The 57,612-nt window shown below is 34.7% G+C and overlaps 3 protein-coding genes across 4 annotated transcripts; 1 reads left to right on the top strand and 2 right to left on the bottom strand.

Annotated features, from left to right (window-relative positions):
• Positions 1-9,561: 9,561 nt before the first annotated feature.
• On the bottom strand, positions 9,562-11,206 carry LOC126732770 (uncharacterized). Its single transcript, XM_050435775.1, has one exon. The coding sequence runs from the start codon at positions 10,999-11,001 to the stop codon at positions 9,802-9,804; it is 1,200 nt and encodes a 399-aa protein (XP_050291732.1). The 5' UTR covers positions 11,002-11,206; the 3' UTR covers positions 9,562-9,801.
• A 14,493-nt stretch (positions 11,207-25,699) lies between these two features.
• On the bottom strand, positions 25,700-31,211 carry LOC126732769 (uncharacterized). Of its 2 annotated transcripts, none has more exons than XM_050435773.1 (13): positions 30,842-31,211; positions 30,170-30,208; positions 29,917-30,065; positions 29,649-29,724; positions 28,447-28,741; positions 28,191-28,300; positions 28,049-28,096; positions 27,719-27,928; positions 27,353-27,454; positions 26,895-27,028; positions 26,551-26,686; positions 26,032-26,172; positions 25,700-25,953 (listed from the first exon to the last, which is right to left on the bottom strand). In XM_050435773.1, exons 1-13 carry the CDS (start codon positions 31,036-31,038, stop codon positions 25,926-25,928), a joined length of 1,665 nt encoding a protein of 554 aa, XP_050291730.1. In that variant the 5' UTR covers positions 31,039-31,211; the 3' UTR covers positions 25,700-25,925. The 2 variants fall into 2 exon arrangements, with proteins under 2 accessions (XP_050291730.1, XP_050291731.1); XM_050435774.1 differs by having other exon boundaries at positions 26,032-26,169.
• Positions 31,212-42,871: 11,660 nt separating this feature from the next.
• On the top strand, positions 42,872-44,036 carry LOC126732768 (uncharacterized). The gene is made up of 2 exons (XM_050435772.1): positions 42,872-43,515; positions 43,637-44,036. Exons 1-2 carry the CDS (start codon positions 43,035-43,037, stop codon positions 43,717-43,719), a joined length of 564 nt encoding a protein of 187 aa, XP_050291729.1. The 5' UTR covers positions 42,872-43,034; the 3' UTR covers positions 43,720-44,036.
• Positions 44,037-57,612: the final 13,576 nt, after the last annotated feature.

The raw sequence follows: 57,612 nt of genomic DNA, 5'->3' as shown, positions 1-57,612 counted from the left end.
TGTTTGGCTTTCTCAAATATTCCTCAAAGAAAACATCAATTACCGCAGTAACAAATTTTTTCAAACTTTCTAATGCAGTAGTTTCTCCAATCCGCACATATTCATCTATCAAATCACCTGATACTCCATACACAAGCATTCTAAGTGCAGCAGTTATCTTTTGTAATGAAGATAAACCAAGTTTGTTGGCACTATTTCTTTTTTGGACAAAGTAAGAGTCATGAGCTTCTACCTTAGATTGAATACGGAGAAAAAGAAAACTCTTCATCCGAAATCTCCTACGAAATAAAGCAAGTGAATATATTGGTGTGGGAGCAAAATAATTAAGAAAAAGCCTCTCATGGCCTACCAAATGATTACATCGGATAGAGTGACGACGTTTAGGTTGTGATGTTTCCATAACAAGTTCTTCGATTATCTCATCCTCATCTGAGTCATCAAAAAGCAACTTGTGAAACAAAGAGCGATTCATGGATGCAACCTTCAAGACAATTGTAAAGCAATTATTACTATAAATGCAAGATTAAAGTCAAGTGACATAAGCCACAACAAAATGAATATAACCAATTCACGCACAAGTCACAACATAAACACATACATCTAGTTTAAGATTAAAGTCAAGTGACATAAGCCACAACAAAATGAATATAACCAATTCATGCCCAAGTCACAACACAAATACATACATCTAGTTTAAGATTAAAGTTAAGTGACTAAGCCACTACAAAATACATAAATTACTACCAAAATATATAAAAGCCTACATAAGGTACTACAAAATACATAAAAGCCTAAGCTACATCCAAAATGCAATCAAACCCATTAATTACGTGAACTTCGTCTTGCCATGATTTCCTCTTGGAGTTGTTCATAAAAGGCTTTTTGTGCTCCATTCAAGCCACTTGTATCTTTCATCATGATTCTCTCCTCCTCTAACATATATTCCATCTCAAATTTTTTCTTCTCAATCTTAAGTTTTTCTTCACTTCTTTCCTTCTCAATCGCAAGTTTTTCCCTCTCAATAAACAAGTTTTCCTCTTCCAATCGAGTTACATCCTCAATAAATTTCAATTTCTTGGTCAAATATTCTCCTACATCTTTTCCGGTGGCTTTGTTCTTTTGGATGGCCTTTTCGATCTTCCTACCAATTGGCCTCTCAAAATTGGAAGTGTCACCAAGTTCGGACCCATATTCTCCTTCGCCAATAGATGTTGACTCCGGAGTTGGAGGCACGGATGCTCTTGATCTTCCATTAGGATCGGCAAACTTTGGTTAGTCCTTTAACATGAGCCAACAATTATTAAGAAGAAAGGGTTTCTTGTGCATCTCTTTATACAAAGCCTTCACATTGGTAATCTAAAAAAATTAAAAGAAATATAACATGATTAATATCTTCAAACTATTGGTAAATGGGTATGTTAAAACTATTGCAATATAATTAATACCTTATCTTATTCAGTTATATCACTTTGATGATGTGCGTTAACTTTAACCATTCACCTAGCAAACTTATTTGTCTTTTCACTAATCATTCCCCAACGACTTAGCAAGGAGATAATAGTATGAGTGGTATCGAATGTATTGTACTGCGTAAAGTATTCCTAAACTTTTTGACGAAATGTATTCAGTGTTTGTTCATTACTGTTTATGGCATCAACACTAGTATTGAGCCATGCTTACATTAGGAGTTGATCTTCCTCTACACTAAAGTTAGAGCCCCGTTTTCCTTTTGTAAAAGAAGCATTTTCAACTTGAGGTGGAGGTGGAGAATCAAAAACTGACATAGGAGTATTTTGAGACGTTCCCAAAAGTTGTGAGTCAGTTTCTATATCTCCATTCATGATACCCATGAAATATGTTAGGTCTCTACGTAACTTCGTGTCTCTATGTGACTCCATAAAATTAGAAAAAAAAAATGTAAACTTCCTTACACACAAAAAATTCTCAAACTAACATTTATATCAAAACTTAAAATACTTAGAATTATAACAATAGAATATGATTATGCATAAATACTTAATTTGACATGTAGCTCCACTGATAAAGAAAACAACAAATTCATTTTTGAGCATCTTAAAACCAAACTAACAATTTCTCATTAAAATGACCACAAGAAATCCTTTTTGTGTGCTTCTGTTTTTGGTTTTGTGCAACAGAATATAAAACTGGGACAAGAACTTCTATTACAAGAAAACCACACAACAAATTTCTGCAAATAAAAAATTCCCAATACATTCCAATACAAATGCATTCTATCCATTCATGGATGCTCTGAGATCAAATGACAGAACTTTTCATTGAACAAGAACAGCAAAAAAATTATTGCATCTAAAATAATAAACTAAAAGAACAAGAAAAAGAAATCATTGACCACATTCTTTGATGTTATACCCAAATCAAAAATCCCACATTCTTTCATGTTATACCCATTCTTTGATGTTATACCTAAATCAAAAATCCTAAGCGTCCACATGAAGAAGATAGAGACAACTGACCTAAAGTGGATCGGCGGAAGAGAAGTGGGTCTGAGGCGATCAGCGATGTTGGTTTGAGGTGGATGGCGGCGTGGGTCTGAGGCTGATTAGTGGCTTAGGACGGCTAGTGGGTCGGTGACGTCGAGCTTTGGTGGCAGCGACATTGAGGATGAGCCGGGCTGGCGGCGGTGAAAGTGAAACAGAGATGTGAGAGTTTGAGAGAGTGAGCTTGAGAGAAATTAGAGAGATGAGAGTGACTGAGAGAGGCACAGTGTGAGAAGAAAAAAAAAAAAAAAAAAACCCAATGTTTATTATTTTAATCAGGCAGGGAATAAATTTTTTTTAGCTCTAAGTTATAATGCACATCCATAGATAGATATGCACTATAACAATGAAACTAAAAAAAAATATCTTTAACTCTATTATTGTATGGTTATTTTTATATTTTGATGGAGCTAAAATAGCTATATAATTAGCTCCTATGCTACAAGTACTCTTATAAGATATAAAAGCATACTAATCATGTCTCAGGTCATATCTTCGTATCAGTCAAGTGCAGCCCATTTGTCAAACGAATTGAAATTAATCACATATATGTCCACTCAATACAAAATATTTATAATAAGAGTTTGAGCTTTCGAGAATGTGTCATTGAATGCATGTACTTGGAGAACTTGCAGAACAAACATCTGAAGCACTTATTCCTCAAAAAGAAGAAAGAAGAAAAAAAAAAAAACATCTGAAGCACTTTACAGAGAAGCCAATTAGCCCTACCATTTTATCTCGCGAAACTGGGAAGCTACTGTCTACTGATGCTGCTGACTATACTCATTTTTCATCATGGACCACCCACCAACTTATATGAGTTGATCCCTTTGCTTTCTTTTACCCCGTCTAATCACTAATCAGTATCGTACTAGCAACAATTTCTTCTGAATGTGATGCGCACACACATTCACAGAAATTTCCCAAAGAAGCCTATAGATACAGTCAATTATTGGACAAAAAGAAAAATTCTGGTGACACTAATTGTGTACAATTCACCCATATGGTGAGTTGTAGTTGGTGAAAGAGTGATGGTGTTGTGCACAACTCGCTCATGTGGCGAGTTGTGGTTGATGGAAGTGTGACCCACCATCACCGCTTCACCAATTACAACTCGTCACGTGGGTGAATTATGCACAGAATTGTGGCACCAGAATCACTCACAATGAAGCCTCTAGATAAATATCACACGACTCCATGGACAATGCAACACATAACTGATAGCACCTATTGGAATGTACAAAACAGGTAGGCTATTCACAGAAGCAGTAGCACAATACACGAGTTAAGACTTGAAAAAACTGGCACAAGAGTCCAAAGACACTCCTCCTCTAATGTCAACGTGTGGTCACCATCTCAAGTCTTCTAAAATCGTCCTCAAACTTTTGAATAATCACCACCAGTTCTCAATCACATTAAATTCCAAACCAATTACTGTCTCCTTTGCATGACAAAAATAGCACCCATAGACAGTCCCTCGCCTATTAAGAGTGAGTGAAATGGCCCTTTCTCAGGACAACTTGGACCACCCTCACCACCCCTTACCCAGACAAATCAAAGACATACTTTTGATTAATCCTCGTCTCTTTTTGGTGAGTAGACTAATCTTTACCATGCACCCCACTCTTACCTAGTGCTTCATCGCCATACATGTTAATGATGTTATCATACCTTTTCTATCTTAGCTTGATTTGAGGCTATAATTAGCCAGAAAGGAAGAAAGTATCTTTTGTAACAGTTACGTACACTGATCAACCTTTAAAAAGGAAACTTATTATGTAGTTTGGATCGGGACTATATTCCGTTCTTATCAAAGAGTATAAAATAAAATTACATTGCATTCACTTGTTAGTTAGTTATATAGATGATTTAATATACCTATTACAAGAGATAATTTTTCATGATTAGAAAAATATGTGTAGACCCTAAGGGCAATGCAATGTTGGTGTTGTGTCTTAACTCTTAAGAGTCAAGACCAAACAGACACAAATAAAGGAGTATAGAGCTAATCCCATGTCCATATTAAATTCACCACACCAGAGGGCCCATCTTACATCATGCATGCATTATGGTTTTGTATAAATTCTTTGTACATATATATATTTTATCCACAATCCTCATAAGATACCTTTTGTAACTGCAAGAAGTGACGTTGTCACACACTCACACACCACGTTATGGATCGCAGAGGGTGGCATGTGATGTGAATGGGAGCGGTGGATTTCGCACGTGACCTGAGCAACGGTCGGTGATGGTGGCAGTGACCGTTGGAGCATTTATTGTATGCTTATCTTTATTTGTGTTAGTGGTTTTGGGAGTTGGGACTGTTTATTGATTGTCTTTTTTTTTTTTTGCTAGGTTATTGATTGTCTTTTTTTTTATAAATGTGCTCTGTCATGTCTAATACTCTAATTATTGATGTTAATAAAGGATTTGAATGGCAAATTGTCAATATGGGACGGGGGGGCATCTAATTAATTAATGTTGCCTTAAGGCCTTCAATTGCATGTTTTCACTCTGAATATAGTATATGAAATTGTACTAAAGAATCAACCAAAATTGGCCTTTCTGATCGGGTAGTTGTATGAATATTAATCATACCGTACACCATTTCCATTGAGTTACATGCTTTTGAGTAATTTATGTTTGGCACCATTTGCTGGATAAAAATCAAAAAGTTAACGAATACTTTAAGAGTATTGAACTATGAAATATTTTTAAAAATTAGAAAAAAAAAATTAATTTTTTTACAACATTTTATATTTCTCATTAAAGTAGTATTAAAATTTTTCTAAAATGGTTCATTAACAAATGTTTTAGGGTACTCATTAACAGGACCCGATAAAAATAAAGATATGAAATGTATTCCCTAGATCTAATTTGTTATGGTCATATTATACCACCTCCTTATGTTATTTTGTTGACTTTATTTTGTGCCCAACTTAAAATTTATCAAGTTTGGATTTAGATACAATTGCACCATGTAATTGCCACATGTATGTGAGACTTTTTACTTTTTTACCATATTAACTTTTACATCTCACTTGCATGTGATAATTGTAAGGCGCAATAGTCTTAATTCATTAGGTTTCACAACTAGAAGGACTTCAAAATAAAATTTCTATGACTAAAAGAAAAATATTAACTTGTATTACAAATTAATGGTTAAAGATATCAAAGTCTAATCCTAGTCAAGGACTACATTCAATCCTACTTGAAGTGCAAGCAAATAAAATCCTAACCCTACTTTTTTTTGTTTGTTTGCTAACTAATCATAATCTTACTTGAATGGCAGGTGTTGTAACCCTGGTTAGTTGATGAATTAGCCTACCCTATTATTTTCTTGTACGAAATAAGAAAGGCCCAATTGGAAATGTGGACAGCTTTTGTTGTCATGTGTTTGGGCTTTTTGCATATTTATTTAATTTTTTTATATATATACAAAATAGAAATTCTACTATAATATAATCTAAGTATATATGTTTGAAACTCCCTCTTGGAAACTTGAACCCCGACTCTTGCCCCCCACACCCCACAAGCACTTATACTTGTGGAGTGACCCCCCCACCAAAGATGCGTAATGGTAATTTTTATTTACTCTTAACTCTGCAAGGTCTTGGATCATTTGTTCCCTTATAATCGTTATAGATTGTGTGTTATCAGTGCTAGGTTTATGTGACCTCTATTAACTTATGTCTTTTATACCTCTATCAAGATTCTCTCCTTTATCATCGATGCCAACCACTTTGTTGGTTTATCTTGAATCATTCCATGTCATGGACAAGATCCAACTACATTCAATAGGTATATGCATCTAGTTTTCTAGTTTCCTTATGATCAAGTGTCATTTACTATCTTGGCCGAGTATCATGTACCACACCAACCACAATAACCTCCTCTATTAGCTTTTTTACTAGTTATGCATCTTTAACATCTTTTATGGTCCGTTTGGATTGAGGGGAAGAAAGGAAGAGTAGAGTAGAATAGAAATGACCTAGAATTAGTTAATTTTTAACCAATTCTACTCTACTTCCCTCCACTCCCCCCTCAATTCAAACGAGCCCTTAGGTTATGTTAATTAGACCACAAACTGTGCTCAGTGACCTTTATTGGATTTTTTTCTTTTCAGTCACGTGTCCCTGTCTTCTTCAAGTATAGTGTTTTAGGCCATGCATCTAATTAGTAACTTCCATAGGTATGCCATCCACAGTGCCCAGCATTCAAGCCTTAATCACCGTGTGCAACTCGCCATCATTCTAATCTGTCGCCTACACTTCATTTGGTGACGTTGGTCCAGTGTGCGTTTGGGTTTCGATTAAAGCTGGCTTTTTGCTTAAAATTTTCTATTGTTTGTGAGTCTCATATGGGCCTGCAACAAAAAAAGCTTATTTCCACTTTCGGTAACTTAATTTTTCACACAGCTAGGTATTGTTTTTGGTCAAAAATCTACGGCTAGGTACCGTTTGCAGGTCCCGCTATATTTTTTGCTCACATTTTTGCTTATTACCGTTCCCGCTCTACTTATTATTTTGCTACAATACTTTTAGAAAAACAATTAGCTTATTTTATTTAGTTATTTATTTATAATACTTTCAGTAAAAAGTTTTTAGTAAAAAACTAGATAAGTTGTTTCCAAATAGACACCAAATTTAAAAATCAGACTACCATAAATATCTTACCATGCGCTCATTATGAAATATACTCACTTAAAAAGTAAAATCGTAGCTGTTAGGAACTTTTTTACTGCAGATTTAAATGGTCATGCTGAACCATCTTAATTCCTTCTCTCTCTTTCTTCCACATTGTCATGTTACATTATTTTATTGTTATTTTAACAACAATCATTTAACTATCATAAAGTTCCCTGTTTTGTTTATTTGAGAAGGTTGGATTCCATTGCAAATCATTATCATCTTACTGTGCGAAATGGAAACGACTACTGTGAAGAAAAACGGTCTTCGAAGTGGTCCATTATCATTCAATTCATTAATAGGTGTATTGTTCACAAACAGTATGATGTAAATTACCTTCATTATGAATTTCGTATATATTCAACGATCCAAGAAATGTTAGCTCATTCATAATTTTAATTTATTGAGTGATAAAAGGATGTGGAGAGGTGATGCATTCAAGTGTATTAGTCGTGAGATCAAATAGAGATGAGAGAGAAGGGGAGGAATGATGGTTAAACTGAGACCACGTAGCTAGTATTTTGAATAGATAATAAATTACATATTAAAAAATTAAACCATACATATATGCATAAACTTAGACTAAATATGTTATTGGTTTTCGGTGTAAATGGATGATATTCTTCTGCACCTTGATGTCATAATTTTAGCCAATTTATTTTACTTTGTTTAATAAAAATAACAACTTTTTTTTTTTCCAAAAATACTTAGAAGAGACAAAATGTTTTGCTTTTTTTTTAAATTATTTTTTTTATTCAAGATAGAAAATCTACTCTAATCTAATCTAAATGTATATGTGTGTGAAACTCCCTCTTAAAAACTTAAATTCTAATAATTTTCCTTCATACCTTACAAGTGTTTATACTTACGAAGTGATCAACGCACCAAAAATATGCTGTTATATTTCTCTCTTTCTTAAAAAAGAAAAAGAAAAGAAAGTTTCCATTCTTTCAAACTTAGAGCTTGGAAAAATCTGCTCCAAATAAGGAGGAGATTGGACAACAGCATTTTTACCATCTCTGATCGTTGTATTGAAGTTCCTGTCAGTGTTCAGAAGAGCCAATCTGAATTTGCAAGATGCAAATCTGTGAACTTTGAGGACTGTGTAAGCCTAGTCACATTCTGACCACGAATTCACTGATTTTTACTCTCAACGGAATTAAACTCTCCAATTATTTTTACCCAACAATAAATAATTTCAAAATTTGAAGATCCAAATCCAATGCTCTCTCTCTCTCTCTCTCTCTCTCTCCCCGTACCAACCCACACTCCATCACATGTCGGCCGGCTCTAGATGCTCCCCAAATATCTACAAAATGTGAATGACAAACCAAAATAAAAACAACAAAGTACTACCCTCTCAAGTCTCAAGTCTCAACTCAGTTCCAAAAAAAAAAAGAAAAAAAACTATACACAAATCAGGAGGAAAAAAAAGGTGTGAAAGCCTCCACTTTTGTAACCTTCCAACTATCCCATCTCAAGTACGGACCCATCTGAAACTCGACTCACGCGGTCCCCAAATTTCCGAACTTGCCCATCCCACCCCCATTTCTCAAAATTACAAAAACTCCGCCATAGCTTTTTTCAGTTTTCAGTTCACACCCCCAAAATTAGATACGTATCCAACAGACTAACACCACGTACCACACTCCCTCTTTGTTTTGTCTCTTAAAAGCTAAACTGTGAGAAGGGCTCCGTGTCAGATTCTGCAAGACCCCATATCTTTTCACCAATTCCAAGGAAAAAGAAATTCCAGAGTAAAATATATATCCCTCTCCCCTATCCCTATCCCCTGTTTTTTACCTATAGTTTCTTAAAAGAATAGATATTTCCCTCACTTCCCATTGCCGTGTAACTGTGCCCCCACTGTCTACATAAATTCCTGTCACAACTCTTACCTAAAAACATTAACAAAAAAAAAACCCATTTTCCAAGGCCCAGATCTGTGATTTTGAACTCAGTACCATCTACCTAAAACATTCAAAAATTTCATGTTGATTATATTGAAATTTAAATGAATGGAAAATTAGCTCAACAATCGAAATTGAAAGCATAGCCAGCACAAAAGCAAAGCATGACGCCGTTTGATTAGTTGTTTGCAAATATCATTGAGAGAGATGCACTGTCCCGCCGTAGCACACCATGGGCAAGGTTTTGATTGGAGCCCAACTACCAAGAGTGAACAATAATAAATTCTCCATTGTAGTAGTATTAAAAAATATACACACGTGCACTGGCTGAGGATTTAGAAACTAGAGCTAATTTAATTTCCCCAGCTTAAAAATTAAACAATATTCCGTACCATTATATGAGCTGTAAACATAAATTAACAAGAAATACCCAAACAAAAGTATACAATAATAATTTTATTAACATTATAATATATGAAAATATTAACTGTAACTTTGAACTCTCTATATATATTTGATTTTTGATCTTTTATACGCTTTGTTTCATAGTACAACGCGTTTCCCCGTAATTACTAATTTTTTTCTTTTACCCAAATGAGGAAAAATCAAACCCCGAGGTTTTTTAAAATACAAAAATAAAAATATTAGGAAAAGAAGAAAGAGAAAAAGAATCTCCACGTATCATGACCGGGAAACCGATTCAGCCAGTTTACCAATTCTTTGCACGAGCTCCGGGGATAGCTTTTTAGCCGGTTTCCTCTCCTTCTCCGGTCTATAATCGAATCCCAACGCGTCCGATACCTCTTCGGAGCTCCACCCGGCCTTTCGGAGCGAGTCCGAGAACCGATCCGCTTTCAAAAGCAGAGCATCGAGAACCGCTTGATTATCTAACAAAACCATCTCTCCTTCGAAGAATCCGGAGGCCGAAACGTGAACGATTTCGGAAATATCCGATTCGTTCCACCCGCCCGATCTCAAAACGGATCCTATTTGCTCGATGTATTCCTCAACCCATTTTGGCATTTCGGACCTAGGCATCTCGAAGAATCTCTCCGGAGATGAAGACGAAGACGACGACGAGTTTCTCCGGCGCCGGTCTACGGCTGCGTCGCTCCAGAACTCCACCCATCTCGGTGTCCTAGCTCCGGCCGATCCAACTTGGTCCAGACTTCTCCGTGAGAAATTGGACGACGAACCGGCCGATTTCTCGCTCACGGATCTTTGCCTTTTGAGAATTTGAGGATCGGACGACTCGGAGCTCCGGAAGAGAGACTCGCGCTCGAAGAAATCGGATAGATCCAAACCGCAACAGAAGATCCGATTCTCGTCCACGAAGAAAATCGGGTTCCCGGCTAAAGACGGGTTACAAGGAATGTAGCAATGGTTGAAGATAGGAATCAAAAGCGGAGCTCTCTTTAGAGCGTTCCGGGCGACCCGTAGAGCCTTTTCCGGGTGGGACGGTCTAGGTCCCCAAGACTTCGACCAGAGCGTATTCCGAGCGATCTGAAACGAAATCGCGGCGATAGGAAGGTCGAGCGAGGCGCGGAGGTGGAGGCGAGAGCCGGTGGCGCGCCAGTCAGGGAAGCCAGGACCGACTGGTAGCCCGGCGGAGAGGACGGCACGGAGGTCAGGCGGGAATGCGAAGCCAAACTCGGCTTCGGAGCGAGCGAACTCGGCGTCCGAGAGACCCGGTTGGACTTGGATACCCGAATTCCGAAGGTGGGTTAAGACTTTATCTGCTAGAGAAGAGAAAGAGAGGAGACCGTTGCGTGCAGGGAGTGAGGCGGTGGCTGATGGAGCGGCGGCTCGAGCCGAGAGTCGGCGGAGACCGGCTACGTGGGCCGGGTTTAGACCGGTCATTCTCCGGTCCACGTCGACCATTGTGTTTCCAAAAAAAGTCTGGTTACTGTTACAAGAATTACTAACTTTTTTTTTTTTCTCTCTCTTTTCTGTTATTGCCAGGAGAAAGAAAATCAAAGAGAGAAGTAAATTATTAGTATTTTTTAGAGAAAGAGAGAAGTAACTGTTTGTGTTTAGAAAGTGAAGGAGAGAGAGAGAGAGGAGCGGAGTGAGAGTGCTTTTTGGAGGGGAGAGAGGAGTTTAGGAAGAAGAGGGAGGATAGGTATTTATAGCTGTGGCAGAGTGGGGTCCAGTCTGAGATTTTGGTAATGGAAGCATTCGCTCCTCTGGGTTCCTTAATTGCCCTTGGAGTTTGTGATTATGACTGGTGATAAAAGGTTTGTTATACTTATTCATATTTTTTATTATTTTCTTTCATACAGCACCCCACAAAATTACAAATTACAGCTTACTTGTTGTTGAGCAACGGCTCTTTTTCATTTATGGCTAAAATGAAAAAATAGGTCTAGCTAAGTAGACTAGAGTCTTGCACTAGACTTTTTAGTTGTTGTTGTTGGGTGATTTATGTGATTGATTGGGAGGTGATTTTGTTTTGTTACAGTATTTACATTCGGTTATGGATAAAAAGGTCCATTTCATTATTTAAAATTTTACTTTTTTTATTATATTGTTTTACTTTAAAATATATTTAATATTTTATTTTTTATTTTTTCACCATACCATTTAAATATATTTTTTTATTCTTTATTTACTATTTACTTGAGAGGAGTGTGATGAGAGAGAAAAAGGTAACAAAATAAAGGTTAATAATTGTTTATTGGAAGAGGGACAATAAAATATAATATGTTAGTTTTACCATCTAACTCCAATAATGTGTATACATACAAACTTACTATTCATGATTGCTAAAAAATATTAATAAATGCACACTTAATTAAAATTCAATAGTTTCTCCAAAAAAAATAAAAATAAAAATAAAACTCAATTTAAGCAGGTGTGTTGTTAAAATAGTAATTTGAAGGGTTTTACACCCCAATACTAATATTTTTAATATCTAAAACTTTATGACCCGGATGGGAAGTTTAATAGTCAAGCACCTTGTCAACTTGAGTGGTGCAGAGCGTATTAGTATCAAGGTTGGTGAGGTTATTTAGAGTGGAGTTTAGTGATCAAGCACCTCGTTCGCCTTATCTTTGTGATTTGAGTTTAAGTCCTACGGAACACATTAGTACCAAAGTTGGCAATGCTATCTAACTCGAGAGTATGAGAGTTTAATTCGTCACAATAAAAAGTGATTTGCTATTAGCTTTTCACATACTCATAATATATATATATCAACTTTATTAACGACAATTGGGGCAAACGGGATATTTGGGCTGAGAGAGATAAGATTTGTTTGAGGATTTGACAGTAAGGGAAGGAAAAGGAAAAAGCAAAGACGCTCTGATTAACATTAAATTTGTCTTGAATTCCTTAATCTAAACCATCAAACTTTTGGTTTATTTTTACTGTTAATTGTTAAACAACTTGAGCTTTAAAGCTTATTACGCCTTTTGTGTCTGGTATGACCGATCTATGGCCCATAAGTAATCATGCATTTGTTAGACAGCGGAGATAAAGCAAAGCACACAATCATCATGGCACCTTGTTGTACTCTAACGTTAACTAATACTACTTCCACCTTCTTCTTTTTTCTTTTTTCTTTTTTCTTTATCCCTTTCTAAATAATAATCAAATTAATTATTAGTCGTCAAAATGAGTCTAGAGCTGCTCCTCAGGGTCAGGGTAAAGTTGGTATCGTAATTGTTGTCCCAAATAACACCTCAATAAATAATTAACATGTCGATCTTTCATGTTCATTTCCCATCCAGTGAAAATGGATATTACTTTTCTAACCCATTTAGGTACAAACATATTTTTTACTAAAAAAGAAAGAAGGTAGAAACATGTTCTTATTTGACTATTATGAGGATTACTACTAAAGGATAAAGACTAACTCGGTGGGAATCTGTTGGGATTAACTTGACAGGTGACTGTTGAACATATCTTTGGGGAGGGAAATAAGTATATGGATCATCATTAAAATTAAAAGTATATGGATCTTTTGGCTAATATGGGAGCAACCTCAATGGGAATGACAATGAAAGAAATAAGTGAAAGTTTCATAAATAAATAAAGGCTTAGAAACATGATGAAATTGTTGTCTTCATAGCATAAATTTTCCCTCTCCCAAAGTTGCTAGAGGATTATAGCAAATTTGTCTATAATATAGAATTATTGTAAATTTCTGTAATAGTAAAAAGTAGTTAAAAAACTAAATATAGAAGCATTATTTATAGACAATGGGGTATAACCCTTTAATAGGTGTTTTTGGAGAGTTAACTTGGTTGGTTCAAAGACTCAAAATCTTTCAAGACCTTTACTAGTCGTGTGAGACTAGTTTCCTTTGGAATTCTACATAAAATGTTTCTTTTCATAGCTTGCTTGAGCGAGCTTTAATGAGCTACTTGAGCAGCCCATTGGGTGGTCGTTGAATGAATGCCTTAATGCTTCTTCTTGATGCCAGTGCCACCAGTTAGAGCCAGTTTGGAATGTGATACAAGTTTTAGCTTATTTGAGTTTTAGGTTTTTTTTTTAGTACTATTCATAGGTTTCATTACACTTTTTGATATTGTTCATGGGTTCCATTGTACTATTCAGCTAACTTTTAACCCTTTTTTTTTCCTACACTTTTAACAAAAAGTTTTCAGTTTCAGTTAAATAAGCTGTTTTCAAACGGATCGTTAATCTGCTTGAGCGAACTAGGCTCTTCTTAAACGAGCTTTTCTCCTCACCAATTAGTAATTCAAGAAGGCTTTGTTGTTTGATTAGCACTTCAAAATATATTCTATTTGCCAATCCGAATTTGAACCACACAAGATTCACTCAAGTAGGTTTCAAAATAAACTTACATATATTGAAACCTAGAAGGCATTTGGATAGCGTTTCCTCCCCTAGCGTCTTTTTTTTTTTTTTTTTTTTTTTTTTTTTTTTTTTTTTTTTGCGTTGAGAAGCACATTTCAATAAGAAAGTGGTCTATTAGTGGGTCTCATATACTGTTCATGGAACTCACAAACTTTTTTATTCACAATTTTTTCATTAAAAATGGGTCTCACAGCACTATTCACACATTTAAAAAATTATTTTGTTATAGTGTTTTCAGTTTTCAATTTTCAGCAAAATAAGCAGTATCCAAATGGACCCTAGTCTATATATACTTATATATACAACAAACTTAGCATGAGAGGAAAATTCTTTAGGACAATTTTCTTAGCTTTTATATTGATAAGTGCCTCAGTTAAGACATATATAGTTACTTTTAACCTTATTAGAAGAGTTATTTTGCCACTAAGATATTTAACACTTTATATGTCTTGACTGCGATTGATACAACATTATATAAATTTCAGTAAACCAAAGAGAAAGTTATGCCATTTTTTTATACTCAGTCATTTTATTTAAGCTCACATTTATTTTTCTTCACATTTACTACTGTTTTATTCTTCATTTCACCCCCTACAATATCTTGTGGAGCTCCTAGAAATTTTGATTTTTAGTCAATATGTGATGCCCTAATTTGATTGATTGTGTGATGTGTGTGAGTGTGTAATGAGTCCCACATCGAATATTTACTGGGTTGAACTAGGCTTTATTAACAAACTACAAGGAACCTCAATTGTGACTAGTCCTTTTGAGGTATAGCGTAGATGTGTGGCTAGCGTTTTTCCTTAGGTCGTTACTTATGGTATCAGAGCCAGCCTGGTAATCCCGTATGGGCTCAGAGGCACTACCCCACAACGAGGACGTTAGGGATTTAAGTGGGGGAGATTGTGATACCCCAATTTGATTGATTGTATGATGTGTGTGGGTGTGTGATGAGTCCCACATCGAGTATTTACTGGGTAGATCTGAGTTTTATTAACAACTACAAGGAGTCTCAATTGTGACTAGTCTTTTTGAGGTATAGCGCAGATGTGGCTAGCGCTTTTCCTTAGGTCGTTACTTATGGTATCAGAGCCGGCCTGATAACCTTGTGTGGGCTTGGAGACACCACCCCACAAAGTGGGCCCTAACGAGAACGTTAGGTATTTAAGTGGGGGAGATTGTGATGCCCCAATTTGATTGATTGTATGATGTGTGTGAATGTAATAAAGCCCAGTTCAACCCAATAAATACCCGATGTGAAACTCATCACACACTCACACAATCGATCAAATTGAGACATCACACAATATTTGGGAAAAGTAAAAAGGTGCAAATATTTTAATTCACATAAAAACTTTGGTGGTAGATTTCAAAGAAAAAAATTGTGTGAGAACAAAGTAAAGCGAGAACCAGACTCTTTTAATAAAATTTAATGGCCTCCACGGGATGCCCGGTAGGCTTCTATCTTGCAAAGCTGGATGGGAGGTTGGAACTGCAACACCCTTTTAATTAATGTTGAAACAAAGTTTTCGAGAATTGAAGCATAATTGGGGCAGTAACCTCACATACTTTTAGGTAGTAGTTTTTGTACTCACGTGGAGTTTCAGCTAGCCTTGTGTTCATCATCCTCCAAGTGTCCAACACTAACATGCATGCTTCTCGAACAACAATCAATTACTAATAGAGCTCTAGTTTAATCAATAACCTAAGCTAGTCTACTTATGCCAAAAATATCTCCACGTTTAATCATTATTTTATTAAATAAGACAATATCTTATATTAATGGATGAGACTAAGAGTCTTTTATCTCTTCGATAATGGTTAACGATTTATTTTAGGAAAGTTTTGACACTATTTTTATGAGAAATGAAAAAAAAATTGTCAAAACATTAAAATTTTTTTCCCATAACAACTTTTTATTATTATATATAAATGGTTAACCATTACTCTAAGGGAATTTATTAGCATTTCTCTTATCTTTTATATTTTATGTATAGTTTTTAAAACCTCACTTTTTTCCATATTTTTTCACTTTTTCAATTTTTTTAAAGTATAAGTATACTTTAATATACTTTCAGCAAAAAGCTAAATAAACTATTTCTAGACACTTAGTTTCAGCTTATAAGTTCAATTTCTAGCTTTTATTTACAACTTTTAAAATCTTACATTTTACCGAATTTTTATTCATTTTTTCAAGACAAATATATTTTAACACATTTTCAACAAAAAAGTAGATAAAATGTTTCCAAACAGAAACTAAGTGTATATAATACATATGAAAAATCAATAACAATTTATAATCTCAGTAGGATGTGAAAAAGATGTATTACTCAAAATTTACTTACTCCCCTAAGATTCTTTTAGTTTTTTAACAATCAAGGTCGATGATTAATTTTGTTAATTCTTTCTTAGGAGTTGATGTTGACAGAGTTATAATAGAGGTAATAAAAAAAATTGACCAATGAAGAGGCCATTAATAATGGTGTATATGTATAATTGAGTGCAGGCAAAGGGCGGCAGTCAAAAATTGAAGGACTCTTTAAACATTGGATGCACATGGTGGCGCCTTATTAGCATATGTAATAGATTAAATGGCCCTCCACTTATAATTAATGCTAAATATCCTTTGAATTCAAAGGAATCTATTTTACTTTTCCTACTTGCTGATCCAATTTCGAGGTGATTTTATCTAAAAGCCATTAGAGAACTCACGAGTGTAAATCTAGAGAGCAGGTAACTAAATTTTGTGGTAACTTCAATAGAGCTATAGGGTTGACAATTAGAAAAGGATACAACTTTCAAGTTTGCATGGTTGACAATTTGGTGTTCTTTTAGTAAAGATTTAATTTTATAGTTTATTCGGTTTTTTTTTTTTATTAAAAAAAAATAAAGTTCTTGTAGTTTATTTGACTTATTTTTTAATAACTAATTTTGCGCCGAATTCATTTGAATAAATGAGATTTGGATTAATTTTAGTTTTAGAAGAAAAATGGTGTTCTAAAAAACTACAACTAATACGTCAAATAAATTGAATATTTTCTTCCAATTAAGGTATCAACTGAAAACAGAGCACGTGATTAAAACATTGTTTATGACTTTATTCCAAAAAAAAATTGCAGAGATTTACAATTATGAATTTTCTCAGATGTTGGATTGACATTATAGAATCAAAAGAAGCTAGCAACAGCATGTGAGGTTAGCCTTGATCTTAGGTCTTTAATCACAGAAAAAAAAAAAAATTTCTTGGGTTATCGTTCATAATCATTAGGTTTGTAAGTTGTAAATATTGGTGGTCAACGGCTTCATTAATTGTCCTGTAGATTTTAATTTAGCTTCCTGTAATAGCAAATTAAACAATATCTTCCACAACCCATTTACCTCATTAAGCAAAGGTACGTGATATTTTTCACCTCATTGGTTTCTGTAATGATACTATCTTTTCTCACAAGATATATATAAAACTTTGCGGTGAAATGAAACTCAATCTGTGACAAAAGTTAGCGTGAAAGAGAAAGCAACTTATACAATTAATTTCTTTCACATTATGTAGCCCCTCCTTTAAGGTGGAAGTCACGATACACAGCTTATCCTTTTGGGTGAAACAGGTGTGAAAGAAAAAATATTCGTGTTGTGTAAAATAGGACCAATCTTAAACAATTTATCTACTTGCATAGCATCTTAGTTTGGAAGTAACTTTGGCACTACTCATATGGACGAGTCTGACCACTTGGACTTTTTTTTGATGCTTCAATGGGCCACATGCCATTGAAAATTTCAAACCAAAATACCTTATTTCAAAGCACCTTTTTTTGTACTTTTTTTTTTTAAAGAAAAATTGTTAATTACTTTTTTTTAAAGAAAAATTGTATTAATAAGTGTCTTAACTTTTGGGACCCGTTTGGAAACGTTGTTCTAATAACGTTGTTTGTATTTTTTAGAAATACGGGTGAGTGAAAAAATGTGAAAATACATGTAATATTATTTAAAAACTGAAAACTGTTGCTTAAAATTTCATACCAAACCGCCCCTATCTTTTAAAAAAACAGGAGTTCCTAAACTAAAGCTTTGTTCATAAGGCTCTAAGATAGGGAGTGAAAGAGAGATTTTGAGAGGGATGGAAGAGTTGGCTTATTTGTGGTGGGATTTGAATAAATGGACCAAGTGGCATGGTCTCTTTACTGACAACACGAGCTACAAATGTTTTGTATTGATTTTGTGTGTATATAGGAGGGTGTGCATGGACCATATAATGTAGGTCAGCAATCCAAATCAAAAGCAACAAATCTCTAGGAAAAGGCCATAGTGGTATTAACAATGTGGAACCAATTGGGCACCCTTCATTGAAATAATTGGAGGGTGTCATTGTGTTTGTATTTGAAATTAGCTGCATAGTAGGGTCCATAGTGAAGAAGAAAATGGCCGAATCAATATTCGGTGAGTGGACTTAGTGGGTAACATTGCTTGCTTGTCTTCCCCAATCCTACAATATTATGTTCCCTTAAACACTGATTTGTCAAAGCTATCAGATTCAGTGCCTCTTCTTCTTCTTGCAAATACGTACATGCAGAAAAAGATGTACAGGTCTAGACGGCATGGGTCGGCTTTTGTTTATGAATTATGATCTGCCAGTTTTCATTATAAATTCAGTTGGTTGCTTAATTTAAGAAGCACACGTATACAAGTACGAAGCTTCATTGATAGTTGGACGAAATTTTGACTTAGGAAAAATGAATGAATATGATTTTTATTCTGTCCCTATTAATAACAAATGCATCACTTTCTTATAGATGTTAAAAGATCATATTTTGATTTGAGAGAGTCCAACATAATCAAACACCACTACTGAGCAGATCTTTATATAAAATAATTCTGATTTGAAGCGGTCATTTTATTTCTTGGCCATTTCTTTTCTGTAGCTGGATAGAACTAGAATATTTTAGTTGTAGCACATTAAATTCCTTCATTAAAATTTAAATATATGGTTGTATTGAATTTAATTAACTTTAGATGAAGAAAAAATACATTGTTTTTGTTCCATTGATCAGTACAACCATGTGTTTTGAATTTAATTGAGTAACCTAATATTCTGCATCTATAGTACTCGATCTAAGTTTTGTCTTTTGTAACTCCTAACAAGATTGGTCCCATCTTAGGAATCTAAAAGATATAAACTTCAATTTTTTTTTTTTTTGGGGGGGGGGGGGAGGCGGGGGGTGTTCTAGGTGGATTATGTACTAGGGGGATAAGTCTTGATTTAATGTTGTTTCTTAAGTAACATACTTATGGTACAAAACAATTAAGTTAAGGAGAGAAACCAAATGTTTTGCCCCCTTCACTTCCCTTTTGCTAATTGTTATCATTTCAAGAAATTTGATCAAACTGCTCTCAACTTAATGTGTATGGAAATAGATGAGCTTATACACATCCTCATGTGGACACAATTTTTGGCATACAACTGATATGCAACCATGCATGAAGAAAATATGACATCACAATGATGTTGGAGAGTGAGAAGAATCAAACTAGAATATCATATTTTACTAAGATCTAGCCTCAAAGGTAGACTAGGATAAATAATTAAAGATAATTTCAATTGATTAGAGGTGATTAATTATGATGATAATATAATATAGAAGCTCTAAAAGATAAAATGCATGCTTAGAGGAATAAAATCATTTTGTAGGGTAAGGATCTAACCTACTTAAAATCTTATTTTATGGACTCTTGGATTGAAGATTGTATATAATAAACAAGAGGGATACACCAATACATCACCCCCATGTGCTTCACTTTCCTTCTAACATATTTAATTCTCTGTTAAAATCAAATACGGTAGGGTTGGTAAAGCTTAAAAACAGATAGAATTTTAAATTTAAATTTTCACTTCCTTATTGTATATTCACAAATAAAAAAGGATTCATCATTTGGTCATTGAAAATTTAAAAGGGCTAGAAGGGCCAATCGATGTTGGCGGCTCTTTCTAAAAGATTTGTAGTAGAAAAATTGATGTAGCTTTCTTTCTTTCTTTGCTGTGTCAAAAAAAAAAAATGTAGCTTGAGATTAGTGAGAATAGAGCAAAAGATGATGCTTGCCAAGGGCCCAAGAACACATACTATGATACTATGAAGAAATCTTTCGGCTGAGTGATTTTAAATTTTAATTATTAGAGAGTAGGTCCACCGTAATATATAGCTAACCACAGCCATTATCAAAGTTAGTGACATACAACCATACGGTCCATATACAAGTGGTAAATCACATCTCTATGTACAATTTCAATTTCGTGGTTTAGCTGATAATTAAGTTTTGAATTCAACTACACAATACGTCAATTTAGCATCCAACTTTTAAAGTTAAAGCGATCTTAAAGTGCGATCACTGGCCCCTCGTGTGGAATTTGATTACTTTCTTTCTCAATATCAAATAGGCAAGTATGAGTAAAGGTGAATATATATATGCATATATATAAGGTTAAAGGTAAAGAGAGGAGCATCACTTTCATTTGAGTCATGAGATGCGTACGTGCAATAAGAATGGAATAAAGTGCAAAGTTTTTAGATGCAAGTCTGATCGATTTACTTTAACAAAACCTAGATCAAATCCCGTGCAGTTCAAGTGATGCCAAAGAGAAGCAAAAGATGAAAAGGCCTCAAAAAGGAGTACGTATATGATATATCTAATATCTATGCTATGGGCTATGGCTATTTGCATTATTCATCTCCATAGCTTTTCTTTTGTTAGACATAATGTGGTCCAAACTAATTGTAGGTCTTTGTATTAGTAGAACATTCATATTAACCTTAAGTTAGTCTAAGATTAACCTATGATCAATCAAGTATTTTCTAGTATATAAACCCTATATTGGGTCATTGTAACCCAAATGCTTAATATAATATGTAGCTGTCAAGAGCTTTACCATTGTGAATGTAGGCCGTTAGACTAAACCACATAAACCATTATGTATACTCTCACTTTCATGCTTCCACTTATTATTCAATAATTACACACAATCACACAACAAATTTCAATATATTGAAATCTACATCTCTATCAGTTGCTATGCCCTTTGAAAAATACATGATATGAAAGGAACATATTACCAAATAGCAGCTTGATTCAGAGCCCTCCAAGATGTGAAAGGTGAGTCGATTAAGATACCATGTATTTTGTGAATTAAGCTCAAGCAGCATCTAAGAAACAATTATTACTCTTCTTTTTTTAGTGTAGAAACAATTATTACTTAAGATACCATGTATTTTGTGAATTAAGCTCAAGCAGCATCTAAGAAACAATTACTACTTTTTTTTTTTTTTTTTTTTAAGTGTAGAAACAATTATTACTTATATATGTGGGTTGACAAGGATATCATATTACTTTGTCTAGGCCAGAATGAGAAAATTGTAGCCTGTCACATCCTAATGCAATTGTTGTAAGGCCTGAAGTGTATTTTTCTAATTTCTATTACTAATTCTTTAGCCAACCAGCTAGTCAGGACCAAAATATAAAACATGGAACCTTTTTTAAAATCAGTAATTACTTTTTTTTTTTTAAAAGGTACCACTGAATTATCAACCCATTAATAGCTTTAATCAATAGTTACTGGAACTTCCAAAGAGCTTCTTTTTCTCCCAATATCATTAAGGCATCTAATAAATCGCAACTTTTTTTCTTTATATAATCCAATCTTGATGTTGTTATACCCATTTTGGAGGGTGTAGACTATTAAAACATTACAGAAACTCAAAGAGTCTTAGTCTTACCAACTCCAACCACGAACTCACAGGAAAACAACTTCCTCTCTTACACAAATGATTAACCTACCCTCCTGTGGTTTATGAGGAGTGGTGTCTATTATACACACTCTAGTGCACGAGTAATTTTTTAAGTACCAAAACATGGAGAATGATGCTCATTCCTCTCACATTTATAATAAAGTCAATTTATTAAATTCATATGGAGTCTACTATGAATGTGAGAGGAATAAAAATCATTTTACTGTATTTCGAAAATACCTAAAAATTTTCTCGTACGAACAAGTACTGGGTGAATCCAACTTCTCATATGTTGTGCGATCCTCAACTGTGTGGGGGTCACAGATACTTTGAGAGGTGGCATGTACATTCTACATAGACGTTGCATGAGACAATTTTCTTTATAATATGAATAGTAACATCTTTAATGCAATTCATATGAATAGTAACATCTTCTACACAGTTCTTCAGTTCATAGAATAGTAACAAGAAGTCAACAACGCCATGTGCTCGTACATTTCAATAACACTGCCATGCAACCGCCATTAATTTTAGCTGTTTCAATTAAGTTAATTATTTTGTCTTTTCCTTTTTCTGTTCATCGACACCACAAGTACATAATCAAAACAAATTGCACGCCATTTGTTTTGAAACGAGAAAGTTGATACTTTTTTTCTATTCTCCAATACTGACATAAAGCGTCCTCCAGTGAATTCATATGTAATTGGGTCTACCTAGGTTCCAGATATGCCAGCTTTTTTCTGCACCATCTGCCTTCATCATTAACGCACTACTTGGTAGTGGATTAATACAAGAGACTAAGACTGAAGTGAAAGTTTGATGCAAAACACAGCTTCTCTGTCTCCTAAGTGAACCCAAAGATCAGTTGAGGGACACCAATTACCAAACTGTGCATAAAAAAAATTCTTTAAGAATAGCTCATCAAAGGTGCATATATTGTTTGAGACCTTATCTGAGTTGCCTAACTGTATCACTATCGGTCATCCAGAAGCTTTACATGTTTCCTTAATTAATTTCACTAGAACAAGTTTCCTCTAACTCTAGTTCCAGTTCAATACTGGCAACATTTGAGTGCCAATAAAGCTACAGAACTTTCTACTACTTTAGTCAGCACTACATTAACAAGATGACACGGGACGCAATTTTTTCACAACATTTTTTATCTTGGAATTTCACTTTCCCGAGTATGACACTATTTTTATTATGCCAATCACATGTTGAGGGGAAAAATTGTGTCAAATTTAATTTGTGTCCTTAGCCTCATTGTTATGGAGTATCCAATCTTCATTTGTTAATGCATCAGCAGCACATCATCAAGACATCACAACATGGTACGTATTAATTACGTCAAACCTATACGATTTTTGCAACAAAATAAGCAATAATAGGATGCAGATGTTTCAGCAGATAAAGACACAGAAAACGGACCCAGAATCTGAATCTGGGTCCCAAGCCTTCTCCTACTTTTGGATACAAAAGTTATGGTGCAAGAAGAGAGAAAACAATGCCAGTCATAATAATTGGATACAAAGCAGTGCAAAGAAATACAAAGGATAGCATCTTAGGGACATGTCAAACTGATTATTCATGTATGATTTGGAAAGCCATCGGCCAGTTCTGCAGGACCGTTATATTAATATGCCTCAACCAATTCCTCTGCATCTGCTTTGTTAATTTTATGTCACTGACAATGATTTCCACGTTCTAGTAAGGTTGTTTCCTGCCACTGCATATACTTCAACCACTTTTTCCTTTGGAAACTATAGCAGCCTGAGGATCGCCCTTGCAAATGCTTGTCAAGTAATGCTGGCGACATGACATTTTTTACCATAAGGAATCTAACATTTTGCAAACCAAATGCCCCCAAAATGTATTCTATTTTATTTTCAAGGAATGCATCACATGGTTAAATTATTGTATCTTGAAATAAAATGCGTGGAACAAAATTATTAGTTGGGAACTTAGGATAACATATACAGGACACACTTTATTTTGAATATTTATTAACCAACATGTTAGATTACATACCTGGCATTTACACATTGGTAAGCCATTTATGGTGCGTATGACACTAATTAAAAGATGAAGTGGAAGGATAAATGAAATAATTATCAAAGAATTATGCTTATATATATATATATATATATATATATACAATTGTTACTTTCACCTAAACCCACTACTAATACATTAGTAACAACATACCATATCGATAATTATGAAAAAAAAAATTGTGATCTCGTCAATTTTTAAGGCCTCACATGCAACAAAACAAGGGCAATGGATTTCTCTCTTCATACTAGTTATAAGCTTATAACACCCTCTCATTATTCTATAGGATAAGCCATATCCATTGAGTATTCACTACAGTGATACAAGCAATTGGTAGCCCCCCTTTTAAGGGTTACTAGTCCTTACCACTGCATAAGTGGTATCTCAAGGCCCAAAGGGCCCAAACTCCTCTAACATGAGTCCTAGTAGTTGTGCAGCTTTTATATCTTTGCTTATGTGATTTTCACTTCTGATTGGTTTCATACATCCTAGTCCCGAATGAATTAAATATGAGGGGGTAGTCAATTAAGTTGTTCAAGTTCTTTGTCGGTTCCTGTTTGCTCAACCCCCTCATAGTCCACATGGGTGGGGCAATAACGTCTAACCAGTAGCCATTTCATGCATTCATGGTATGCATCACATCTCTCACAATATGTGTATCCTTGTATCGAATCCACATATTGTGAAAGAGATTAAAGACTAAAGTATGTTTTTGACACTAAAAATTTCGGGTTGTTTTCATTTTAGTTCTTTATGTTTTAGTCGAGATTATACATATACTGGATGTATAAGATATCTTCTCATTCTCAACCTTTCTTTTTTATTTTTTTGTTAAACAACAATATCATTCAATTAAAAAAAAGAGGGCAGTCAACCTTATATGCATCAGCAATGCCTACAGGGAGACTGCACTTACTGAAACAGGAAGACCTAAACTTAATTGCATAATTTGCAGCCACATGAGCCAGCAGTATTGCAGCCTCTTCTAACCCATCAAAAATTACAATTCAAAAAAGAATTACTAAAAACAGGAATATTATTAATCATAGTAGCAATGGACCAGTTGGGTTAAACTTCAAACGAGATCAAGTAGTCAAGACAAGATTTTGCATCTCCCTCAATGATGATTTGCTTCCAATTTTCAATCAGAGCTAGCTGGATTGCCCAGAGCACAGTTGAAGCTTCAGCTTGCAGCAGGGAGCAGGGAGCACCATTCATTAACTTTAGCCCAGAATTTTGAGAGTCCCTCCATTTTTATCTCTGACCACCACCGCCGAAGCAGTTAAGCTTTCAGACACTGCAGCATCCACACTGAGTTTAATCCATCCCTCCTTTGGCGCTTCACAACCATTTTTATCTCTGACCACCACCGCCAAAGCAGTAAAGTTTTCAGACACTGCAGCATCCATATTGAATTTAATCCATCCCTCCTTTGGGCTGCACAACCATTTAATTCTGACCTCATTCCTGTACTTCTCAGTCCTTAACTTGTTATTACACATAAAATCCACTTGCACTTCCTGGCCCCCCAACCATCAACCAGGATAATAATTTGCCATACCATGCACCCTGCAAAAGAGTTGAGATACAGCCCTTGGCAGCTACTGTATTTCGAAGCCAAAGCAAAAGCCACTTATGTTTTACTACTGCCAAAGTTTAATGACCAACTTCTCCTTCAACAACCACAACTATTGCACTGTCAAAACTCTGAAGCCCATGCCCATAGAATCCCAACCACTTTGATCAAAACCTCCATCTCATGAGCAAGATAATCACATTTTGGGCAGCTCTGGAGCACTTGGAATATAGATCATGTTGTCTCAGGGTCTCCTATAGAATTGAAAACCAAGACGGATTTCTTTCTAAAACCGTGATTAGGTGGTTCTTAAAGTCTGATCGGCAGTTTTCAATACTAATTAAACCAAAAAAAGTATCGAAATACTAATTAATATATTACATACACATTCAAGTAAAACAATCAATAAGAGTTTACAAAGGAAAGATCACTACTTAATTAAGGAAAGGTCTCAATACTTAATCTACCCTCACAATAACAGGATCCTAACATCAGAATACTGCCCACTGTTACATTCTGGGGATACCAAAGACTCAAGACACAAGATCAAAATATACTGACTACCAATTTAACAGATGTCCCTATCGATACCTTGAACGGCTTCTTACCCTGCAACATTAGCTCTTTAAATTAGTATCCAGAATTTCAATGTATATAAGTACATGGGAAAGGGAAAACAGTGGTAACCTTGGCGAACGAGAGTATGAGCGGGAACGGGAACGGGAACGGGTATGGGAATGTGAGAGAGAGTGAGATCGGGAACGAGAGCGGGAATAATGTCTTCGGGAACTCCTGCTTCTACTTGGACTTCTACTACGTCGGTATCTTCTGCAGTAAACACATCATTTGTCCTTTTCAATACATGCATATGCATATTTTAACTGACCAGAGGTAACAATCATATAAAGCATCTGTCAAATCCCAAAACAAAATGTGGAAATGTAAATTTTCTCATTTCCCTTCATTGCCAGAAATTGCAATGTCAGGCATCTTCTTCAACTCCATAGACCATTTTGTTATTCAATCAATTGGAAAATTTATCAAGTTTTGATATATGTTTTTTTCTAATAAGTCAAGCTTGATGTATGTTTGATATAAGAAGATATATTAGTGCCTTTCTTGTGCTCAAAATATTTGGCAGACTAAAAAAATGAAATATTCAAAGGAAACCAATAGGTTCTAAATGCACATTGCTTTATTAACTACCTTGTAGGAGGACTGTAGCTGCGGCTGCGGCTCCGATGCCTATATCGACTTAACCGGCTTGTTTCTGCAAGTTTCTCCAGCCTCTGGCGCTCCTGTTCTCGCTTTTTAGCCATCTCAGCAGCAGTATCTTTTTTAACTGCAAAAGCAATATCAGTTAAGCAATCATTAATATTGAGAAATTAAAACAGTTCCCCATTCTCTCCCTCCTACAACGAAACTAAACTTAAATTTAAGAAGGAAAAGATTAAAGAAAAGAAGAAGGGAATATCCATTTCTGCCAACGTTGGATAACATAAATTAAGATAACTGCTTCGCCACAGAAATGCTTATGCAGAAAGCCATACTTTGTTTGTTCAGCTGCCTGCTCATGATCCTTTTAAGTCGTTCTTGAGGAGTTTCCTTCTTCTCTCCCGGTTGCTGTTTTAAGGGACCCCCAGAAGAACTTGCCTTAGTTAACTTTGCTATAGCAGAGGAGGTACTGTGAAAAAGAGAAGAAAACCAAGTTTACAAGAGTGACAAATATAAATTCGGATATAAAAAATTAAAAACAAATCATATTAAAGAAGTGGAGAAGAGCTTTCCAGGTAGCAAAGTGAAAAAGAGAACAAAACCAAGTTTACAAGAGTGACAAATATAAAAAATTTATTAAAAAATCATATTAAAGAAATGTAGAAGAGCTTTCCAGGCAGCAAAGGCAATGTAAACAAAGAAGCAAAAATTTATGAAACCCCTTATCCAAACATGCATATCCACTTAAATCAAAGCATGAAAATAAAATTTTCACTCAGCAACCATGACATACCTTACTGATGGTTTCAACACTTTTGCGCTCTTCTCCTTGTCAGGGGATATACCAGATGCAGGATCAACATGCAGTGCCTCAAGTATGCGACCAGATGATGGCCTGCACAAAAGAAGAATCTTTAGATACCAAAATCATCAGTTCCATGCAAGTCACAAGCTTTTATATAAAGTCCATTTCAGGGTAAACAATGAGCTTCAGAAAGGAAGTATCCTTCTCTCCTCTGGCAGTTATGCTGATAACCCTAAGCCTGATCTACTCTAAACCAGAAAATTTTGCCTCACATAACAAAATGGGGAATAAGCTGCAGCAGAGTAAAGACTGTCGAATCTATCTTTGCAAGAATTAAAGGTCGAGTGCGCCGACCGATTTAACATGTCAGCCTGAGAAGGTGGAGATGATGGTGGAGAAAATCCTCCAAGCTTTGGTTGATCCCTGTCACCAGAGCTCCCAAATTCAGTAATGTATTCTATTTTTGGTGTCCTTGGTTTGCTTCGATGAACATCATCAGAATGCCCTCCGCGAGAATAACGCCTTGAATATGATGGGGAGTGTGACCGGGATCTTGATCTCGATCTGCAGATACAATACATTATTTTTTTATATAAAAAAAAATCATAAAGTATTACTTTCATGGGAAAGAAACCCTGAGATTAAAATCCTTCCATAAAGACCTATTAAGATTTAGGAGCATACCTTCTAGAACGAGGATAAGCTTCATAAGTTGGACTTCGTCTAGATTCCCTACATTTAAATAAGAAAGCACTATAATCACAAGAACACAACATACAAAAAAATAAAAAAATAAATAAAAAAAGACAAGCTTGTGTTCTTCTACCTGTAGGGATCATGATGGAGCACTCTGGTACCAGTATTTCGTGCAGTTTCTCTTTCTCGCTCCCTTTCTATTTGAGAAGCCTTCCTTCTTTCCTTGCGACTCAGCTTCCTCTACAACATTTAGAAGATCAAGGACTATACAATACAGGTATTGTAGAATACATTTAAATAATAATAATAATAATAATATCAAAAGTATGCATTACTGATTACAATAAAACAAAACATCCTTCAACCAGTGATAGTGACAGACTTACAATTGCAGGATCACCTTTGATAACTTCCTTTTGCCTTTTCTCTTCTTCCTTAGCCTTTTTATCCATGTAAACGAGCCAACCATACCTTTTTACACCAAATTCTTTTGCTATAATATCCATCCCTTCATCGTTGCTATCATCACTATTGAAATCCTCATCATCCTCCTCGTCCTCGTCCTCGTCATTATCATCATCATCAGAAAGATGGGCCTCCTCTTTCCCATCCCCTTCATAAGAGAAGCCTACCTGTGAATAAGAACCTTTGCTTGCAGGAGGCTGAGTCTGTGGCTGAGATCTACAAGCCATGCATGAAAAGAGGAGAGATGAAATCAAATGTAATATTCTCTCTCACCCCAAATCGCACCAGAAATATATACACACACAGAGTGAGGGGTAAATAACTGAATTTACGAAAACTCAGTACATCTTGAATAGCTAACCAAATGGAAATTCTGATCATGCCACTACAGAAGTAAAACAAAGTTTGACACTCTGATTAAAACACATAAGCAAACGGAAGGAATGCATGGCTGGGATTAAGAAGAAACTGAAACAATTAGACCATGGAACTTGTAACAACTTACACCATCTCATTCTTTTTGTTAATACATCTTTATAAATGGTCTCTTCCCACAAGGACCACCATGATCACAACCTCCAAAAGAGGAAGTTTAAGGAGAGAATTAAGTAATTGCTACTTTCTTTAGGCAACTGATTTGGGTGTCCTGACCACCCAGAAAGACAAAAGCTGAGAACCTTTATAACTGAACTGATAACAATTTTCTTAAGAGGGGAATAAATTTTCAGAATTCAAATGGCAACATCATTGAAATACCTGTCAAAAATTCAGATTTGAGCAAAATGCAGAATCAAAAGCACATGAAAACTCAGACCCAAGGAATTTTAATGTTGCCATCACTTTTTTTTTTTTTTTTTTGAAAAAGTAATGTTGCCAACATGTTTACATATATTTAACAAACCAAAGACCACTTCTGGAAGACTACATAATCACAACATCAGCACATGCTTAGCATCAAAACCATTTGATCAACATTAGAATTTGATGGAAACCTGTCCCATGTAGTCAATGTTCTGCATTAAACCCATTTTTAAACATTGATCATGCAGTTTATTAAACAGCATCAACCCCGATATCTCACTTACTAAATTGCTAATTTAGGGAGTAGAAATTAGAAACAAACCTGTCAGATATAAACGGAGCAACAGCCTTCGCTTCCATCTCTTGGTTTACATGTTGCAAAGCCTCCTCATCAGTAACTGTTAACGTACAAAGTTTGACTTGTAAAATTAAATTCCAAATTAAAACCTAGCCATATGATTGACTCCAAAGGTGGATAACCTTTGACTTGTTGTGCTTTGTCATGAATAGTACAAGGATAAAGAAAAAATTATCTATTTAAAATGTTCGAGAATTTAAAGACATCATCGCAAAAATAAAAAAGTACCGACATCCTCTACGCCGATGCTTAATTAAATCCCGATAACGCTCAAAATTAACAAACTCTTCTAGTTCTTCTTCTTCTTCCGACTTTTCTTGGACCCGGAAATGCCGGGACCCAGAATCCCGAATGAAATCAAGAAGAGCACGGCCATCAAATCTACTTAGGCAAAGAAAAAAAAATTGACCCCTCCTTAATTAATTGGTAAAAGAATATACAACCAAGTTATAATCCCAAAACAAAGAAAAAGCAATACATCATACCTATCAATTAATATATCTTGTTTCCCATTCCAAGGTATCCTGAGAAAGAAAGTTAAGAGATTAGCAAAGATTTAAATGGAAGTGAAGGGAAAAACAAAAGACACCCTTTTACGAGAGCAGGGCAAGAATTCCATATTGATCCAAACCAACCCATTCCCCCACATTTTTAATAAGATTCCGGCTGCAAGCATACAAGTACCATGTAATGTGCCACTCCATGGGCGTCTGGTAACCATGTATGGAAAAGGTATAATTTGGTGATTTGCTAGGAAGCACAGACACGGAAACCGTTACGGGTATGGTTACAATTATGAGACCCAGTGACACGAGCAATTTCTGAAAAATTATAACATATAGGACACCCTAAATGAAGTGTTCGTGCTTCCTAGGTGATTTGACAGCAAAAGGCAATTAGAAATTCAACATATAATATTATTTCTAGTGCTACTACATAGGATTGATTAGCTGATTATATAAAAAAGAAACCGTCTTGTAATTGATGAGCAGGTAAAATAAAATAAAATAAAAAATTAAAATTTATAGTTCCAGTAAATCAATTCTATTGCTATGCAAAATCAAATTCTAAAATTGAAACATACATAAAAGTGAAATTTGAGGACGCTTTATGTAAAAAAACGAAATTGTAAAAGCGAAACAAACAAACAAACATACAGGCCTTGCTGGTCCTGAGTGGCTTGGTAGAGAGCGTCGTCGCGGTACATGCGAGAGCGAGAGCCGACGGCCTGAATCGATTGCTGAGGATCGCCGCGGCGCTTGGCTAAGAACACAGCTCGTCTCTGTGCTCGCTTTCGAGCCGCGTCCATCATGTCGTGGACTTTCCTCTCCGACCTCCTCGCCTCGTGCCACATCTTCTCCCACTTCCACTTCGATTTCGATTCGATTCGATTCGATCACACAAAAACTCAACCCTAACTTTGATCTTTCTCTTTTTTCACCGATATTATTATTATGGAAACAATAATGGAAGAGGCTGTTGTGTTGTGGCTAGCGATTGCGATTGCGATACTTGGCGTTTTTTTTTCACTCATTTTTCGTGTTTAGGGGAAAAAGCTATAATGATCTGGAATCTGGACCGTACTTGTCATGGGTTGGATTAGGAATTATGGGCCCAATATCATAGCCCATAAGGCCATATGTGACTACAAAGATTATTCGATTGTACATTAGAAGGGCCCAACTGATGGCCCATTTTTTGGGTACCAATATGATCACATGTCTACATTTAGGACCTCAATTTTATTATTATTATTTTTTTTTTTTGGGAAAAAAGAGAATGAGGACCTCACTAATCTATCTCTTGTTCTTCTTCCTTTTTCCATATTCTTAACGTTATTGAAACCTTCTCTTTAAAAAAAATTGTTATTATTACTTTTTTTTTTTTTAGTTGGGAGATTGAGAATTTGAATCTAGACATTTTTGTTGAAAATTTCTAAATGTATCAATTGAGTAATAAGACTCTAGACCAAAAAAAAAAAAAAAAAAAACCAATTGTTGAAAGTATCAATTTCATATACAAATAATGGTAATCATTTTAGTAAAAGAATAATTTACATGTTTTCATGATTGAAAATTCACTGATTATACATTTTTACAGTTCCAACTTCCAATACCATATTAAAAACATTAAGAAAATATAAATAAATTCATCTTTTATCTTATGCTTCATTCTTAATTGTTAAGTTGTTGGCCAATCACCTCCAAAAAAAAAAAAAAAAAGGTTGTTGGCCATTCACAATTGTTGGGCCCCATAATAAAAAATTATGGAGGATAGCTTAAGGTAGTTGATGGTTTGAGAGATAGAGAGAGAGAGAGAGAGAGATTGTGTTTTGTAGTAAACAATCATAAAATGCAACCATTAGTTCATAAAATAATATCTAACATGATCACTCGTAAATTTTCTTTCCTAATTGTATTATTTTTGAAAGAAACTCCATTAAATCACTTAAAAATATTGCAAAATTAACAATTATACACATATAATTTGTTGACATATATCTACAATTTTTTTTCTATTATAGAAAGTTCGTTATATATCATTTTGAAATCTTAGTCCAATCTTCCACAAATGCTGGAGGAATGAAAACAAACAAGTTTCCAAGTTTAATATAAACTCATAAACATGTAGCAAACACCATAATGAGTGACATTGCAACCTTACATCTTTAGGTCACACAAGCGAAAAAAAAAAAGTAATGAAGTTGTTGTTGGCCAATCCCAATTTCTAGCTTTGTAAATCTAATTTTCTTAGAGAAAATCCTACAATTTTTTTATTTGGACTAAAGGATAAAGGTTGATTATTACACAAGAGTAACTTCCATCGTTAATAAGAGTAACAAGTGACATAATCAATAATCTATTTTTGGAGGGCCAAATAAAACATGTACGCATATGTATGCATATGGGTGTCGGTAGGGACGGAGCTAGAACTTTGAGTTAGGGGGACAGTTTTATTGTTAGTTGTGTGTGGCGTTTTCAACATCTAATTCCACTACTTAGCTGTTGTAACGACTCAATTTGTAACGATCCCAAACTCACATTGGGTTCAATCGCTAAAAACCCAAACAATAAATTTGTAAAGCGTGGATATAAAAGAACTAGATTAAATTTAAAAGAAAAACAATTGAACTTTAACGTTTCTGGATGGATTGGCACAAATATTACGATCAATTTCTCCTTGAAACAAGCTAAGTCCTTTATTTCATAAGATTTTCATCTTGGCACTATTCGTTTTGAAGTTCCAATCCTTCTTCTCAATGCATTCTTCCATGTTATATACTGCCCTCTTGGTGTCATCTTCACCACACACGTGTAGGTTGGATTCAGAGGATCCCTTCCTGTCCCATCCAACACTTTTTAGAACCTTCATGCAGCAGCTGTAAGGCTGCTTTATCACTGTTCAGACATCACCCCCACATTAATGCGGTCAGAGAGTTGGTTGAGAGGCAATTAATGCGGAGGCAGCAGTTGTTAAAAATATTTGTTTATCTTTTCTTTCTTACCCTTGGTCCCATGTCCCACCTTTAGTGGTAATGTAGCTCTGAAGTGTGTTTATAACAATATGACGTTCAGGTCGTCCTCAGACACATATTGTTGAGAAGGATTTTGTCCTCGGACAAATACTGGACCCATCTCATGTGATATCTACTCCTCTTTTCATTTGGTTTCCCTTATAACCTTATATGGGTCTCCTCGGATGGCTTAACGTCCTCGAATGGGCCACAGGCCCAGTTAACACGGTTTTAATAATTATTGATTAACCGGCCCACACAATTGTTAAGTTTGTTTGTTTTTTTTTTTTTTTTTTCCCTTTGGTGGATAAGAACAAAATTATTTTTGTTTCAAATTTTTTAAAGGGCACGGTTATTTATTTTGAATAAAATTAGTTAATTGAGCTTAATTTTATTTTTAGTTTTACTGGTAATTTTTGTTGTTGAGCTTTTTTTTTTTTTGCTTGTATATTTTGTTTTAGATTTTAGATCTATAAATTTCTTTATGGTCACTAAAATGAGGAAAATACTAGAACTACAAGTTTTTTATAAATTACTAATGTGATGAGTGATTATTGGTAAGTAAAAAAATGATATGAGTGGTGTATATATATGCGAACTAATAAAAATTTGCTACCAAAAAAATTTGTAAAAATGTTATAAAAAAGTTTGTGAGTATAGCATTACTCTTAAAAGAATCAATAATATTGTTAAAGGAAAACAAAATGTAATTTTATAAAACAAAATTGCTAAAATTAGTTCACAAATATAATATATATATATATATATATATATATTTTTTTTTTTTAAATCTAGGGGGCCATTGCCCTCCTAGTCTAAGGGTGGTTCGGTCCCTATGCATCAGCTAAGACTAAATGAACAACTCAGTGACATCACAAAGAAAAAAAAAAAGGGAAAATTAGATGTAAATCATATCATGTGACACCTTTCATGAAGAAGTTCGTGCTTATTTATAAATAGGGAGACTATGAGAGCATTCTAATCATTCTATTTCTTATGCAAAAAATCCTATGTAAGCATTACACTCATAAGATTGGTGAGAGTGTTTTTGTTCACATTTGTGTACAGTTTTACGTTTTTGAAAAATAGCATAAAAGATTATTATGATGTTACATCTAATGGGCCTAATCTATATATATGGCTCCCATTTGGAAAAAAGCATTCGAATTAATAATCATTGTTTATGAGTCTCCAATACATTGTTTAAGGAATATTTTAATGCATCATTCCTTATCAAAAGAAAATTCAACTTTCTTGCACATTTTTTAAGTAAAAAACATCAAATTAATATTGAATTTTTGCGCACACAGTATATATAATTTATATTATTTTCTAAATAAATATTAAAAATTAATATCAAATAATTGTTTTTATACAATATGTTCAAAACTTCGGTAATATTAACTACTGCAAAAGGCTGAAACTTCTAAGAGCAACTTGGTTCCCCACGCGATCTTTCCATCATTAACGGTATTCATTGTTAGCATTTTTTTTTTTTTTTAAATAATAATAATTCGATAGTACGATATAAAAAGGGAAAATTCAAACCCTAATTTTTCAAATAAATGCAAACTTACTGTGCTACTGTGTTACAAGATTGGTGCCCATTGACAACATAGTTGAATATGACTTCTTGAACTTTTTATAGGAAGTTTGAATTTATATCATGCTCGTCCAATGAGTTGCATCGACTGTTGGTAGTGCTTTTTTTTTTAGAGCAAATTAGAAGGCGGTGCTACAAAGTTGAAATTCTATGGTCTTTTGAGTTTTGAATACGAAATAGGTGGGAAACAGAACATGGTATGATGAGCCCTTCTACACTTCTTTTTCTTTTTTTTCAAAGTTTAAAGGCTTCGTGAATTGGATTCTAGACCCAATAAAATGAGGGTCAACATTTGTTCTCAAGCAAAATCGAAAAAAAGTAACTTGTGGTGACGACTTACGAGGCTTTATTTTATAGTAATTAAGACGACTGCTGTGTGATACGTAATTATTGAGGCAACCATGATAACAACCGCGTCGTTGTAAGAGACCTTTTTGGTAATGCGTTTTATTTGAGTTGTTTGGTAGCTTATTATTTTGATAACAATAAAAATTGAACTGAATTTAACTAAATTATATACCTAAATCATAAGTGAAATTTAAACAAATAAATCGAGTACAAAGTATAACAAAAATCATAATTTAAGGTGTAAAATATGTGTTTGAAAAGTTTATGTTGTAAAGTATAATTTAAGATATATTTTAAGGTGGTAATTTAAAAAAAAATATATATATATATATATATATTTTAAGGTGGTAAATTGTAATTTTTTCAAAAAAACTTGCAAATTGATGCGACAATTAATACAAAATTTTTTAATTGGTACCACTTTAACTTAATAAATAAATTTGATTTTTTTTTTTAATGATCGAAACATGCATTAGTTTGTAAGATTTCTTTTTTTCATAAAATCTGTGATAACATTACTCATAAAATATTACAGTATAGTACATCATTGATCATTTCATTGAAATAAAAGAATGCCGGCAAGTGAATCACACATGAAGCTAAATTACAATTTTAATTTTGCAATCAGATAAGCTATCTTTTGGCAAGTGGTAACTAAACAAATCTATTTGTCCAAGTAAAGCCGCCGCCGCCGCCCTCCTAAGCCTATAACACGACCCCGACCTGAATTTGATGGAGAGGCTTGCTTATTGCGATGTTGATAACCAAACTCCTGACGCCATCACCTATTATTTTACACATAAAACTGAGCATCATCATGGTATATGCCTACGACCTAAAGTGCAATTAACTTAGCTAGCCCACCAAAAAATGTGATTTCCAATTTAAAAAGTTTTTTAATACTAAAATAAGAGATATGAGTTTAATCATTGCCGACATAAAAAAAAAGTTAATTGGTGTATTGACTTGATAATAAAGTCAATCATTATAAAATGGATATCATAAAATTGAAATATTATTAAAAAAAAAAAAAAAAAAACTTAGCAAAGAAAAAAAGCTAAATTGCAAAGTACACCCTTAACGTTTGGGGGTGATTAGATTTTACACCCCAACGTTTCAGAACTTTGATTTTACACCCCACCGTTTGGTTCCATTAGCAAATCACACCCTTGGTTAGATTTTGCTGTTAACTGCCAAGTCATATTGCTGACGTGTTTTTTTTTATGCCAAATAAGCTCAAAACGACACAGTTGCAATGGAAATGATGTGATGACTTGGCACATGCTAAACGGCACCATTTTGCCCAAAGAGAAAACAAACAGAAAATCTAAAAATCCTAAATCTAAACCAGCCCTTAGCTCCCTAACCCACGATCCCAACACTTCCCTTCCTAAAAAACCCCATAATTTCTCATTTCTCATTAATCTAAGAACAACCATTATTCTATGTTTAAACATTTTTAAAAAAACAAAAACAAAAATCAATCTTTATTCCAATACCACAGTGGCATCCAATTCCTTGAGCTTAGCGAGAATGGGATCAACCTCTTCTTTGGTGAGACCTTTCTTCAACACCACAGGGACTTTCTCGACCAATTCTTTGGCCTCCTTCAACCCCAAATCCATGAAAGTTCTCACCTCCTTTATGATTTTGATCTTCGCCGCGGCATCGTACTTCTCCAGCTTCAAATCGAATGCGCTCTTCTCCGCGGCTTAGGCCTCCTTGCCCGACCCGGCTTCGGATCCGGAAGCCGAGGATGGGCCGAGCCCGAAGACTGTTGGGCCGTACTTGTTGAGGCCCATCTTGTGCCTCCAGAGGATGGAGTAGTTGTTGCATTCGAGCTTGGTGAGGTCTTGGTGGTTCACGATGAAGGAGCTGGTTGCAGAGCCGATGGGTGGTCTAGGTTCATAAGGGTTAGGAAGGGAGGGCTGGTTCATGGGTTAGGGAGCTAAGGGCTGGTTCGTGGGTTTAGATTTAGGATTTTTAGATTTTCTGTTTGTTTTCTCTTTGGGCAAATCGGTGTCGTTTAGCATGTGCCAAGTCATCACATCCTTTCCATTGCAACTGTTTCGTTTTGAGCTTATTTGGCAAAAAAAAAAAAAACACGTCAGCAAGATGACTTGGCAGTTAACAGCAAAATCTAACCGGGGGTGTGATTTGCTAATGGAACCAAATGTTGGGATATAAAATCAAAGTTCTGAAACATTGGAGTGTAAAATCCAATCACCCCCAAACATTAGGGGTGTACTTTGCAATTTAGCCAAGAAAAAAAGTTGCAATTAATCAAATTTACAAAGAATCTGAATTTGATAAGGATTACACCATTTATTAAAATATTGTCACATCATTTTTTTTACTTAAAGGTCATGTTAAGGGATTCCTTTAAGGCAATTGTTAATAAACCATATAGTGCCCTAAACCCTAAACTCAATACATCATACTATATATAATAACATCTCAATTAACTCGCAATTAAGTTGGATTTTCAAATGAATATTAGAATTGATTAAGTGTAATTGTGCTTATTTCTTAATATGTAATACGATGATGTCACATGTTGAAATTAAAGGGGTAAAACTTGAGTTTCAAGTTTTACACCTCATTTACAAATTGAATGGTATTGGTAACATGGGTTTTTTTTATTATATTATTTTTTATTCCTGATGATTATAATGTGGCTTCTTTTGATCTGTGGATTCTGTACCCAGCTGCACAAAGTCATGGTCTACAGAAAAGTCTCCAATCTCTAAATTTTTTGACTGGACTAATTTCTCTTTACGTCGAAGCTGGTGGAAAATTCTGTATACAACAAATTCTTCAGCTCAGAATTCTAGATGAAATCATTTTTTATTAGACAAACCTTCGATATTTGACAAAGAAAATAATTTGGAATGTTCTATGCAGATTATAAATAAATATGTATATGATGGCAGCAAGTAATTTCTGTTTCGCCAGACGACCGCCATTATATATGTTGGTTTTTCATTTCAAAGTTCCACTCCATGCGGAGTGATGTTCTCTAATTTATTTACTTTTTTTAGTATTTATTAGTGATGATAAACAGATAAAAAGACCAAGTCACCCATTTGCAATCATTAGCTTCTATCTATAATCATGCCATTTCTTTCGACGCCAAAGTAGATTAGAAAATGTTGGTGACCAACCTTTTGTACATATCACGGTAGTTAATTATTTTGCACCAAAAATGTTGGTTTTATTAACTTCATAATAAATTTTGTATAAATAGGACCCGTACAAAATTACTCTTACACTAAGCATTAACTAGACGTTAATTGCCAACGGGGGCTTGGTTGAGTGGATAAGGTTCATTCATTTCATGCACCACACCTAGGTTCGAATTCCGCTGTTCGCAGGAGTCCGTTGGTGGGCATCCTTAATGGGATAACTCCCCACACAGTGGTACAGGCAGGCTCCCGAGATCGGGCTACTCCTTCCGAGGCCATCTGACGCCCTACCCGGGGGTGTAATATAGCCATAAAGGCCCCTATTTTAATTTCTCAAAAAAAAAAAAAAACACTAAATTAGACATTAATTATTTCTCCACTAATTTAAATATAACTCTTTATTTAATAATCGTCACCCATGAGCAAACTAAGCACTAAATCTCTTCTTTTTTCTTATTTCTTATTTGTCTAATTAATATTTGTCAAAGAGTTAGCCATTATAACAAATAGTGATAGACTGATAGTGCTTAAGACTTTAAGCTACATTTACCTCAGTTGGTATGGTTGGCATACCCCAGTACGAGTACAAAAGTAGAACCAACTTCACTCAACTAGTAAATAAAAGTGAAAAGGTGTAACTTGTAATGACCCGAGAAAAATGCACTTACACGCCCATGTAATACACACTTATACAATATCCTTGTCAAGGTCCAAGTTGTGTTGAAGTGCAATTCAGTTACATGGTGTTATCAAGTTGGCTTTGATACATACCATTTGTAATGGCCCAAGCAAAGCTCTAGCTAGCCACATTTGCCTTTATAATTTATACCCCAAAAGGATTAGTCATATTAGAAATGTGGTTTTTCATTGTTACTTATATATCTAAGATCAATCTAATAATAAACACTTCTCTCAAAAAAATCTAATAATAAACACTAAATGTGAGACTCAATGCACCCATAAATCGCACACTTAAACAATTCAATCCAATCATATACACACAATGAGATATCATGTAATTCGAGCATAGTGCATCTTATAGAACTGGCTCGAATGCAAATGACTCATGTGGGGGGTGAGACTCAGAAAAGAAGGAACTATCAACAGGATCCACCCGAGATGTAACTGGGCCCAACTATTCATCTGATCAAGCCCAACCTAATCAGGACAATCAGGTTAGGGAATCTGAGGAGGACAACTCGCCCGAGGGACGAATACTTCTCAAGAGATGGGCGATAAGCCACAAAGGTCATACGAGTGGAGGCTGAGGAGGATCATAGTGACATACGAGTGAGAACATGAGGAAATTTTCAGATAAAGCATCCACCACCTCCACATTCGATGCATTATACCAATTATGTCTACTGCATTGATGGCAAAATGACCCTTGAACAGTGCTCCCATAGCTTGTAGCCTACTCTACTGCCGCCAGTGAGGCAGTGATGGACCAAGTATCTAAAGAAAGATCAACAGCCCTCCAAGTGGAAGGCTAAGATGCAATCCAAGCAGGCATATATAGGAAGGAAGGTCCTCCTTAAGAGGGGATCGGAAAAAGTTTAGAGAGAGAAATGCGGAAATGAAGAGAGAAAATGATCATTGTAAAACCAAGAAGTGTATTCTTAAAGAACAATTGCTCCTTGGCCAGCTTGAGGAAGGACTTAAATAAGAATTTCTCTTTTCCTGATATAATTCTTTACATGAATTGTCATCCTTGCCAATCTCCTTTCTTTAATTACTAACTCATGGCTACAAGAGATCAAAGTGTTGACCTTAACCATCCACCTTTACAAATTAGTTGTATTGGACCTCCATCCTAACCCAGTCTCATCCGAGTTAGGCCTGGTTGTTAGTTTTGCCCTCTACAACTCAAATTAAATGCATAGTCGTATTTATACTCGACTTATATTCAACAATTATTTAGTATTTTGAAAATAATATTCTAACTTACAATATACTTCATAGTTTATACGAGTCATGTACTATATGATACAAGTTGTAATTCATTGAATTAATACTTTGAAAAATACCACAATTGAATTACATATCCTTTATACTCTTTACATTCATACCAAATTAGCCAATTGAATGTTATTTACTATGTTTCTCAAAAGAAAAAAAAATTACTATTTCTTTTTATTAATTTACACATGCATAATACTAATAATTATTCTAAAAGTTGATAAATTATTTCAAATTTTGTGGACAAAGAAACTACTACCTGAATATTATTAGTATTATATTTAGCCAAAAATTTCAATATATATATATATATATATATATATACACACACAAAAAGGTTTAAGAAAATCTAAGTGAGTGCAGGCGGGTCCAACAAGCTAAGCCCACCTAGAGTAGTGGATTTAGGTTAGACGGCCCAATACAATTAATTAGTTAGAGAATGGGCTTCTGAGGTCAACTTTAACGTGCTAGTATGATTTAAGCTTTCGGTGGATGGTAAAAGTTAGACAATTCAAAGAAGAAGAACAAATTTTTAAAATTAACACTTCCTCGGGCCTAGTCGAAGAGCAATTGTTCACAAATTGTTCAAATCTTGATTACAGAATAGTGTTACACAATATCAGTATTTCCTTTCAATATTTCCCCTTTTTCTTTATTTCTCTTAGGGCTTCATTTCTATAACTAGTTAGCTAAATTTCATTTGAGCCCTCCACTTATAGAGTCATCGTCCTTCCTTTAGATGCTTATCCCATCAAGATTTTGTTGAAAGTGGTAGAGTGTTCTGCAAGCTGAGTTGGTGCAGTGCATTGAATGCAGAGGTGATGGTTACTTCGTCTGGATACTTCCCTTTTTCTTTGTTCGCACGTTTCTACCATCTTCTTTGGCATTCTGTTATCTAGTGCAAGTGGCCTACCTAACAATTCCTGAGGAATGCTCGCTCTTCGGCTCCTCAGAAGGTTGGCCTCTTCATGGTTCCTCCTCGGAATCTCATCCATGTGTTGGGTAAAAACTAGTGCGTGGGTGGGCCCTTTCCCTTTCTCGGACTTAGTCCACGGATTTTATTCCATACTCAGATCTTACCTTTCGCACAGTGAGAATAGACAATAGACAAAGAGAAAGTCTATAAACACAGAAAAAATTAATAAAAAATTTCACAATTGTTGATATGACATATTAGAGCATTTGCAGCAGTGGAGCTAAAAAGCTATAATGCTATTTTAGCTCCACTCATATAGCAAAATAAGCTCACAGCAGTGGAGCCAAAGCCATAAAATTTGGCTGATTTGCTACAATGCACATCTATAGATAGATGTGCACTGTAGCACTCATCTAAAAAAAAAAAAAAAATTTTTAATCACCTGCAGATTAAAATAATAATAACTCATTTATTTTTTTTATTCTTTTATTCTCTCACCGGTCACTATGCACACTCAATTCTCTCCCTCAAGCTCTCATCTCTTTCAAGCTTTCTCTACCTCAAGCTCTCATCTCTTTCAAGCTCTTTCTCCCTCAAGCTCTGATCTGCCAGCCCACTCCACGCCGTCGCCGTCTCAGCCGAGCCACGTCGTCGCCGTCCCGGCCGTCCCAGCCCACACTGTCGCTCCTTACCACCATTCTTCCTTTGTTCAACCTCACGAAATGCCTGTCCTCCTTCACCGGCCTCTCGTTCACGTTCTCGCCTCCGGCGAACGACACCGAAGGGCACCGCAGGAACATTAATCCACTCCCTGACATCGGAATCGCCTCGATGTCTCAGCCGATCCTTGGAGTGGCGGTGGAGAGCGAAACCTTGATTTGGGTTTTTTTTTTTTTTTTTTTGGGTTGAGCCTTGATTGAGCCTTGATTTGGGTTGAGCCTTGATTTAGGATGATGTCTCAGCCGATCCTTGGAATCGCTTGAGCCTTGATTTGGGTTTTTTTTTTTTTTTTTTTTTCTCTGCTGTGGACCGGTGATGGTGGTGGTGGTGGTGATGGTGGTGGTGGAGTATGTTTGTGTTGTGTTGTGTGGTGGTGGTGGAGGATGAGCCTTGATTTGGGTTTTTTTTTTTTTTTTTTTTTCTCTGCTGTGGACCGGTGATGGTGATGGTGGTGGTGGTGGTGGAGTATGTTTGTGTTGTGCTGTGTGGTGGTGGTGGAGGATGTTTGTGCTGTGTGGTGGTGGTGAAATATTATTTTATTATAGTAGAAATATTATTATTTTATTGTAGTAGAAATATTATTTTATTGTAGTGAATATATTATTTTATTGTGTTGAAAGCTAAAATAGATCCACTGCTGCAGCATGTGTGTAGCTAAAATAAATAAAGTAACTTTTGGTGGAGCTAAATTTTTAGAAATTTAGCTCCACTGCTGTGGATGCTCTTATTAGTAGTAAATAAAAACATCAACAAAATTTTCAAATAAAAATATGTAAAACTTATCCCCTAAGCTAGTGTGAAAATTATTATAATTATTTATTTTTCTTAATGTACGTAGTATTACTAAATACACAAAAGGACAGATCATGATGACTAGGACCTACCAGTGCTTTAAGTCTTCCCACTCAAATGGACCGCCACCAATACCTCCTTGCTTTTGTGTTGTTACCGATCCTTTGTCCATATAATCCGAATATAAAGCCGAAATATAGGACCCAAATACAAAAAAAAAAAAGCTATATCGATCGCAGACCCGGCGCGCGAGGTCCCCCGACCTCCGCACAACCCCATACTAGGGGCTGTGTTCGAGCTCGAGGACTCAACCATGTCTGACTTTCACCCACTTCCTTATTCACCAGCAACACAACCTCCATCATCGTCGTCGCCGCCACAACAATCATCATCATCATCATCAATAAAGCCAATGATGATATCGCCGCTGTACAAGCAGCACTCGTGGTCACCAGACGCGTACCGCGACGAGGCGTGGCTGAGGCGCAAGGGGAACCACAAGAGCAAGAACAGAAACAGGAGCAAGAGCGTGACAGACGAGGACGTCGACGAGCTCAAGGGCTGTATCGAGTTGGGTTTCGGATTCGAGCTGATCGACTCGCCTGATCATGTCGTGGATCAGCGTTTGTCTGATACTTTGCCGGCTTTGGGTCTCTACTACGCTGTCAACAAGCACTACAACGACACCGTTTCCAACTCCAAGTCAACCCTCACGCCGAGTTCGTCAACGGCGTCGGACTCCGACACTCCCAGCTCTCCTCTCGGTAGTCCTCACCACACCCTATTAGGACCCGGTAATTTATTTATTGAGTTCCTGTTTATATTTGCTTTAGACACACGTTTTGAATATGTGTACGTGTATGAAACTATGAATATAAAATTGTGTGTTTGTTTGTTTGTTGGGAAAATGTGAAGGTGATAATCCTCAGACCGTGAAGACAAGGTTAAGGCGGTGGGCTCAGGTGGTTGCTTGCTCGGTGAGGCAAAGTTCTAGCTGATTCGATCAAGAAAAATGGTGATTGTGGATCGGTTTCTATCAGGGTTAAGTGCCAACCAAACCAGAGTTTATCAAAGTAACCAAACATCAATATCAATTTCCTTCTTATGATTCCCCCACCCACTTTTGTTTGGTTTAGTTATTATTAATGAGTTTAAGTAATGTGAAGAAAAAAAAAGAGAAAAAAAATTCTCATCAAATGGAAGCCTTAGCCAACTTGTATCGGATTGACCTTTTTTCTTTTTTTTCTTTTTTTTTTTAATATAAATATTGGATGGCTCTGTTTTCACATCAATGATCGATTTGATTTCTTTGGTATCACCGTCTTTTCACAAAATGGGAATTTATAGTTGGATTCATTATTCATATGAGGAAAAGGTGTTATGAAAAAAAAGAAAAACCAAAATTTGATATAGAAATATCGACCTCTCCTTTTCCTTTTGTTACTATAATTAGATACATGAATGTCTGGTGGTGTGGCTTGTCTTCTCTTTTTCACTGGGTTTAGGTTAGATTTAGAGATTTTGTGTCTGAACTCTTGGGTGAAAAAGGTCAAAAGATTTCATCAAAAAAAAAAGTAAAAAGGTCAAAAGAAAGATCTTTGTGTCTGATTGAAGTAGGGTTTTGTAATTTTGGTTGGTTACTCTGATGAATGAAGTCAAGCTTAAGGAAAAAAATGAAAAAGCTCTCTCTCTCTCTCTTATGGTAAAGGCTTTTCTGGAATAAGAATCCCTTTTCTTAATGTATACTAGACAGCTTGTTATCTTTCATAGGAGGAGCGTATTTTCTTTGCTCAAAAGAAAAGGTATTTGAGTGTCCAAGATTTCATTCCATGATGCTGGCAAAATTTTGCCTTTGAGAGAATTCCACCTACTCCCCTGCCGCAAGTGAAGGAATAGAAGGATTTGATTTGAACTTAGCTTCTCTCTACGGAAAAGATAGGTCATCAATGAATCTTAAATTTTTTAGCACTTTTTGAAAACATTTCATTGCATGTAGAATGTAGGCATTGTAGTAACTAAGTGACCATGAACAAAAATTAGTCATATATCTAACTCTATATATAAAATTAGAAGAAGAGAGTTTGAATGATTCATATACTCTCCTAAGCCATTTTTTTTTTTGTCTAACTAAAAATAAATCAAATTTATAAACACACACACACATATGTGTGTGTTAACTGCGATTATTTTCAATTGTAGCCTTGCATATACAAAGAGTTATAAACTAGTATACTATATATATATATATATATGTGTGTGTGTGTGTATTAACTTCGATTATTTTCAATTGTAACTGTGCATATGCACAATCACGAAGTTATAAACTAGTATATTATATATGGGTGTGTGTTCATGCGATCTATGTATAAATAAAAAATAATATATAAGACAACATTTTTAAAACAATATCATATAAATTGAACAACAAAATAGAGTTTTTATTATTATTATTTTTTAATAAAGCTAAAAGTCACATGGCAAAACACTGTGGGGACGAGGGATCCCAAATCTAATTTAAATAGGCAGTCAAAGTTATTTCTGATGATGCACCTCAGATCTCGAGGACGAGCACTAGTTATGTGAGGTACATAAAGTTAAAACATCAAAAAGGAAAGGAAGTAAACTTGGCACGAAATACAAGAAAGATGAAGAAAGAAGGGAATAGAAGCCATCCCCTCTGCATTAAATAAAAGGCGATCATTCCTCTGACTGCATTAATGAGAAAATAACCATGAATAGTGGTGGCACAGTTAAGATTATAGAGTAAAACTTGCTAGTATGTTCTGGAAAGGACCAGAGTTCTAGAAAGGCAATCTCGATCCAGATAAGTTGTAGCTGGATATAAAAACAAGAGGAAGATCAAGATGCAAGAAAAAAAAAAAAAAAGAATCTATTCATTTGTAAACCCAACCTCAGACTAGACTCAAGGACCAACACTTGTATTTTTTCTTAACCAATTTTTAAACTGTGAATTAATAGAAGTGGCACCCTTTCTTATTCAACTCTATGATATAAACATTCTGATTTCGCACACAGGATATCATAATAAAATTTGACTTTCCATCTCTAAACAAATTTATTGTGATTGTAAGCAATAAAACCTTCATGTATTTCCATTTGTTGACTAACTGCTTTTTCGTCGTTACAAACACATTGTGAATTTTTATTTAATCCAAAATTTATAATAGATTATTAAAATCATTTAAAATAAATAGTAAGGTTATAATTCTTGAAACTTTTGATAGATTTTAATCATAGTGATCCACATGATAGATATATGTTATATGATATATAATGCTCATATTCATCAACATTGCTTAAATATGAAGTCTAAGACCAAATATTATGATAAATCATATAATTTAAAATGAATAATAATTTTTAAAATTTTAAAAAAAATTGGTAATAGAATTTTAATTGAAGTGCATTTTAAACTTCTCGAAATTCTATTAGTAGAGTTTAATCTAAAGCAAATTATCTTAATAAACGTGTAACACTAAGTTACATTGTAAGCACATTGGGGAAAACCCAAAATTTACGATGTGGACGATGTGCTTCCATGAGTACTAGTGCACCAGAAAGCTTGGTCTAGGTGACAAAATCCTTGCTAGGAGCACTGCCTTTAGGGGATATGCAATTACAAATGTGAAATGTTACTGTTAGAATTGTGTGGTTAAATAACTAAATTTATCATATCTTAATAATTTAAACTTTTGAGATAACTGGTAATTTAACGGTTACTATAAATGAAACTTAGAAATAAGAAAGATTGATGATAAGGATTTCTTGTTTTATTTTGATTTTAATTTTTTTGGGTTCAATGATCAAGAAAATCAGTTAATCACTAGTGCTAGCTCATGACATGTACCTAGATATTATTTTATCTTTTTGAGAAGGGTTTTTTTTTTTTTTTTTTTTTATTGAGAAGATTTTTTTTGAGAAGGTAGATATTATTATTAGCTATTATTTTTCTGTCGCGAAGATATAAATTGCTTTTAATGGTCGGGACTCGGGACCGAAGATATTAGCCAGTGCTGCCAGCTATAAATGGGCCATGGAACATGGATATCTGATCGATATTGGTCCGTTGTAGACCGACCTGGACCCCCTAAGTTCTAGAACCCCGATAAAGCCAACAGTCCATAATCATAGAGCCCAATAGCTGGGGCCTATGAATGTGCCCCACATCTTACAATCTTTTATTTTGTGTCTTCAAGTCACTTGGGAATTTTATTAGGTCCGAATGCCTTTGGATCAGGCCGTACATGAGACGATCGGAACCAATTATTAAAATTTCAAATTTGTTCATTTAGTTTTACTTCAAATGTAAGATGAGTTCGAGTTTCTTACCAAACTAAATTATATATTCAAATTTAATTCATTTTCTCACAATCTACTTGATTGACTTATTATTTTCCATTATGTAGTAAATCGTGACTAAAATTTCTTACCCTCTCATCAATTTATGAATGTTAATTACAAAATGGATTGTTTATATTGTCAATAAACTATAATTAATAATTTGATATTATATGGACCTAATTACAAATTTACATAATTCAATTTTAGGTCTATATACATATATTTTTAGACATATATTTTTAGACATATATGCATATAAAAGTGTAACATTATATACAGTTAAATCATGTTTTATGTTAACGAGCTTATTCACAGACACATTATTATATTTGAGCTTGTTTTGTTTAATAACTGAGTCTAAACTTGGGCTTGAACTTGGTTTGTTGGCTAAAAAATTGAATATAAATAAGTTTTTTTTTCCGAGCCAAGCTCAAGCTGTTCATAAACAGCAGCTTGGTACATTTTCAACCCTAACTATGGTTGTAGGGGCGAGCTTTAGTTCTTAAGTCCAAAAGATGAATGGATTAAGACCCAAATAGCCTAATACAATAAATTTGTAAAGAGTGAGTTAAAAAGTTAGGCTTCAATGAAGTGGACGATGCCCTCAATGGGCTAAAGATGGTAAGAGAGTAAGGAAAAATAATGAATAGACAAATGTGGTGCACATGAATTTTTCCTCGGCAATGTCCTAGGAGAGTAGTTTTTGAATATATTTCTCTTAGATTTGAGTACAGTTGCTGTTCTTAACACTACAGTGTTTTCTCTACAAATTTTCTACCCCCCTCCTCCTTAGAGGGTCTCTCACATTATATAGCTCCCTTCAGGCGATTTTGGCCCTCCATTTGTTGATCATTCAGTCTACCGCTTGAGTGCTTGTCCAATCAGACACCTTCCTAAACCCTTTGTGAGTTGCGGCGGCCAAGGCAGCACTATTTAGGGGTCTTCTCCACATAAATGTAGTCAGGAGGTTTGGTGGGATGCATTAAATGTGGGGGCAGCCACCATCCCTTTAGTCATGTCAGGGCTACCCCATCTCCAAAACTTTTTCTCAACAGTAAGACCTCCTCTAACAATGTGCCGCTGGCGTGGCCTTACTGTTCGAGCGTGTGGCCTCCTTAGCACAATAATGGACTCCTCGGCCATGGATAGACACGTGGCACATGTACCTTATTTAAATTCTTGTGCCCCACAATGGTAATATCAAAGGCATGTGTTGGTTTTAGCTAAATTAGTTATTTAGTATAATTCACTTTTGACATGTATCCGAGGGGTCGAATTCAGAGCTTACATGATACAACTCATTCACCAAATAGCTATTATAAAATTTAAATTTTGACTTTTTTATTGATTACTTTTAATGTATTTTTTTTTTAATGCTAAACTTACATTAGATTTTTTTTTTTTTTTTAAATATTGTAATTTAAAGTTTGACATTTTTTGTATTTTTTATACTAAACTTATATTAGATTTTTTATATTGTAGATGAAAGTGCTAATGACATTACTCATCAATTTGATATGCAATTCTCAAATTTAAATATTTTTAGTGTTAGGTACTAACATAACGTAGTTTTTTTTTTTTTTTTGGTTGTAAATTCAATAGGGATTTATTTCCGAATTATTTACTCTTTTTTCCCTTTAATTCAACATGTTATATTTTATTCTTAAAACTTTACATTAAGTGTTCATTTGAGTGTATTGTAGTTTCTAGTACCTTACTTGCATATTGTTTATGTTGGGTTAAGATAGCTTGATCCTGGTTAATTAATTCAATTACCCAAGTTGATTAAGTAGGTTAAATTGCATGCAAATCATGAAGGCACCAACAAATCACCAATTATCTAATATACAGTGGAAAATAAATAACTCAATGATTTGTTGACGAATGGAGAAAACCTCTTGCAAGGCAAAAACCCCACTGGGTGAATTTAAGGTCACCACTCCCAATTATCCACTAATCAATAATCAAGCGATTACAAGTATAAAGAATCTTACCACTACCTTGGCCTATTCCAAAATACCAACCTACAGTTGAACCTTCACTCCAATACCCAATTGAACTTGATTTTGTAGTAGCATTCTTTCCTTTAATGCATAAATCTCCAATCTGTGACTAACTTCTTTGCACGAATTTCAATACGTGACTAACGTCACAACAACCCTTTGATTATTGTAGTTGATTTGCAACAGCTTCACATAAAAACACCAATAAGATCTTCAATATAGAAGCTAGAGAATTTGCTTGGTTACAGAACCCAAAGGCGTATAATAAACACAGCACGAACTCTTTGGTTTGGTGAAATAGAGAAAACTTGATTACAAAACCCTAGACGCATAAACGGAGCGTTTCTCTCTCTAAAAAGCCTTCTAATAGATGGCTTATGATGTCCTTTAAATACTGGTTCAAACGGATCTCAATTCGGGCTTTAAACAGGTCTCAATTTGGGCTTCAAACGAATAAGTTATGAACTTTTTTGCGTTGTTGATTTTTACTAATCCGCGAAGCTCGATAGATCGAGCTACTATCGAGAACAAAGTCTCGATAGATTGAGTTGCTATCAAGCTTCTATTAAGGAGACAGTAAATTTCTAGCTTCTATCAAGTTGCTATCGAGGTACATACTGAAAATGTGTTTTTCTTGAGTAAACTTTGTGTCTTCAACTTGGTTTTTAATTACAATTTTAGGACACATCAAAACTCAATGAAAGACACATAATTTGGTATAGTTGACAATATCAAAACACATGACCCTAACAATCTCTCCCTTTGTCAATCCATGACAAAACCTCAAGTACAAAAGTAAGCCCAATACAATAATAACCCAAATACAATGAATTAACCCTGTAAGGACTAGATTTTTACCCTTAGCCCACTAGAAATGGACGATGGCCCAACGAGCCCAAAACATTATATTTGTTAGAGAGTGGATATTACAGGTAAGACTCAGAAAATCATGTATGGGCCACAATAGATTGGATTCGTGCCAGAAATATAAGAAAACATAGTTTGAAGGGAATAACACTCCTCGGTCAAGTCTGAGAATAAAGTGTTCTTATATTCACTCAAGTTTATCTAAGTACAAGATATTCTACTCTTTTTCTCCTTTCAGATTACATCCCCCATTTTTCACGAGAGCCATTTCTTTATATAGTCCTGTTCTTTTCAATCCCATCCTTTCACTTGTTGATTACATAGGCAATCTTTTGGATGTTTGTCCCATCAGAAACCTCCTGGAAGCTTTGTGAGTAGCTGTGGGCTGAGATATCCTTACTCAGGGGTCATTTCCACATAAATGCGGCCAGTTGGTTAGGTGCAGAACATTTAATGTGGTGGTAGCAGCCTTCTTCTTAGATATTTCCTAGTTTACTGTGAACTCTTTTATCTAAACCTTATTCTTAGAAGTATAGTACCCTCTTACACGGTATTCTTTAGGCGACCAGGCTCCAATCCCCCACAACGTTTCCCGAGGAAGTTTGGATCCTCGGGAGACAACCTTTGTTCGTCATTACTTATCCTTGTCCTCATCCCATTGCTCTACATGCTTATCTTACTGTTCAACTCTCCTCGGGCTACCCCACATCCTCGGGTATGGCCCACAACCCAATACTCCTACTTGGCTCATTTATACCCACAAACCCATATTCAAATACACTACCCTATCTAAAAACACCCAATCCTGAGAAACCATATCACGAACTAGGATTTGACTGTTTTAATTGGCTTCATACTTGTCTTTCTTGAAAGCACTAAACAAATATGTTATGTGCACCATGTGGAAAACAATGACAAATAATAAACAAGTAAATTGCGTTTTGTCATAGAATATGCCAATTAAATAAAAATATGAACCTATTAGTTTACTAAATATATATATATATATATATATATGTATATATATAATTTTTGATGGTTTTTATGGAAAATGTGTGATAAAAGCAAAAAACTAATTTATTATTTAAAAAGCTAATTTTTTTATTATTATTTAAAAATAAAAATAAAAAACAACAACAACAAAAAGCTGTCTATCTGTTGTGTGGCATTTCCTTCAGACCTCAAATGCGACACACCAGATATGAAACCTTCTTGAATGCGACCTGCTGTTCAGATTTTCTTCTTCAATTCAACTGAATTTTTAACAACCAAAATATAAATTAAAAAAAAAAAAAAGTATCCGAACGGGACAATACGTATCTTTCATAAGTGTGCTGTGTTGCTTATGCTTGAAAATGTCTTCTGCTATTTTATATATATTGCAAAGAGAAAATAAAAAATGATATTTGAATTATGAAGGTGACATTGGAATAACTTAAAACTGCAAGCAACGATAAAAAAGAAAAAAAAAGAATGTCACATCTATTATAAAGAGAACCTTCCCTAGTAAACCTGAAAACGCAGTGAAATTTTCCCTTTATATTTAGAAGAATTTATACCTATTCTTCCTCCCAAGGGCAATTCTTGATGCTCAAATATGTGTCCAAATTAGTACAAAATGCCTTTTCAATTTTCATAGCAGGTTCTCCCTTCACGGATTCTTCCACTTGCACATTAAATTTGATTGTTTGAAAGTCAGCGAAAAAATAAAGACAGCAAGACTGAGAGAATAAAATGTATATTTTGTACATATGATGTGTAAGTAGTACTAGGACTGAGCATAGACCTGGCCCACCCGACCCGACCCGACCCTAAGGGTCTTGGGTGGGTTGAATGGATGTTTGGGTCGGGTTTGGGTCCAATATTCGGGTCTGCCTTGGGTTTGGGTCGGTTTCAGGTCCAACCCGACCCGATAGATCTTTAAAAAAAAAAAAAAAAAAAAAAAAAAACACAACTAATGTATCAGACAAGCGAAACCGATCCAATACCCCATTATGAACTATTTCAAATAAACTAAAATACATTAAGATTCACCATAATCGAAAAGTAAAACACTAAAATATTTTCAATTAACACAAAGGAAATTAGCTAATATTGTATTAAAATAGCAAAGATAATTAGATAAACACTCTAAGAACCCAGAAAGAAAGAAAAAAAAAAGGAGAGAGAGAGAGAAGCAAAGACTGATATTTGCACCGAGTTTCGCAAGATTCCAAGAAAAATAGAGGAACGAGTTAGCAACGTACAGAGAACTCCGAAAGAAAAAATCCGAAATTTGAGAAAATAAACCCAAAAATCTCGAGCTAGAGAGAGAGAGAGAGAGACGGACCTAGACATGGCAGTGCCGTGTGAGAGAGAACGAGAATGAAAAATCTTAAAAGGAGTGGTTGTAGCTGTTGCTGTTGCTATTGTTGTTGTTGTTGAAAGCATTTTTTCGTTGGAGACTTAGCCTTATTCATCGTCTAGGGTTCTACCATTCAGCCACCATAGGAGAGAGAGAGAGAGAAAGAGAAAGAGAAAGAGAGATAGAAAGAGAGAATTTTATTGTAGAAACGGTGCTTTTTTTAGGGGAAAAAAGGTAGACCCGACCCAATATCCGACCACCCGACCCCACTCGAGACCCGTACTTTTCAAGTTGGGTCGGGTTTCTCCCTGATAAACTCGATTGTTATCGGGTCGGGTTGCAGGTGGTAGTAAAACCGACCCGACCCGACCCAACCTGATATCAGTCCTAGTAAGTATAATAAAGAATTTTTTTTTTGAACAAAATTTAACTACATAATTGGTTGTAACCTAAGACTAAAACCTTACTTAATAAAATAAATATTGGTGCATATTTTGAAAATCTAACCGTTGAATTACATGTTCTTTAAACTTATAATACACATGTCAAATTTAATGTCAATAAGATATTATTTACTATATAATCTATAAGTTTATATTTTATTTTTAATTTTAAAATACAAAATTTTTTTAATTTAAACAATTTATTGATGACATAGCTATAGATTTTTAATTTTCTAGAAATTTTGCAAGTATAGAGGATATAAGAAGAAGATGTAATCTAACGGTAGATTTGTCAAAGTTCACCTTCAATAAAAAATATTGTGTAATGTTGTAATCTTAGACTACAACCAATTTTGTTGCTAGGTTATCCTCTTAAAATTTCAATCTGGGTAAGATTTAGGTATAGTACTTAAGTGTTGTTTCTTAGATTATCCTTTTAAAATTCTGCCATATAGATTTTTTTTCATAAGATAGAAATATATTTTTTAGTTAACTAGCTACACGGTTAAATCTTAAAAGATAAACCTAAAGAATAGCACCTAAAGTATTGTACCTAAGTTTTGTCCTTTCAATCCCTCTCAACTTTTAAAACCAAGCAATGTCCCTTGTTAAGTATTGAAGTTAGCAAATTATCCCCTGTCAAACTAAAAAATAAATAAAAATAAAAATTGAATCTAACATAATTTAGTAATGGCAAGAGGTAACTTAATAATTTTCCACACTTCAAAAAAGACATTGGTTGATCTTGAAGTTTAGGGGGAGATTGAAGTGTACCCCACAATTAAGGGATCAATTGAGTTGCAAGTTTCTTGACATGTTACTATTACCATAATAATTATTACAAAAAGACCATTAGGCCAATTCCTAAATTATGATGATTGTATAAAAATATAAAATATATCCTTTAACGTTTTTTAAACCCAAAAGTTTTTCATGGTTGTTAAATCACTCCATAGTCTATGGGGTTGAAAAGAAAATGTATGTATAATATAATTCTTTTTTTTTGGGTAAAAGTATGTATGATATAATTCAATAAAGAAGAAGGATGACTTTCCCACCCTTCTTCTTTATTAAGGATATATAATAAAGTACGTGATTGCATATCATGGAAATAATGAATGTTATTGCATAAATCTTCAGCGGCTTCGTTGAAAGAATTGAAACTAGGGTGAGGCAGGCAGTCTAAACAAACAATAGTTTCTTCTGGCCATTGAGATGACAAGTATCCTTAAGAATTAAGATATTAGCGTTCACCGACATGACTAAATTACTGGCTGCTGAGAATTCCCAGCCTAGTCTACTGAGCTTGGGCCCAGTGTATTGTTTATACGTCAGTCTAGTTTATTGGTTGTAGTATATTCATATTATTTGTATTTCACATATATTTTGTTTATATAAGTCGTGCGATTCGTAAAAATATTGTGTCATAATATGGATAGCCCAATGCACCAAGAGGTGCTCCAAACCATGAGTTTAATGGGTTCAAGTGGGCCGGATCAACGATCACACGCATTTGGCTCTTTTTTATGTTATTAAAAAAAAAAAGTACAAAATTTAGTTACAAAATTAGTTATAGCCTTACGCTACAACCTTACTCAATATCTTTTTATTGGAGGTGAATTTTGACAAATCCACCATTGCATGACATCTTCTTCTAATATTTTTCATGCTTGCAAAATTTTTAAAAAATTAAATATCAGTAACTATGTCATCAATAAATTGTTCAAATTACAAGTTTTTGTAGTTTAAAATTATGCTTAAAATATAAGTTTATATATCATATAGTAAATAATATTCGATTGACACAAAATTTGACATGTATATTAAGAGCATAAAGAACATGCAATTCAATAGTTAGATTTTCAAAATATGTAGTAATGTTTATTTTATTGAGTAAAATTATAGTCTTAGACTATAACCAATTTTGTAGTTAAACCTTGTCCTAATAATTATTAGGATCAAATGCCCAAATTAATATATAATTAAAACAAATACATCATACAGCACAATTTCTTAATTTGAAGAGAGGATCATTATAAAAAAAATATAGTAATAATGAGAATCATTATCTTAATTCCTAAAAAGGAAGAATAATAGTAATAAAAAGTATGACAAAAATCCTTAATTTTTTCAAATGAAACTAAAAAAGTGCAATTATAAAACATTCTCAACTCATAGCCTAATTATACTAAGAAATCTCACTAATTAACAAGTAGAATGAGTCAAATCCCCCCAAAAAACCCCGAACACATCTACAACGCAATCCTGCCTATTTTCAAAACCCAATTCAATGGATACTCCATGATTCAGCCTCTTCAAAAAATCTCACCGGTGACCATTGCTCATAAATTCAACATTCTTGAAAACATTGTCATCCACCTTTTCAACCTCCTCCTTCCCTTTCGTCCCTTTTTTCCAAGCTTGTCTCTTTTGAAACTGCCAACAATGTCCATAGCCTCTTTTGTTACGAGTCCTAGGGCTAGCTCTCTCTATCCCCTTCCCAAAATATTAATCATAACAAGGACCTATATTTGGATCCCTCTTAAATTATTGGTCCACTTCAATCTTCCTTAAATTTAAGAACTGAGAAATGCTCCCTCCACCCCCCCCAACCTCTCAATATATTGGAAATTAGCAAATTACCCCATCTTGTTAAAAGAAAAATAAAATTTAGTGGAATTCAGTAATGGCATGTAGTAATTTGCCTATTTCCAAAAGTTCAAGTGGGATATTGGTGGAAAGTGCAAGTAACCCTATATAGTTTCAAAATTTTTATTCCAAATCTATTAAGCTGATATGTTGTGATTTATGTCTTCAAAAAAAAAAAAAAAAAAAAATTCTTTGTGGCTTATATATATATATATATATATATGAAAGTAATGTTGCATTAATTATATATTTTTCAACACACGATGAAATTTTTTGTATTTTAAAATTTCACAATTTTGCAGTGAAATTCACATTCAATGGCTTATGCTTGAAAATATCTTTTGCTATTTTATATACATTGCAAAGGGAAAAATAAAATGATATCTGAATTATATATGAAGGGAACAATGGAATAACTTAAAAGTGCAAACAACGATTGAAAAACAGAATCCCACATCTATTATAAAGAGAACCTTCCCTGGTAAACCAGAAAACCTAGTGAAATTTGCCCTTTTATATTTAGAAGAATTTATACCATTTCTTCCTCCCAAGGGCAATCCTTGATGCTCAAATATGTGTTCAAATTAGTATAAAATGCCTTTTCAATTTTCGTAGTATGTTCTTCCTTCTCGGATTCTTCCAACTTTTACAATAAAATTGAATGTGTAAAAGTACTAGAGACAAATAAGAAAAAAAAGGGTGAGTGAGTCTAAAGTCCTTAATTATTTTCTGACTTTATAGGGAATTCTCAACAGCCAGTAATATCTCAAGGATGCTTCTGTGAGTCTGTCATCTCAGTGGTGAGCAGAGAAACTATTGTTTGTTTAGACTGCCTGCCGCCCTCTACTTTCAATTCTTTCAATGAATCCGCAGAAAATTAATGCAATAACATTCACCATTTCCATAATATGCAATCATATACTTTATATTATATATCCATAATCAAAAAGTAGGGTGGGGAAGTCATCCCCCTCCATTATTTAATTATATTATACATTTAACGTGAGTTTGGATATAGCTGAAATTCAAACTAACGTCTGCGTTTGCGTTTAAATAGTGGGTCCCGTACACTGTTCACAGGACCTGCAAGTATGAAATTTGGCAAAATCAATTTTAAAACTGGGTCCCACGGTACTATTTACATATTTAAAAATTATTTTACTATAGTGTTTTCAGTTTTTAGCAATAAGTGGTATCTAAACAGACGCTCAATTTCTCTTCCACCCTATAGACTATGGAGTGATTTAACAACCATGGAAAATTATTGGGGTTTAAAAAACCTTAAAGGATATATTTTAAACAATCATCATAATTTGGTAATTGGTCTCTTTTGTAACAATTATTATAGTGACATGTTAAGAGTTTTGTAACTCAATTGGCACCTCTTTCTAACAAAAATATTCACAGTTCAAATTTCTCCGCCCTCAACAATCAAATTCAATATATATATATATATATATATATATATATTGTAGGGACACGATTCTCAAACGGCCCAACAACGACGTTGGGCTCGCACGTGAAGGATCCCTCACAATATGATTTGTAGAGAGTGGGCTTAAAAGGCTATCGTTCTGGTCACGGGGCGTTGGTCCAGGCCGAATCTTAGGGAAACTCAGGTAAGAAAGGGCTTCAGTCCAGGTATCCAAGCCCTACAACTTAATAACCTGAAGGATTGGACTCATCGGATCTTGTCCGAGGAGCACTAATGTTTTTCTCCGGTTACCCGACGGTGGGTTTTTCGTGGTGGTATACATATATTATCCGAGCATTCTCATCCCTGGAGTTTTTCCCAGGAAGTGAGATGAGATCCCCCCTTTTTCTGATTAGTTTACCTTTTCTTTTATACTAGCTTACGTTCGATGTCCCTCGTCCACGTGTAGGGTCAACTTTTCCAGGACTGATATTTGTCCCGTCAGTCTAATCCCAGAATTGTTGGGAATGGTTAATAAAGCCTAAAAATCCGGTTCTGTTAGGTGCAGAGTCTCATCAGTGAAGGGTATTAAGGACAACTTCCCTGAGATATTTTCTGATCTTTAAAGTTTGCCCGTATACCACTTTCATCAATGAGACTTTGGGTCTGCCGAGGACCAAGCTGTTCTCGGCTGTATCCCTAGGCCATTTTGAGATTCTTATCTTTGAGCTTGGGCCATGGCCTTCTTCGGCTTAGGCCTGTGGACTCCCCATAAGCAAGCGGGCCGGGCCCATAAATTATTGGGCCCC

Source organism: Quercus robur, chromosome 6, assembly GCF_932294415.1.
Source record: "Quercus robur chromosome 6, dhQueRobu3.1, whole genome shotgun sequence".
NCBI classification, from domain to species: Eukaryota; Viridiplantae; Streptophyta; class Magnoliopsida; order Fagales; family Fagaceae; genus Quercus; species Quercus robur.
Note: the sequence above shows the minus strand (reverse complement) of the source record. Positions and strands in the feature narration are given on the sequence as shown.

Excerpts from the sequence above, each read along its gene's own strand:
- LOC126732768 (XM_050435772.1), top strand. The coding sequence starts at position 43,035 with ATGTCTGACTTTCACCCACTTCCTTATTCACCAGCAACACAACCTCCA. Across the intron at positions 43,516-43,636 it reads CCACACCCTATTAGGACCCG|GTGATAATCCTCAGACCGTG; the intron begins GTAATTTATTTA and ends GAAAATGTGAAG.
- LOC126732769 (XM_050435773.1), bottom strand. The coding sequence starts at position 31,038 with ATGTGGCACGAGGCGAGGAGGTCGGAGAGGAAAGTCCACGACATGATG. Across the intron at positions 30,066-30,169 it reads CAAGATATATTAATTGATAG|ATTTGATGGCCGTGCTCTTC; the intron begins GTATGATGTATT and ends TTGCCTAAGTAG. Across the intron at positions 28,097-28,190 it reads CTCCATCATGATCCCTACAG|GGAATCTAGACGAAGTCCAA; the intron begins GTAGAAGAACAC and ends ATTTAAATGTAG.
- LOC126732770 (XM_050435775.1), bottom strand. The coding sequence starts at position 11,001 with ATGGTCGACGTGGACCGGAGAATGACCGGTCTAAACCCGGCCCACGTA.